The 66,367-nt window shown below is 50.3% G+C and overlaps 1 protein-coding gene and 1 long non-coding RNA gene across 6 annotated transcripts; both read right to left on the reverse strand.

Moving 5' to 3' along the window:
- Nucleotides 1-8,937: 8,937 nt before the first annotated feature.
- Nucleotides 8,938-46,342, reverse strand: TCN2 (transcobalamin 2). 5 transcript variants are annotated; one of them, XM_073312439.1, is made up of 10 exons: nt 46,169-46,342; nt 42,965-43,033; nt 25,555-25,744; nt 24,863-25,020; nt 24,246-24,404; nt 23,821-23,996; nt 20,205-20,382; nt 19,726-19,921; nt 16,452-16,573; nt 8,938-9,812 (listed from the first exon to the last, which is right to left on the reverse strand). In XM_073312439.1, the coding sequence occupies exons 2-10, from the start codon at nt 43,029-43,031 to the stop codon at nt 9,751-9,753; spliced, it is 1,308 nt and encodes a 435-aa protein (XP_073168540.1). In that variant the 5' UTR covers nt 43,032-43,033; nt 46,169-46,342; the 3' UTR covers nt 8,938-9,750. The 5 variants fall into 5 exon arrangements, with proteins under 5 accessions (XP_073168540.1, XP_073168536.1, XP_073168537.1 ...); XM_073312435.1 differs by having other exon boundaries at nt 42,965-43,201; nt 46,169-46,271; XM_073312436.1 differs by lacking the exon at nt 46,169-46,342 and adding an exon at nt 45,492-45,510.
- Nucleotides 37,778-42,957, reverse strand: LOC140898532 (uncharacterized). The gene is made up of 2 exons (XR_012155011.1): nt 39,304-42,957; nt 37,778-38,387 (listed from the first exon to the last, which is right to left on the reverse strand). It is a non-coding gene; the product is annotated as an uncharacterized lncRNA (long non-coding RNA).
- Nucleotides 46,343-66,367: the final 20,025 nt, after the last annotated feature.

Here is a 66,367-nt window from a genome sequence, read left to right on the forward strand (position 1 = left end):
GGCAACAGGCTGAAAGCGCATAGAAACAGGTTACAGTTGAAATCAGTGAAACGTGTTCTGCTTGATTGTTAATGGAGTGAGGTTGCCCCGCCACTTGGACACTGTTTAATTAGCATGGGGCTGCCCCACCCCTTGGACACTGTTTATTTCAAGGGTCAGAGGGATCCCTAAGGGGGACATGAGGACTGAAAGGAGCGAGTTTCACCATCATGGCTGCCTCCCCACCATCCAGGTAGCCATCATGACACTGTTATGTCATCCTGATCCTGAGACACATCCAGGCCACACTGGGCCAGAGAGAGCAAACCAACAGCATCGCGCTTTCTGCTGCCCAAACAGCACCTGAACTGTGAGACGTGGGTTCCCGCTCTCCCCTGCTTCCCTGGGTGTCCTTTTCCTTCCCTACCTCAATGCTTCCCTCTTTTGCCTCTGCCTAATTAGAATCAGGCATAGCCAGCCAAGACAGCATCTTGTGCAACGCTGCTGTGAGCCCAGACCAGAGAGGCAGCTACAGGCAATTCTCTAAACAGCGAGATGCCAGTTCAAATTGCGGGGTCTCAGTGCCGCTGATCAGACCCCATGCTGGACACGTGTGTCTCCAGCAGTGAGAGTTAGCACCAGTGACAGATGCTGCATTTTCTATCTTCACTGTTCTTTTCTGTCCCCTTTTGCACTTGTGTCATTTCGTCTTCAAGGCAACAGGCTCAGATGCCAATAACAACAGCTCCAGTCCATCTTAACTAACTTTCTCTTCTGCCCCAAAGGATAGTTAACACCATCTAGACTGCAAAAACTCACAACAGCTAAAGGGAAAGAGAGTAACAGCTTTGGTTACAATAAAGGCCTTAATACTTTTCATTTCAAATGCTTGAATTAATTTTCCTTCTTTTTCCTGTCTATCTTCCCTTTTATAGAGCTCTTTCATGGTGGCTTTTACAATTGGAATTGCCAGTGATAACTTGTTACCAAACCGTGGACCACAATGAACTCTTTCATGCCGTAACAATGAACAAGAGTTTTTCTAACATCTTGTCCCTTGCTGGGCCTGAGACCTCCTGTTCTCAGCAAAGAGTGGACTGATAGAGGCTAGAAGAGGGATGGCTAGCACAGCGCATAGCCTCCCTCCAGGGGGAACATGGAAGTCTCCTTGGCCAAGGTGAAACACTGTCTGCTGGGACCCATCCCTATGCTAGTCCCACTGAGTAACCCTGGGGGCGGGGGCACGGCTGGCTTATCCTGCAGTCAGCGCCTCCACCCCCAGGGTTACTCAGGGGGACCAATTTCTAATTAACAGCCACTCTCCCTTCATTTAGGATACATTCCCATGGTAGAAGAACAACTAATAGCAATTAACATCATCAAACCATTGACCGTAAGATGGTGTGATGGGGTGTGCTCCCCACACTCACACTGAAACGTAGGCCAGACTGGCCAATTAACCTATTAGGCTGCAAGCTGGCGGATATTTCGGGGGGACAGCAGAGTCCTAATTCAGAGAAGCTTACATGTGAATGAACAGGCATGGCTTCTATAAAACTGGGGAGCTGGTAGCAGAAGGAGGGCTGCTGGGAAGAAAGCTGCAGTTACTCCTTTGGGACAAGGGAAAGAAAGAGCTTGAGTCCCAAGAGGAAGGATTTGCCTAGCAAACCCAAAGGAAAAGGGTTTGGCTAGAAGGGTGGAGGGTGCGAGCCGGGGATAGGCAAGGTGGGAAGTAGTCCAGGGGAGTGTCAGGAAGGTTTGGAGTTGCCCAGCCCTTCGCTGTTGGAGATAGGGCCCTGACTTTGAAGACTGTCCAGAACCATTCATCCCAGTCACCGAGGCGGTGACTCAGCCAGGACAGAGGACTAGGGTGACCAGATGTCCCATTTTTAAAGGGACAGTCCCATTTTTGGAGACTTTTTCTTATATAGGCGCCTATTACCCCTCACCCCCTGTCCCGTTTTTTCACAGTTGCATCTGGTAACCTTACAGAGGACTTAAGGACTGCCTGGGACGCTGTGGAGACTTTGCTAGAACCTCAGAAGGCATGGACAATTGTGACTTAGGCAGAGGACTAAGCCATGAAGACAAGGTGCTGCAGATCCTGAGGAGCAAGAGACAGGCTGCAGAGTGACGAAGCGAGACCACAGGCCAAGGAACTGCAAAAAGAGGGTGTCAGGCTGAAAGATCTAATCCCCAGATTGGCTTTGAGGACACAGGTGCCAACATTCCAAAGTGCTGGAGAGTGCTCGACCCCCGGCTCTGCCGCAGGCCCCGCCCCCACACCACCCCATTCCCCAAGGCCCCACTCCTGCCCCACTTCTTCCTGCCCCTGCTCCACCCCTCCCCCACCTCTTTCCCCCCAGTTCCACCTCCTCCCCTGAGCATGCCGTGTCCTCACTCCTCCGCCCTCCCTCCCAGCCTCCTGCACGCTGCAAAACAGCTGATTGTGGCAGGGAGGGAGGAGGAAGCGCTGATCTGCAGGGCCTGTGAGGAGGCACTGGGGGGAGCTGATAAGGGGGCTGCCAGTGGGTGCTCAGCACCCACCATTTTTTCCACGTGGGTTCTCTAGCCCCAGAGTACCCACAGAGTCAGTGCCTATGCTTGAGGAGGCGCAATGAGCCCTGTGCCAGGTGGACCAGAACAGCTCTGTCCATTGCTCAGCAGGATACAGTGGTGCAGCTTGTTGAATGGGAGAGGTATCATTTTCACATGTCCGTTCCTTTACCAGATACCCGACTGACTGGAGACAAGGGTCACGTCTCGCACTGGAGAAGGGGAGAAAACAGGATAAAACCAGAGTAGAATCCCATGTCCCTAATCCCTTCGACTTGCTCCTCAAACCCTCCCCTTCCTGCTTCCACTTCTCCCTCTGCACAGGATCTCACCAATGTCTCCCAAGAGCAAACAGACAAAATACACTGTGACCTGCTCCCTGCTCTCCTACAATGCTAGTCTCCTTCTCCCCTCTCATGGACTCAGGAGTTCTTTGTCTGCTCTCCTCATCTAACCCCTCCACTTGCCCCATGACCCCATCGCATCCTCTCCCCTGATCTCCCACATGCCCATTCTCATCCTCTGCTTTACTCGTCTCCGTAACCTCTCACTCTCCTCCCTTATGATACAAACATAACATAACGTCTCCAGGTACTGCCCCATCTCCTTTCATCTCTACACTCATTGAACAGGGTCTGCAATCCCTGGAGTTCCTCTCCTCCAATCTCATCCTAGACCCTCCCCCATCTGGCTTCTGCCCCTTGCACTCCACTGAAACTGCTCTCACCGAAGTTTCTAATGACCTTCCTAGCCAAAGCTCAGACTCAGCCCTCCAGCCTCACCCTTCCTGATCTGTCAACCAGCTTTGACACAGTCAGCCATGCTTTTCCTCTTGAAATAGTGTCCTCCCTGGTTCTCCTCCTGCCTCTCTAATCACTCCTGGAGGATCCTCCTCATCTCCTCTCCAGCTTTCTGTGGTGGTTTCACAGACTCTGTGTCACGGAGTCCCGGGGCGGTGCTCTGGAATTGCTCCCTACGAAGCCAGTCAGGACTCTGGGGAAGTCTCCTTTCTGTGAGCAGACTGTCTGCAGGACACACAGCTCACACAACTTCCACCTTCCTGGGTCTGACCTCGGAGCATTCAGCATCCGCTGCCCCTCTGTGCGCTTCCCACAGCGAGCCCGCCCAGGCGGACTCCTGGGGAAGCCAGAGAGTCCTGCACCCCAATTTCACAGTCAGACGTGATTCTCAGCCAGCCAGTAAAACATAAGTTTTATTAGACAACAGGAACACATGGTCTAAAACAGAGCTTGTAGGTGCAGAGAACCAGGACCCCTCAGCTGGGTCCATTTTGGGGGTGCAGTGAGCCAGACAACCACGTCTGCACTTCACTCCATGTCCCCAGCCAGCCCCAAACTGAAACTCTCTCCAGCCCCTCCTCCTCTGGGCTTTGTCCGTTTCCCGGGCCAGGAGGTCATCTGATTCCTTTGTTCTCCAACCCCTTTAGCTCTCACCTTGCAGTGGGGAAGGGCCAGGCCATCAGTTGCCAGGAAACAGGGTGTTGGCCATTCTCTGTGTCCAGACCCCTGCACACACCTGCCCTCTAGGGCTCTGCAACGATCATACACCCTCATCCCACCACCTAGATACTTAAGAACTGCATAGGGGAAACTGAGGCACCCCCACAATATTCAGAGGAAACATTAAGAACAGTACTGCTTCGTCACACTCTGTCCTTGGCCCCCTTCTCCTCCCCCTCTGCACTGTACCTCTGGGTAATCTCATCACAAACACAAATTCAACAACCGTCCCTATGCTGACCACTTGCAGATCTACCTCTGCTCCAGGCTTGTCTTCTTCTGGCCAAACTAATCTCTCAGCCTCTCTGTGACATCTTATGAATATTTAGCTGTCAGCTCAAGCTCAACATGGCTAAAACAGGGCTCTGAATCTCCCCCAAACCCTCCTTGCCACCTTCTTTCTCCACCACTGGGAACAACACCATCATCCTACCTGTCACTCAGGCCCTGGGCCTCATCAACTCCAACCTCTCTCAAGGGCCTCAGATCCCGGGTAAGTCTAAATCTTCCTGATTTTTTTCTGCAGAGCATCTGAGTTACGGCCTGTCAAGGTTCCCTCCTGTCATAACCATATAGCTAAGGGTAGCCTAGAATTCCTCCTTACCTGTAAGGGGTTAAGAAACTCAAATAACCTGGTTGACACCTGACCAAAAGGACCAATGGGGAAAGAAGATATTTTCAAATCTTGGGTGGAGGGGAAGGCTTTGTTTGTGTGTTCTCTTAGGAAGCAGAGAAGCATCAGGTCAGAAAACTCTTTCTCCTATAACCCATCCTAAAAGTCTCTCCTATTACAAAAATTGTAAGGAAAAGCCAGGTAAGGCATGTTAGATTATCTTTTGTTTTGCTTGTGAATTTTTCCTTTGCTGGAGGGAGGTTTATTCTTGTTTTTTGTAACTTTGAAACTAAGCCTAGAGGAAGTTCTGCTGTATTTTTGAATCTTTTGTTACCCTGTAAAGTTATTTTCCATCCTGATTTTACAGAGGTGATTTTTACCTTTTTAAAATAAAATCCTTCTGACTGGTTTCTCTATTGTCCTAAGACCCAGGGGTTTGGGTCTGTGATCACTTGTAACCAATTGGTTAGGATATCATTCTCAAGCCTTTCCAGGAAAGGGGGTGTAAGGGCTTGGGGGGATATTTTGGGGGAATAGGAACTCCAAGTGGTCCTTTCCCTGATTCTTTGTTAAATCACTTGGTGGTGGCAGCGTACCCTCCAAGGGCAAAGAATTTGTGCCTTGGGGAAGTTTTAACCTAAGCTGGTAGAAATAAGCTTAGGGGGTCTTTCATGCGGGTCCCCACATCTGTACCCTAGAGTTCAGAGTGGGGGAGGGAACCCTGACACCTCCCCACTCTGAACTCTAGGGTACACATGTGGGAACCCACATGAAAGACCCCCTAAGCTTATTTCTACCAGCTTAGGTTAAAAACTTCCCCAAGGTACAAATCCTTCCTTGTCCTTGGATGGGTACTGCTGTCACCACCAAGTGAGTTAGACAAAGATTCAGGAAAAGGACCACTTGGAATTCCTGTTTCCCTAAAATATCCCCCCAAGCACCTTCACCCTCTTTCCTGGGGAGGCTTGAGAATAATCTACCAACCAAATAGGTAAACCAGGTGAGCACAGACCAGTCCCTTGGTTTTTAGGACACTAAAAAACAATCAGATTCTTAAAAAACAGAACTTTATTATAAAGACAAAAAATGTCGAAGAAACACCTCTGTAAAATCAGGATGGAAAGTAATTTTACAGGGTAATAAGATTCAAAACACAGAGGATTCCCCTCTAGGCAAAACTTTAAAGTTACAAAAAACAGAGATAAACCTCCCTCTTAGCACAGGGAAAATTCACAAGCTAAAACAAAAGATACTCTAATGCATTTCCTTGCTATTACTTACTATTTCTGTAAGTTAGATGTATTATTCAGTAAGAGCTAGATTACTTGCTTGGTCTCTCTCTTTGTCTCAGAAAGCGCACACACACAGAGACAAAGCAGAAACCTTTCCCCTCTACAGATTTGAAAGTATCTTCTCCCCTTATTGGTCCTTTCGGTCAGGTGCCAACCAGGTTATCTGAGCTTCTTAACCCTTTAGAGGTCAAAGCAAAAATCTTCCCCTTTATATTTATGACATGGCCTTTCTTCTGTAGTGCCACAGCTAAAAGTCTGATCGAGGGCCTCCTCATCCCGAGCCTCAACAACTGTAACGTCCTCCTCTCTGGCACTGCCAAATGCAATCTTGCCCTGCTTATACCCGTTCAGAATGCAGCTGCAAAGATCATTCTTCTACCTTATTGCTTTGATCATGTCGTTCCTTTCTTTGCATCCCTCCATTGGCTCCCCCTTCTCAAATGCATCAAACACAAGCAGCTTGTCTTCTCTTTCAGTGTCCATCCCACCTATCAACTCTCATTTGCTATGGAACTGTCAACACTCCTCTCCAGTCGGTCTGTGATACCAGCCTCCTTTGCCCACATTAAGTTTCTGAACAAGCATCTACAGGCTTTCTCTCAGGCCACTGTTCATGTGTGGGAAGAGGTCCCCATAAACATCCACAAAACTACTCATTGTCTATCCCTTTCTGAGGTGCAATCCAGACCAGCAAGGGGCTGTGTCATCACCTGCCTTGCAACCTTGGGTGCCTCACAGTGCTTTGCTGCTGTAGATCCCAACCTGGGCCGTTCCCAACCAGCCTACCAGCAAGCAGGCCACACCCTCCGTGTCTGTGCGCTAGACAATCCTGATTCATCAGCTCTGAGCCCTGTAGTCTTTCTACAGCCCCACTCTGGCTTCCACCAGCCTTGGCTAGTACTTGCAGGGTGACCCCAACACCCTCCCAGTCCCAATTTTCCCCAAATCATGTGCTCTGAAATGTCCAGCCCTCCCCTGGACAGTTCAGAGAAATAATATGGTTTATGTCTTCCTTTAAGACACAAAACTCATTGCACCTGATTAACTTAATGGGGTAAATACACCCTTCCCTCTAAACACTGCACTGAGTTGGTTTATAGTAAAATAAGTCTGTTGACAACAGGACATAGGGTAAGCAATGCCAAGTAACAGGAATAAAGTTAGGCAGGTTATAAGCAAATACAAGTGAAAACATGCATCTAAAATACTAAAACTTACTCTAGCAAGATACAGACATTGCTCAAGACTGTTTTTCTCACCCATCATTCTTCTTCCCAGCCATGGCTGACATTCTCTCAGTCAGGCCCTTCCACAAACGCACATGGTGCTGGCTTCCCTTGTCTTCCTTGGTGAAAGATCTTTTCCTGAGCAGGTTTCTCACCTATAGTCAGTTCCAGAGACTTCAGCCCCCACCTCTTGGTTGAAGGACCCATCTTCCCCAGCTTGCAAGCGCTCTGCTCCCTTGGCTCTGGTGATACCAAAGGTGGCTTCTTTCCTTGCCTAGATCTTCCAAAGCTCAATGACCTTGGTTCAAGAGGCAGGATGACCTCATGCTGTTCTTCCATTCCTGTGGGCTTCCCATCTCCCAGTGTGATTTCTAGGTAAATGGGGCTTCCATTGTTTTGATTCTATCAGGCTTAATTTATATAGGTGACAGATAAATAGCTCGCCCACCTCCTGTCCGGTATGGAACTGTACCTTCCTTTGTTTGCCCTCATACTTTAAAACAAATAAATGAATATCCATAATTCCTCCTAGTGTTAATACAGACCGTTCACAGTTATATTAATCACCATTATCTCAGAGGCTTTCAGCAAAGACCCCACTCTGTACACTCGTATAATACTGTACAGTCATAGTGTCCAATCAGCTGGTTCAGTTGCTTATCACTTGAGGCTCAGCCCCTCTGTATAGCCCAGTGAACCTTTGCAGTGGATTCTTCTGAAAAGTAAATCCCAGACCAAGCTTCTCTCTTGCCAGATGTAGTGGGCATGCTGTCTTCCTCCTCCCCCCTCAGCTTGTTAGTGTGACTTTGTTTCACCCCTTATTAGCTTGATGAGTCTGTTTACTACTTATATGTAAATTGAGGTAAACATATTTCTTTCTTTAGGCTAAACCTGCTTAACAACTCGCCCTGACCCATCTAGTTCACACACACTTTAGTTATAACTCCAGCATATATTCGTGTCTTAATACCCATCGTGTACGTACACCATGCAAGAATATTAATGATCAGTGAATTATTAGTTTTCAAATGATAACTCACAAGGCATATTTTGTACAAGATTACTAGCATAGTAGTGCAAGCTGTGAAGACGTGTGCTTAGTGTCACACTGTCCTCCCTCCAGTCCTGCCTCAAAACTCTCCTTTGCTGTAATGTGTATACAAATCTGGACACTAGTTAGGCTGCTGGTGTGCAGAGACCATGCCCATCACCACCAGTATTGTCTTTGTTTCTTTGTACTCCCCTGTCTCTCTCCATCTGGTGTCTCTTGTCTTATTTCTAGATTGTAAGCTCTCTGGGGCGGGACAGAGATGGTGTATTTTTGTTCTGCGTCCATATTGCACCTAGCACAATGAACATAAGAACAGCCATACTGTGTCAGACCAATGGTCCAGCTAGCCCAGTATCCTGTCTTCTGACAGTGGCCAATGCCAAGTGCTCCAGAAGGAATGAACAGAACAGGTAATCAAGTGATCCATCCACTGTCACCCATTCCCAGCTTCTGGCAAACAGAATAGGGTCCTGGTCCATGACTGGGGGACCTAGGTACTACAACCATACAAATAATAGGTAAAAATCAAACTCGTGATTAGTCACACAGGAGAACAGAATTGTCCATTGTTTGTTGGAAATGATGCAAACCCCTAGGACAATGCCCAGACACTGAAGGCAGCTCCGTGCTGAGGGCCCAGGCCTGGCTCAGAGACCCGGGTGCTCTGGGTAAGGGCCAAATGACAGACTGGAAGGCCAGGTTTGCAATCAAAGCTTTAATCATTTCAGATCCAAATGTCAGACTGAGGTAGAGTGGCTGCTTGGGGGCACCATCTCCCCTTGAAACAGGGCCTGGGTTCCCACCCACTGCTCTCCAGAAAGCAAAGATATCAGCCACATCCTCTCCTCATAGTAGCAGTTCTGTCGCTTCAGGAATTGGGGTGGGAGCAGGGAGGGGAGCCCTGGCCTGCGAGCTGGGCAGTGACTGCTATACAGAGGGATGCAGTCTAGAGAATCTCCAGGACCCCAGTCATACCAGGGCACTGGTACAGTGTGTGGGGGATGGGGGATGGGGGGGCAAAGTGTGTCCAGCAGGAGGATGCAGGCACCTCCTCCCACGTACTCATTGGGTGGCAGTTTAGACAGCCACAGCATAGCAAGGGTTAAAGCTGCATTAGAAAATCAGAATTATGATGCGCTGAGTTGTCATATTGGAGGTTTTTCATTCAAACCAAATCTGCTGCTCCCCACCCCCTGGCATGGTGAGTTTCCATCGACTGGATGGTTGTGGGTGATCCACAGCAGAACAGGTTACCAGGGCAGGTGGGAATTTGCCCCTTTTGACAGATAGACACACGCACACACATCCTGCCAGAAGGGCCAGGGACTTGCATTATGGACTTCAGTCTGTGGGGAGGAAGATACCGCTCTGTGGGCACAGGACTCACTGGTTGACAGATGCATGCTGTCCTTGCCAACTGAGACATCCTGCTTCTGGGGCAGAGAGAGATGCACACAGAGAGTTCACCATGGATCGAGGTGGGGCAGGGAGCTGGAAGCAGACAGCAGGCGATCTACCACGGGCTAAACTTCAGGATGATGGACTCTCCATCCTGAGGCTGGTAATCAGAGATACCTACAAAAAAAGATAGCAGAGCACAAGTCAGAAGGAGCAGCCTGGGCACAGATTAAGGAACTCATGCAGCACAGCTGAATTAGGAGCAAGAGGCACTACCCCAGAGACAGTCGCTTCCTCGGGGTTTGGTACCACTCCTCAGGCAGGAGGCACTGAGAATGATTTCCTGGGTGTTGGCTCATGTACTCGGAGGACCTGCCTAAGGTGCTTATCCACCCCATCACTGTAGTGTCTGAAATGTCACAATCTCTAAAGTATTTATGCTCACATCACCCTGCAAGGCAGAGCTGTGCTATTATCCCCATTGTACAGGTGAGGAACTGAGGCACAGAGCAAATGAGTGACCAGCCCAAGAGAACTGAACCCTGGTCTCCTGAGTCCTAGCCTAGTGCTCTAACCATTGAACCATCCTTCTTGATGAGATGGAGCACAGGGTAGTAGCTGAGCCCCAAAGGGGCGACATCATGGAGTCACCATGGAAAAGAGGAGGGCCAACTCTGGGGGCATTGCCTCTACCATGGGAAGCAAGAGTTTGGCTGGCCAGCAGGGGTAAGATGGAAAGAGACTGTGCAGGGGAAACCCGAATAGCTTGGCAGACAGTAGCCCAGGCGTGTCAGTCCGCACAACTTCTGCCACCCAGGAGAGGAAGCTCAAGGAGTTCCACAGGTTGACTGTGCATTGTGTGAAAAAATGCTTCCTTTTGTTTGTTTTAAACCTGCCTATTAATTTCATTTGGTGACCCCAATTCTTGAGTTATGAGAAGGAGTAAATAACACTTCCTTATTTACTTTCTCCACACCAATCATGAATTTATAGACCTCTATCATATCGCCCCCTTAGTCATCTCTTTTCCAAGCTGAAAAATCCCTGTTTTATTAATCTCTTCTCATATAGCAGCCATTCCATACCCTTAATCATTTTTGTTCCCTTTTCTGAACATTTTAAAATATATCTTTTTTGAGATGGGGCAACCACATCTGCACTCAGTATTCAAGATGTGGGCGTACCATGGATTTATATAGAGGCAATATGATATTTTCTATCTTATTATCTATCCCTTTCTTAATGATTCCCAACATTCTGTTGGCTTTTTTGACTACCGCTGCACATTGAGTGAATGTTTTCAGAGAAAAGAAGAAAAGGAGTACTTGTGGCACCTTAGAGACTAACCAATTTATTTGAGCATGAGCTTTCGTGAGCTACAGCTCACTTCATCGGATGCATACCGTGGAAGGGTATGCATCCGATGAAGTGAGCTGTAGCTCACGAAAGCTCATGCTCAAATAAATTGGTTAGTCTCTAAGGTGCCACAAGTCCTCCTTTTCTTTTTGCGAATACAGACTAACACGGCTGTTACTCTGAAACCTGTTTTCAGAGAACTATCCACAATGACTCCAAGATCTCTTTCTTGAGTGGTAACAGCTAATTTAGACCCCATAAGTTTATATGTATAGTTGGGATTATGTTTTCCAATGTGCATTACTTTGCATTTATCAGCACTGAATTTCATCACCTCTTGCATACAGTGATCTTATCCTGCTGTCACTCCTGCTTATCCCTGGGGTGAGAGGGCACCAGGCCCAGTTTCTTTACTTCTTTCTCTGCACTCTGTTGTTGGTCTCATTTAGGTCATGGGCTCAGACATATTAATCAGTCATTTAGTCTTTGATCAGTGGAAGCTTTGGGCTGGTCTTGGCCCTCTTGGCTCCCCAGAGGGGCTGCTATCCATGCCAAAGCGAGAGAAGGGCCCCAGCACCAGGAACCACAAACAAATGTGTCTGCTAATTGGGAATAGAGAAGCCTGTAGCAAGTACAGGCCCAATTCCCCAGGGTCTTTTGGGACAGCACATAGGATCAGTCAATGAGCATCTCCCCAATGCAGCAGAGGTCACCATTTTTTGTTTAAAAAAATATTTCAAAGGAAAAATGGCCTTTTTTCAAAACAAACTTTTTTGTTTATTTTGTTTTTTGGCAAAATGCCCACCCTGAAACCCAGAAACTTGGGGGGGGGTTGCTTTTTTATTGGAAAAACTGGAAAATGTCCATGGATTTTTTTTTAACGTTAAAGGTGAGTAATTGCTTATACACACCATTGACCCCACCCTGACTTCTGCAATCAAACAGAGACTCTGCAGGTGCCAGCACATGCTTGTCACTGTGTGTGACCTTCTGAGTGCTAGTTGCACCAAGGCCATCACACTGTGAATGCAAAACAGCCCCAACTCCAGCAGCTGGCAGCATCAGATCATCGCAACCTTACAGCTAGTCATTACCCCCTGACCTTATCATGGCAGTCTGGGAACCTTAAAGGTGTAAAACAGCGGTTCTCAACGTGTGAGTCACAACCCCAAAGTGGGTTGCGATCCCATTTTAATGGGGTTGCCATGGCGGGTGTTAGACTTGCTGGGGCCACAGGCCAAAGCCCAAGCCCAAGCTCAAGTGCCCGGGACCAAAGCCTAAGCATGAGGGCTTCAACCCTTGGTGGTGGGGCTCAGGGTTATAGGCCCCACCCCCTGCCTGAGGCTGAAGCCCTTGGGCTATGGCTTTGGCCCTCCAGCCAGGGGTGGTGGGGCTTGGGGTTTGACTGTGCCCACCTCCCACCCTCCCTGCCCAAGGCAGGCTCAGGCTTCAGTCCCCTCTCTTGGAGTCATGTAGTAATTTTCCGAGGAAGTGAGCTGTAGCTCACGAAAGCTCATGCTCAAATAAATTGGTTAGTCTCTAAGGTGCCACAAGTCCTCCTTTTCTTTTTGCGAATACAGACTAACACGGCTGCTACTCTGAAACCTGTAGTAATTTTTGTTGTCAGAAAGGGGTCGCGATGCAATAATTTTGAGAACCGCTGGTGTGAAACATTTAAACATTTCACTGTGCTAATGACAAATCCCAAACCCGCCGAAGCTGACAGAACCCTTCGGGATGCTGGGTTTATTTTCATAGAAAAACTGTTGTGCAACCTCTTATATCATGTACAACACCAGGAAGTGCGAGTGAAGCCACACAAATTCTCTGGGCTGCGACACAACCTGAACAACACACTTCTGTGGGTCCCGACTCGCCAGGCCCCTGGCTCTGTGTATTCGGAGGGGTGTGACCACACTTAGCCTTACACTTCACACACTCACATTCCCTGTACAGTACCCTCCAGCCTGCTCATATTGCTCCTACCCGGTTCTATTCCCCTTCCAATCGCAACTTGCCCCCCGATCTCTCCCATCACACTACGGATGTGCTGAGCATGGGGGGTGGCGTCCTGGCTAAATTCATTCTGCTTGTTTCCTGAATGGGAAATGTGGACACTGGACGTTTCCCTTGGGATTTCCACAAAGGACCATGCACCAGGCTTAGCCAAATGTGCAGCACTACTGCTCCAGCAAAGACACTGCGAGTGCATTTCCCAGAGTGCCTTAGGGAAGGCCTCTCTTCAGACTGAGGTCTCAGTCAGCAGGCAGGCTTCTCTGGAGCACTTGGCTTCATCTGGGCAGGAGGCAGTGAGCTACTGCTGAGCCCACAGCCATGCTGAAGCTAAAGGCTGGCCAGTCTTGGCAATAGGGTGACTAGACGTCCTGATTTTATCGGGACAGTCCTGATTTTAGGGGACTTGTCCAGCGTCCCGACCTTACATCGATATTGGGATAGCTCCCGGCGCTCGCCCGCCGGCAGGAGCACCACGTGCTGCATGGGCGGGGCTTGCAGGCGCTGGGAGTGGGCAGAAAGCCCTCCGCCCCCACACCCGACCTGACCTGACCCGACCCGCGACCTTAGGAGCCAGAGGGACCTGCCTGCCGGATGCTTCGCGGGATGGGAGCCACCCCAGTTAAGCTCCGCCGGGACTCCCCACCTCACCCCCTGGCAGGTCCCTCTGGCTCTTAGGATGGGGGGGCTCTGCGGGCTGCTCCCGCCTGCAAGCCCCGCTCCGCGGCTCTGGCAGCTCCCATTGGCGCTTTTCCCGGGCAATGGGAGCCACGGAGCTCGCGCTTGTGGCGGGCGCAGCACGTGGTGAGTCTGGAGACCCCCCCTCTCCGCTCTCACCCTAGGAGCCAGAGACCACCAAGCAGGGCTGGTGAGTGCAGCCAGGGAAGGGGGCAGGGTGTGATGGTGAGTGTCTGGGAGGTGTGTGTGGGGGGGATGCTGGGCTGTGAGGGTGTGAAGGGCGCTGGGCAGTGGGGGAGGTTTGTGTATTTTGGGGTGCTAGACAGTGGGGGCCTACTGGTGGGTGCTGGGAAGTGGGGGAGATCTGTGTGTGTCAGGGCACTGGGCAGAGGGGGTCTGTGTGGGGCATTGTGTATTTGTGGTGGTGGGGCTGTGGGGAAGGGCAATGGGAGGGAGGAAGGGATGGAGGGGAAATCTGTGTGCATTGGGAAACTAGCGAGTGGGGGGTTCTGTGTGGGGTGCTGGGCAGCAGTGGTGGGGCCGTGGGCAGGGGAGCACTGGGTGGGGCGTGTGTGCGCACAGCACTCTGCGTTTGTGGTGGAAGGGTTGTAGCTGGGCTCTGGGCATAGTGGATCCAGGGGGACTAGGCAGGGGAGCTGTGTGGCGGAGCGAGGGCCCATCCCCAACAGGAAGGGGCACGCTGGTAGCACAGGGCCAGGCGGACCAGTGTGCCTCTGGCTCTGGTCGGGGCTGTGCACCTGTGTCTGCCTCTTCCCACCCACACCCTCACTCACCCAGTGTGTCCTGATATTTCTCTCTTGCGATCCGGTTACCCTACTAGGCAATGAGGCTAGCTGAGGTCTAGGATTGGCAAGTGGGACCCATGCCAATTAGGACCTTAGTCCCCCAGTTACAGGGACTGTGGGCAGCAGCTGCCTCCCTCTTCCCACTGTAGGGCAGAGGCCTTATACGATGCTTGCTGGGTGGGAGGCTCTGCAGGGCTTGACCCTATGTCTGCGGGATGGCTGATATCTCCATGCCACTACCCAGCGGCTATGATAGAGCCCTCAAAGCAGGCTAGACTGACAGCTTCTTTTCTGGCCTTTGATTGGTCCGGGTCCCCCAGATAAGCCCAGGAGGAGTTCCAGGAAGTGTCATGCAACAAGGTGGGCTCCCCTGCCAGCGGTAGTGACAGACCTGCCCCTTGGCTCTGACTCCTGCTCTGGTTTCTGACACCAGCTCTGACCTTTGGTGCTGTTCCTGGATGCTGACCACCCTGCTCCAACCGCTAGGCCTGACTGCCCGAGCCCTAGTCATGACACCAGGGCCCTCAAGGCCACCATGTGCTCCTTTATCTTCTCCTAGGCCCTTCCTGTGCCACCGGCCTAGAGGGATCTGGCCCACCTTGCTGAGATGCAGTCAGCCTATTTAGGTTCCCTTAAGAAGTATTATTGCGTCTCAAGCCACCTGCATAGCTACCTGCCCCTACACACCCAGTCTGCTTCATGTCTGCCCCTGGGATATAAGTCACTGGTGATGTCAGGCACTATATACGGGATGGGTGGGCTTAAGGAGCCCTCTGAAAAGAGCCAATGGTGTGCTCTGTAACTGTCTTCAGTAGTGCAGCCCAGGGGTCACTGAGGGTGGGATCTGTTGATGATGCATGAGCTAGAATGGAATCCACCTCCCTCCCCAGTGCCAGGTGTGCTGCAATGCTAACAGCAGTAACAAAGCAACCACATGCATCTCTAAAGTGGGCTGATCTGGCTGGGACACCGGGCAGGTCTAGCTTGCAATCCAAGGTGCGACAGCAGCTCAGGCAGACCTATCCTTCCTAGTTTTACCTGCACTAGCATTGCTACAAACAGTGCAGTGTAGATGCGGTGGCATGGGCTTCAGCACAGACTCTCTAAGCCAGCCTGGACCCCTGGGTACCTGCTCACAGTGCTGCTGCCCATGGCACTGCGTCTACACGGCTCTGTGTAGCAACGCTGCCACGGCTATGTCTACCTGAGCTGCAGACAGCACAGATCTACCTGCACACCAGCTAGATTCCCCATTGCCTGGCACCTCATGTAGCCCTATAACAGCTGTGCACAAAGCCAACGAACCAGATGGCTCAACTTGCCTCCAGCAGCAACTGTGCAGAGGGGTAGGTGACAGCACAAGGTGCTGGACAGTGAGATATCAGACCCACAGGTAGCAGCTCTGCCAGGCAAGAGTGTACCACTTTAAAGCCACATTTTAGGCACTTTATCACTGCGATCCCTTTGGCAGCTGCACATAATCCCTCCACAGGATTTATTCACCATCTGGAGATATGGGACTAAATCCAGCCCTGGGGGATGCAGCTCTCACTGAAGTAATGGGAATTGCACCCACTTACACCAGCCTGAATTTGGCCCCTAGGGTTTGGGTGATGCATGGAAAAGCCTTTCTTGAAGCAGGTCTATCCCTGGAAGAATGCTGAGGCCTGGGAAGAGGGGTGGAACCAGGCCAGCAGGTCCATTTCTTACAACACTCTCCCTTTCCATGCCCAAAGCTTTACCCCTCTGCCAGGAATTCATTGCCCTTCATAGCCATGTGAGCAAACAGCCCCTGCCTGTGTTCTTTAGAGCAGCTTTTGGTGCATCGCGGAAGCAGCAGCTAGACAGAATATTCCAGGCGTGCCGGGGGGGGGGGCTGCAAAGGGTACTGAGGGGGCCCCAAGCACACACTGACCACATGAGGTGCCAGGCTGCACTGTTTCCCACATGCTATTTCCCTCACCTTTCTGAAGACTGGTGTCTGGGGCCTGGAGAAGCTGCCAGTATCTCCGCTCTCCATTGCTGGCTTTCACCCCCATCACTGCAGTTAACAATGGCCCATGCAGGGTGTTCTGGGTTTCAAACCTAGAGTTGGAGGGGAAGGAGAAGAGGGGACGTGACCTCCAGGCAGAGCAGAGAACAGGTTGTTTCCACTTTGGTTCCACTCAGGCAGCAGCAGAAGCGTGTCCCCACATCAGGGCCCTTGCTCAAGGACTGATGGGCTAGGAGCACAGTCCTGACCACACATAGCTGCACCTGGAGCCAAACCTCCTGTCACAGGGAAGTGCTGGGTGTAGCCCCCACCTATACTAACTAGCTGCCTTCCCACTGGTGGGATAAAAGACCAACAAGCAGCGCTGCAGACAGGCTCCTGCAGGAGATCCTGGGCCAGAGAATGGAGCTGGAAGGGAACTTGACACACCAGCCAGGGGAGAGACCTGTTGGGGATCCCTGGGGTGCTGGCAGCAGCAGAAGCCTTGGAGGCAGAGGCCTTAGGAGGCATCAGATAGAATCATAGAATCATAAAATATCAGGGTTGGAAGGGACCTCAGGAGGTCATCTACTCCAACCCCCTGCTCAAAGCAGGACCAATCCTCAACTAAATCATCCCTGCCAGGGCTTTGTCAAGCCTGACCTTAAAAACTTCTAAGGGAGGAGATTCCACCACCTCCCTAGGTAACCCATTCCAGTGCTTCACCACCCTCCTAGTGAAAAAGTTTTTCCTAATATCCAACCTAAACCTCCCCCACTGCAACTTGAGACCATTACTGCTTGTTCTGTCATCTGCTACCACTGAGAACAGTCTAGATCCATCCTCTTTGGAACCCCCTCTCAGGTAGTTGAAAGCAGCTATCAAATCCCCCCTCATTCTTCTCTTCCACAGACTAAACAATCCCAGTTCCCTCAGCCTCTCCTCATAAGTCATGTGTTCCAGTTCCCTAATCATTTTTGTTGACCTCCGCTGGACGTTTTCCAATTTTTTCACATCCTTCTTGTAGTGTGGGGCCCAAAACTGGACACAGTACTCCAGATGAGGCCTCACCAATGCCGAATAGAGGGGAACGATCACGTCCCTCGATCTGCTGGCAATGCCCCTACTTATACAGCCCAAAATGCCATTGGCCTTCTTCGCAACAAGGGCACACTGTTGACTCATATCCAGCTTCTCGTCCACTGTAACCCCTAGGTCCTTTTCTGCACAACTGCTGCCTAGCCATTCGGTCCCTAGTCTGTAGAGGTGCATGGGATTCTTCCATCCTAAGTGCAGGACTCTGCACTTGGCCTTGTTGAACCTCATCAGATTTCTTTTGGCCCAATCCTCCAATTTGTCTAGGGCCCTCTGTATCCTATCCCTATCCTCCAGTGTATCTACCTCTCCTCCCAGTTTAGTGTCATCTGCAAACTTGCTGAGGGTGCAATCCACGCCATCCTCCAGATCATTAATTAAGATATTGAATAAAACCGGCCCAAGGACGGACCCTTGGGGCACTCCACTTGATCCTGGCTGCCAGCTAGACATGGAGCCATTGATCACTACCCGTTGAGCCTGACAATCTAGCCAGCTTTCTCTCCACCTTATAGTCTATTTATCCATCCCATACTTCTTTAACTTGCTGGCAAGAATACTGTGGGAGACCGTGTCAAAAGCTTTGCTAAAGTCAAGGAATAACACGTCCACTGCTTTCCCCTCATCCACAGAGCCAGCAATTGGATTAGTCAGGCATAACTTGCCCTTGGTGAATCCATGCTGACTGTTCCTGATCACTTTCCTCTCCTCTAAGTGCTTCAGAATTGATTCCTTGAGGACCTGCTCCATGACTTTTCCAGGGACTGAGGTGAGGCTGACTGGCCTGTAGTTCCCCAGATCCTCCTTCTTCCCTTTTTTAAAGATAGGCACTACATTAGCCTTTTTCCAGTCGTCCGGGACTTCCCCCGCTCACCATGAGTTTTCAAAGATAATGGCCAATGGCTCTGCAATCACATCCGCCAACTCCTTTAGTACCCTTGGATGCAGTGCATCCAGCCCCATGGACTTGTGCACGTCCAGCTTTTCTAAATAATCCTGAACCAGTTCTTTCTCCACAGAGGGCTGGTCAGCTCCTCCCCATGCTGTGCTGCCCAGTGCAGTAATCTGGGAGCTGACCTTGTTTGTGAAGACAGAGGCAAAAAAATCATTGAGTACATTAGCTTTTTCCACATCCTCTGTCACTAGGTTGCCTCCCTCATTCAGTAAAGGGCCCACATTTTCCTTGACTTTCTTCTTGTTCCTAACATACCTGAAGAAACCCTTCTTGTTACTCTTAACATCTCTTGCTAGCTGCAACTCCAAGTGTGATTTGGCCTTCCTGATTTCACTCCTGCATGCCTGAGCAATATTTTTATACTCTTCCCTGGTCATTTGTCCAATCTTCCACTTCTTGTAAGCTTCTTACAAGATGGCAGGGCCTGATTCACCCATCTGGACTGATGTTGCACTGAGTTTATGTGAACAATAAATCCCCCCCTTGGAGAAGGGATTGAAACGCTGACACTGGAGGAAGCTTCCCCAATGTGCTGGCTTGTGAGCTGGGCTGCTGGCTAGCACAAGAGTGGGGAAACTGAGGCAGATGCCAGGTTTGGGGAGACCCTGTTAATCTCCCTTTAGGATCATCCCACTTGTACAGACCTTCCCCACATACCCAGTAGATCCCTGCAGAAACTACAGCCTATTCGAACACAGAGGGGTTGTTTCATAGTGACGGATGTCCCAGAACTGTCATAAGAATCTGACACCTGGTAACTGTCTGGAATCCCTGAGGGAGCCTGGAAAACCCAGACCAGGTCCAGGAGGAGGATGGGACACTCGTGTTGTTACTGAACTAACGGCATGTTGCACCGAAAGGTCTCAGAGCACTTCACGGCAGGTTGGTGGGTGTGATCATCCCCATGTTACGGGGTGGGGCGGGGAGAACTGAGGCACAGAGAGGGGCAGCAACTTATCCAAGGACATGCAGTGAATGAGTGTCAGAGCCAGGAACAGAACCTAGGAGCTCTGCCTTACAGGCCTGGGCCCTGGGCCACTCTTCCTAGCATTAGTCCTGGGGTTGTGCAGGCAGATTCCCTGCTAGCATTGTGGGTGGGCATGCCCTGGACTGCCTCCCCCGCAGTTTAGGAGGCAGCACGCTCCTCTTTCCAGGCCTGCCCTGCAGCCAGGCCTCCCCATCAGTCTGTTCCCAGCACAAGCAGGAAGCTCTCACGTGAACTGCCCAGGGCCCTGCTCTGCAGCAGTTCTCAGCAAGTCCAGGAGGGAGGACTCAAAGGGCATCTGGATGGAGTGGTTGTACAGTGTCTCAGGGCTCGGAGGGTGCTCCACAGCCAGGTGAACGGTGATCATCTTGGTCCCCAGAATTACTGTCCTGGATCCCGGGCACCTGGTGTCTCGCTCCAAAGTGTCTGAGAAAGAGGGAGAGGCTGTCAGAACCACCAATAGTCATGCAGACCCCTGTGGGGAGCCCTAGCATGAAACTTGCTGTCCTAGTCCTCCCTCCTTCTCGGGGCATGTTTGCTGGGCTCCTGGGATTTTTCCACCCTAGCCTTTCCTCAAAGGTCCCCATTGCAGTGACTGTAACTCCAGGCTCCCCCCTTCCCTTCCTCTTTGTGGGATCTGCCACTAGGCATGGGACCCAGGGCCCCCAAACCCTGCCCCTCACTCTAGCATCCCTGTCTTTCCTGTTACCTTGCTCTGCCCGGCACTCCATGGTGGCGATGTCCAGGTAGCTCTTGCCATCCAGCACGGGCAGCAGCTGGGACATGATCATGGGGTTCTGGAAGTGACCCTGTTCCAGGCTCCCCAGCAGGGCATCCATGCCTTTGGGACACTCTGGCTTCTTGCTCATCCCGGTGGCAATCAAGAGCTAACATGAAGGGTTCAAAGGAAGGGAGAGAAGCCTTATTTCAAACATCTGACCCCCCTGCTTCAAAGCCAATTGCAGGGGAAAGTGAACCATCTGGTGTGCAGGATGAGGTCCAGCTGCCACAGAGCCCCTCCCTCTGCACTCTTTATTCAACCCTGGCACAGGACTCGGTGCTGAAGGAGAAACAGTCCCACACACGGCACCCCCTGCAAGGCAGCTACTTTCCTTCATGCAAGTTGGGTGGGCCGACACCTGCTCAGTTTGCTCCCACCCAGGGCAGAATGTGGGGCCAGGATAAAATGGAGCATACTGCTGTAAGAAGAAGGGAAGGGTAGTAACACCTGCAGGGGTGAAGTGTCAGCAGCCTGACACAGCTTAACATGTGGGGGCAGATAGTCGGGGGCCTGGGGTGGTGTTGTCCCTGGGGTCAGTGACTGGCCCACGTGCGCCAAACACGCTTACAGCTAAATAACACTGCTGATCATTAAGTTTATGATTTAGTCAAGGGTATTTTTAGTAAAAGTCATGGACAGGTCACGGGCAATAAACAAAAATTCACAGCCCATGACCTCTCCATGACTTGTGCTATAAATACCCCTGACTAAATCTTAGCTGGCGGCCAGCTGGGGGGGAGGGGGGCAGGCACTGCTCTGGATGGGGAAGCTGGGGGACCACTGCTGGGTGGGGGACTCAGGGGTCAGAGGCACCAGCACCAGCTGCAGCTGCTCCCACAGCCCCTGGGATCACTGTTCAGGCGGTCCCCAGGGCCAGCTGCACTGGCTGCTGCTCAGGTGGTCCCTGGGGCCAGCTGCTTGGGCAGCCCTGGATTCTGCCACACCAGCCACTGCAGAAGTCACAGAGGTTGCAGAAAGTCATGGAATCCATGATTTCTGCAACCTCTGTGAAAGACACAGAGCCCTAATCATCATCATGCTGAGGAGTGCTTTCCATTAAAGAAGCAATGCCAAATAATTTTGGCCTGGCACTCAGAAAAGATTCAGATAAATCAGGTTTTCAATTTCACCCCTTCTCACCCTATGTTAGAAACTCAGAGAGGCTGGCCATGCGCTAGTGCAGGAGAACCAGGAACCACAACCGATCAACTACATTTGGAAGATATTTTTGTTCAATATCTTCATAAATGATCTGGAGGATGGTGTGTCTGGAGGATGGTGTGGATTGCACTCTCAGCAAATTTGCGGATGATACTAAACTGGGAGGAGAGGTAGATACGCTGGAGGGCAGGGATAGGATACAGAGGGCCCTAGACAAATTGGAGGATTGGGCCAAAAGAAATCTGATGAGGTTCAATAAGGATAAGTGCAGGGTCCTGCACTTAGGACGGAAGAACCCAATGCACAGCTACAGACTAGGGACCGAATGGCTAGGCAGCAGTTCTGCGGAAAAGGACCTAGGGGTGACAGTGGACGAGAAGCTGGATATGAGTCAACAGTGTGCCCTTGTTGCCAAGAAGGCCAATGGCATTTTGGGATGTATAAGTAGGGGCATAGCCAGCAGATCGAGGGACGTGATCGTCCCCCTCTATTCGACATTGGTGAGGCCTCATCTGGAGTACTGTGTCCAGTTTTGGGCCCCCCACTACAAGAAGGATGTGGATAAATTGGAGAGAGTCCAGCGAAGGGCAACAAAAATGATTAGGGGACTGGAACACATGACTTATGAGGAGAGGCTGAGGGAACTGGGATTGTTTAGTCTGCAGAAGAGAAGAATGAGGGGGGATTTGATAGCTGCTTTCAACTACCTGAGAGGTAGTTCCAGAGAGGATGGTTCTAGACTATTCTCAGTGGTAGAAGAGGACAGGACAAGGAGTAATGGTCTCAAGTTGCAGTGGGGGAGGTTTAGGTTGGATAGTAGGAAAAACTTCTTCACTAGGAGGGTGGTGAAACACTGGAATGCATTACCTAGGGAGGTGGTAGAATCTCCTTCCTTAGAAGTTTTTAAGGTCAGGCTTGACAAAGCTCTGGCTGGGATAATTTAATTGGGGATTGGTCCTGCTTTGAGCAGGGGGTTGGACTAGATGACCTCCTGAGGACCCTTCCAACCCTGATATTCTATGATTCTATGAACTAGTTTTTCTATCTGAGCTGAGCCAAGTACAAAAAGCAAATGAATGGATGAGACATAAAACCAAGGCCCTTTCTGCTTGTGGCCCTCATGCATTGACTGGCACTTTTTCTCAGAGTGGAAGCTGTTAACTCCAGTGTCTTCAAATTCCAACATGGGATCATTCTTCCCCCTCCAGGATCAGCTGAAATTGTTCTTAATTTCCTATCCTAAGTGACTGTGCAGTGATGATGGACATTGCTAAAGCGCAGCTCCCTTCCACCCCAGAGGTGGCTGCCTTCCAGCAAGGAGTGAGGCTAAGAGATCTCAGAAACCTAGCTAGCCTGGTGATAAAGACTGGATTTGATTTGCTGACCTCTGTCAGTTTTATGGTACTAAATCAGGCAAGGACATTGGGAAAAAAACCTACCTCAGCCAGATGCTAATGTAGATCAGGCATAACTCCACTGAAGCAGAACATCAGTGTGAAATCTGACCCAGACCCTATGTTTTTAAATGGACAATGTCCCTTTAAGCCAGATTGTACTCTGTACGGTAAGAAGATAGGGGCAGGGCAGAGGTCATGCTGATGGACAAGCATGTGACCTGGAGTATGTCTACACTGCACACTAAGCCCAGCTCTGACTCAGGTTTGAGCCCAAGCCCCCCCTTCATCCACACACAAATCAGTCTGACTTTGGTCAGCAAGTGCTCAGGGCCCAGGTCAGCACCCGAGGTCAGCACTGGGTCAGCACCCAAGTCCTGCTGCAACTTGGGTCCAACCCCTGTCACTTTGCAGTGTGGATGGAGCTCAAGCCATAGACACCAGTCAGAAGGTCCGTGTAGTGCAGCATGGACGTATTAGCACAGCTGAGATCCAAGTCCAGCAACAGTAAACCCAAGTTCACAAAGCCGTGTGGACGTTCAAGCATGGACTTGGAAACACTGAGGGTACAGCTACACAGCCTGCCTCAGAGCCTGGGTCAGCTGACTTGGGCTTGCAGGATTTGCGCTACAGGGCTGACAATAGCTGTGTAGACGTGCAGCTCAGGCTGGAGCCCGGGCTCTCAGACCCAACCCCCTTACCAGGTTTCAGAGTTCGGGTTCCAGTGCAACCAAATGTCCATGCTGCCTGCAGGGTGAGCCAAGTCAGCTGACCCAGGCTCTGAGACTCGGTGCCACAGTCCTTCTTTGCAGTGTGGATGACCCACAGGCTTCGTGTGCAGTGCAGACGTATCCTCAGAGGGCTCCCCCAGAAGAAGGGGCTACGCTACGGTGGCATCTCCCCTCCATGCCACCCTGGGAAGCTGGCAATGCTGGGATCCTGCAAACCATGCAGGAGGAGGACGTGCTCCAGAGACCCGCTCTGCCCACCTGCATGGCCAGTGGGCTACTGAAGATGTTGCCAAAGGTGCCCTTGGTGGTCTGAGCCTGGAGAATACTGCCCGTCACTCTCTGGATAGCCAGGTTGATTGCTGCCACTAGCTTGGGCTCGTAGAGGTTGGCCTGCTCCAGGCAGGTGAAGGCCAAGCCTGCCATGGCCTTCGTGTCTGTGTGAGGAAGAGCAGGAGAAGGGGTTACAAGGAGAAACACCCCTGCCCAAGTTACTTCAGTGGAGCCATGGCCCTGTGTGGCTGGAGTGCAGAGCTGAGAATGGGAGAACTCAAACCCCTCTCAGGGGGAGCTGACTTTCATGTGCCTCCCAAGGGAGATGCAAAGGCTGTGCTGTCTCCAGCCATGGCAGGAAGGCCAGCAAGCCTGGGGAGCTGGCACAGAGGACCATTCTGACAAGTACGTACCCATGGAGAGCTTGACGCCGTGCATGAACTTGTGCTTCTCAGCACTGAGGAGCTTCTGGATCACATGGGTGTCAATCTTCTTGCCATGGACACACAGGGCCAAGACCCCCAGGCTGTACTGGTAGTAACTGGTGATGGGACGGCCATTCCCTTTGAAAGCTGTGAGCAGGAGAAAGGAATCAGGAGGAAGAAAGCAGCTTGTGCTCCCCTCCCCCCAGCACGAGCCATCCTTCCCCCTCCATGCCCCAGGACTCTGCACCAGGGACTCTCCTCATCGCACCCCATTGGATGGAACCAACACAGCAAGCTTGTAATCCAAGCCACTGCCCCCCTTCAACTCCCCACTCAGTGCATACAGAGTTGAGGGTGGGGGTGAGAATTGGATGGACAGATGCTTCCTGGTGTTCTCAGCGTGACTCTCTGTTGTGAATGGCCCAGGAGGGGTATTGCTGCTGGGTCTGAGCTGTGAGCAGAGAATGAGGGTTCCACTGACAGCCATTCTCTGGCAGGGACACTGAGCTAGGAAGTGGCCCAGAGATGCTGCACGCCACCCCAGGCAGCTTCCTGCCACGCTCTGCAGTAACCCTCGGTGCTAGCCCCGAGCAGCACCCTCTTACCTATCTGCTCCTTCTCCTTGTGCAGATGGTACTTCAGCTGGGTCACCAGCTGCCTCCCCAGGAGCGTGTCCATGTCCTGGCAGGCAGCCCGCAGTGCTAGGAGGTACAGAGCCAGGCGGCCCGTGTTGGGCTGCTTCTGCTGGCCACCTGCTACAGAGCTGAGGTGACAACACAAGCCAAATACTCACCACATGGCTCCTCCTTCCCACATGTCCCCCCCCCGATCCTCCCCCACCGGCTGAGGGGAACTGCGTTCCCAGGGGCAGCAAACACCAGCTCTAGGACAGCTCTGAAGATCCTTAGCAGAGTTTGGGGCCTGATTGACCATAACCTTGTGCTTTTGTGTACCTGACAGGAGCCTGTAAATGCATCCAGCCCCACGCCAGCTGTAAATCAGCAGAGAGCTATGCCTACCCTCATACTGTCCGGGTACCTCCCCTGGCACATCAATGCAGCCGGGGCACTGGATCCTGGGGCAAGCCTACGAGGTCAACACACACAAGTGAGCAGAAAGCCAGCCCCTTTGAGAGGAGTCCATGACAGGAAGAAGATGGGCTTTGTGGAGGGCAGGGGAAAAGCTTGTTCATCTGGGATGCCTTTGCCCCAGGGTGCTCCTGCAAGTGGCAAGATACAGAGGGGCCCTGCTCCTTGCGCCACTCCTGATGGTGGGATTTGGGCTCCATTGGCCGTACCTGCTGGTGCTGGGCTGGAAGACATCCTTCAGCCTCTGGAGGTACTGGGCTTCTTTCTTCAGGCTGTGGTCAGCAGAAAGACGAAGGGCCACATACACACTGGGGTTCAGCTCCTCTGATAGATCCTGGCTGAGTCTCAAGAGCTCCATGTTCAGGCATTTGATCAGAGCAGAATTTCCCCTGGGGATTTCTTGGATAAAAACAAAGGAAGGAAGAATGGAAGGAGAGAATGAATGCCATGGCACAGAGAGTAAAAGGTAGGCAGCTGTGTGAGAAAAACAGCAAGTCTGTAACACTCAGAGAGTATCATCCGTAGATCTCAAATTGCTTCACAAAGCAAAGTCCCCCTTTAGGAAACTGAGGCACAGAGAAGGGGAAATGACTTGTCTGAAGTCCCACAACAAATCATGCAGAGCCAGGAAGAATCATAGAATCATAGAATATCAGGGTTGGAAGGGACCTCAGGAGGTCATCTAGTCCAACCCCCTGCTCAAAGCAGGACCAATCCCCAACTAAATCATCCCAGCCAGGGCTTTGTCAAGCCTGACCTTAAAGAGAACTGAGGTCTCCCAGCAAGGAGACCAGTGCCTGTCCATTGCTTCCCATATACCATGATTAATAAAAACAGCCTTATAGGAGATGAGATGTTGCTATATTTTCCATTAGATGCAATTTGGATAATGTGACACAAGGCCAGAAAGGGTTAAGCAGCTCATAGGCTAAATGATCCTAATTTAACCTTTAGAGACATGTTTAAAAAGTATGTAAATGGTATGTAGGGCCATTTCATGTTAAATAGACTAGCGCTTTGAAATGCAAACCTGTATGGTTAGAGAATTAGAGGTAATACTAATTGTATGTGTTTACTTATATCTTGTTAGATGTTAACCATGTAAACAGATGGTTCAGGTCTGTTACTATATCTATTGATTCAGAGATCAAAAGGGAATATTAGCATTTAGATGAAACCTGAATGTAATAATTTCATTGTCTATATTTCTCTTTGAAGTTTGTAGTAAACTGTCTATGCACGGCTTAATGGATAATTACCTTATGCTGATGAATGCAACTAGTTACCTGTGTATACATAGGAAATAGGTAATTCTATTTCTAAGCAACTATTCTTCACCCAAGGAATATCTGCAGTCAAGAGACTATCATAGTCTGCCAGTGGTCTATAAAAGAATGCTTGGGCCCTGATCCTGTTACCTCAGATCTACTTAAGTTTCATCAGGGGAAGTTTGAGTCATAAGTCTGTGGTCTTCAGTTCCATTCTGGATTGCCCTAATGTTGGATATTGGACATTGGACTATAACCTGATGAACTGATTCTGGAACAAACTCTCTGCAACTCGAAAACTCACCCTCTCTACTATAAAACAGACCTATGAACTTTATTCATATCTGTATGTGTAATGATCTTTTAACCTATATTCTCTCTCTCTCTCTCTCTCTCTTCTTTTTTAATAAATTTTAGTTTAGTTAAGAAGAACTGGCTGTAAGCGTATATTTGAGTATCTCACTCCAGAGATTCACTGGGTGAGAGCTCAAGGCTGGGTTGCTTTAAGAGAACTGTGTTTTGGAAATCTAAATCTCGTGTCCTTGCGCCGCAGGGTGGGGGCGAGCTCATCACACAGTCCCATGAAAGTGGCTTTCCTCATCGGAAAGTTTTGCAGCCACTGCTCATCATCCCAGACGTGCCTGACGATGTGATCCCACCACCCAGTGCTTGTTTCCCGAGCCCAAAACCGGAGTTCCACGGTGGTGAGCATGTCCGTGAATGCCACAAGCAAACTCAAAAAGAAAAGGAGGACTTGTGGCACCTTAGAGACTAACCAATTTATTTGAGCATGAGCTTTTGTGAGCTACAGCTCACTTCATCGGCAAACTCATCAAGCAAACTCGTGTCATATGTGTTACTCGAGTTGATATCATCGGCGGAGTCCTCACTGTCAGTTTGGATCTTAAGGAGTAACTCAACTGACAAACATGACGTGCTGGCGAGACTCGTCAGCATATTCTTCAGCAGTTCGGGCTCCATTCCCGCAGACCAAAAGGGAAGACAGAGCGCGCAGTACAGAAAATGTTGAAAGATGGCGCCAAGTGTGGACGGAAGCACAGGGATTGCTGGGATACAAACCGATGCATCACAGGGCGTTGGGACAGGACCCAGAATGCCCTGCACCCCCTCCCCTTCCCCCAAGCCACAGCGCCAGAATGGGAAGAGGTGCTCTGTGGGATAGCTGCCCATAACGCACTGCTCCCAATGCCGCTGCAAGTGCTGCAAATGTGGCCACGCCCGTGCGCTTGTTGCTGTCAGTGTGGACAGACTGCAGCGCTCTCCGAAGGCTGGTTTAACTCAAAGCGCTCTACATCTGCAAGTGTAGCCATGCCCTAAGATCGCTCGTGTAGCTGCTCTATGCCGATGGGAGAGAACGCTGCCACTGACATTACAAAACCACCTAAACGAGTGGTGGTAGCAGGACCATCCTTAGGATTTATGGGGCCCTACATAGTATTATTAAACTGGTGCCCGTATGCCCAAAGGCAGCCCGGGCTTGCAGCCTTGCGGGGGGGAAGCGGGGAGGGATGAGGCAGCAAAGGGTACCGAGCCTCATGGCGGCGGAGAGTCACAGTTCCCTGCAGAGACCCCCGTACCCTCTCCCTCAGGCAGAATGCGCAGCTCTGGCGCATTTGGCTCTGTGAATACGGCCCCTGCCTAAGGGGTCTGCAGCGCGCACTGGCTGTGGGGGAGCCGACCCGCTCTTACCTGCTGTCATGGGCAGTGGCTGAAGCTCCCCAGCCCACCTCTTCGGCCTGTAGCCCCACCTATACTCCACTCCTGCTCTGCCCCAGGCCCTGCCCCACTCTGCCCAGGTCCTGCCCTCTCCCCACTGTCTCCTGCTTCTCTTCCCTCCCTGTCAAGGCTGAATCCCCATTCTGTCACTCCAAGTGCAGAAGTAGGGGCCCACAAGGATTTTAAAAATTAATATTTGCCACTCCAGGTTTGTATTAAACTCCCAAGGTTACAGCTTCTTTCTGACCTTGGCTTGGTAAACACTGCCACCACCCAAATGCAAAAAAACCCCTTTGAACCCAGGAAGGCACACTTGGGAATTCCTCCCTGTGGGGTACCCTCAAGCCCTTTCACTCCCCCCTCCGGGGAAGAGCTGAAAAAGAAAACAAAGGAAATTTGCTGTGGCTATCAGCTAATCAAACAACATGCACAAACCTCTTAGGACACCAAAAATCCAATCCTGTTCTTAAGAAAGGTAAATTTTATTAAAAACAAAAAGGGAAAAAATACATCTGGAACTTAGGCTTTTTGCTAGATCTTAAAAGAAACAATTACAAAAATTAGGCACCCAAAACAGCTTTCTTGGGGGTTCAGCTTAAAGCAAACAAAAGCATTAGGGGTTAGTCAGGAGGAGATCCAAAAGCCTTAAAAAATAACAGAAATAAACCTGATCGCGTCTAGCTAAACATTCTGATCTACTTACACATTGGAGTTCAGATAAGTAGTTCTAGGCATGATCTGATGATTTATGATCATACCTGGCTTAAGCTGTTTACAGCATTGCAGCTCTGACCCTCCAGCCCAGAGAGGACAGACGAAGGGAAAGTTTCTTTCCCCATTTTAAAAAGTTCTAGCCTTCCCATTGCCTCTTTTGGTCAGGTGCCCACTTTTTTTTTCTTTACCTGGGGGACTTTTTAACCCTTGTTAGGTAAAGCAAGTAAAGAACAGCTACCAAGAGGGACTTTATAGCTAACTGACTGTCTGGGTGTCCATAAAAGGAAGCTACCCATGCCTTTATTTATCACACTTTATCACAGGGGGGAGGGATAGCTCAGTGGTTTGAGCATTGACCTGCTAAACTCAGCGTTGTGAGTTCAGCCCTTAAGGGGGCCATTTAGGGGATCCAGAGCAAAAATTGGGGATTGGTCCTGCTTTGAGCAGGGGGTTGGACTAGATGACCTCCTGAGGTTCCTTCCAGACCTGATATTCTATGATTCACTCCCCCTTCTAGCCAAGTCCCTGAACCCAAATGAAGCAAATGACATTTGAAAAAAACACTCTTCTGCAATTTCTTTCTAAAGAAAATGGAGCATGTTTTCTATAGCATGCCAGATGGTGAAGACTGGACATGCAGAAGATACCCAATTAAAAGCACTAAACTTGGGAATAAAAAATATCAGTCACAGGTTTTTTGATATGCCCTGAAGTTTGTCCGAGATTTATTTGCAAAAACTTTGTAGTAAGGGCAAGTCAGCTGTCCTGCTGAATATAACATTAAATATTATGGAATACATGATGCAGCTCTTCTCTCTTTTACATTTTCTTAATCAGTATTTCTAAGCTGATTTTATGTTTTAAATGTACTCTTAAACCTTCATAGAATCATAGAATCATAGAATATCAGGGTTGGAAGGGACCTCAGGAGGTCATCTAGTCCAACCCCCTGCTCAAAGCAGGACCAATCCCCAACTAAATCATCCCAGCCAGGGCTTTGTCAAGCCTGACCTTAAAAACTTCAAAGGAAGGAGATTCCACCACTTCCCTAGGTAACCCATTCCAGTGTTTCACCACCCTCCTAGTGAAAAAGTTTTTCCTAATATCTAACCTAAACCTCCCCCACTGCAACTTGAGACCATTACTCCTCGTTCTGTCATCTTCTACCACTGAGAACAGTCTAGATCCATCCTCTTTGGAACCCCCTCAGGTAGTTGAAAGCAGCTATCAAATCCCTCCCCCCTCATTCTTCTCTTCTGCAGACTAAACAATCCCAGTTCCCTCAGCATCTCCTCATAAGTCATGTGCTCCAGCCCCCTAATCATTTTTGTTACCCTCCGCTGGACATTTTCCAATTTTTTCACATCCTTCTTGTAGTGTGGGGCCCAAAACTGGACACAGTACTCACCAATGTCGAATAGAGGGGAATGATCATGTCCCTCAATCTGCTGGCAATGCCCCTACTTATACAGCCCAAAATGCCATTGGCCTTCTTGGCAACAAGGGCACACTGTTGACTTATATCCAGCTTCTCGTCCACTGTAACCCCTAGGTCCTTTTCTGCAGAACTGCTGCTGAGCCATTCGGTCCCTAGCCTGTAGCAGTGCATGGGATTCCTCCATCCTAAGTACAGGACTCTGCACTTGTCCTTGTTGAACCTCATCAGATTTCTTTTGGCTCAATCCTCTAATTTGTCTAGGGCCCTCTGTATCCTATCCCTACCCTCCAGCATATAGAATCATTGAATATCAGGGTTGGAAGAGACCTCAGGAGGTCACCTAGTCCAACCCCCTGCTTAAAGCAGGACCAATCCCCAATTTTTGCTCCAGATCCCTAAATGGCCCCCGTCAAGGATTGAACTCACAACCCTGGGTTTAGCAGGCCAATGCTCAAACCGCTATCCCTCTCCTCCCAGTTTAACGTCATCTGCAAACTTGCTGAGGGTGCAATCCACGCCATCCTCCAGATCATTAATGAAGATATTGAACAAAACCGGCCCAAGGACCGACCCTTGGGGCACTCCACTTGATACCTGCTGCTAACTAGACATGGAGCCATTGATCACTACCCACTGAGCCTGACAATCTAGCCAGCTTTCTATCCACCTTATAGTCCATTCATCCAGCCCACACTTCTTTAACTTGCTGGCAAGAATACTGTGGGAAATCGTGTGAAAAGCTTTGCTAAAGTCAAGGAACAACACGTCCATTGCTTTCCACTCATCCACAGAGCCAGTTATCTCGTCATAGAAGGAATTAGATTACTCAGGCATGACTTGCCCTTGGTGAATACATGCTGACTGTTCCTGATCACTTTCCTCTCCTCTAAGTGCTTCAGAATTGATTCAGAAAGTAATCATTCCAGATTGCTACCTATTTAACTCACTTGTAACAAAGACATTATTTTAAATTAATCAGTCACAGAGGTTTAGTGTGTTCATAACAATGTTCATTGCTTTTAGAAAAAGGGAACACTAATTTACTTTGTGTGATCTCCATAACAATAGATGTGTTTATGAAATTTCACCAACTTTAAAAAATATGTTTCCAAAGATTTTAGGCATAACAAAGGATTTTACCTCTTACTATGGTACTGATTTTGCTGGAGAGTTCTCTTGAAACTAATTCATCAAATAGTCAGAAGTAAAGAAAGGGAAACTCATTTGTCCAGCTATCTGGAAGGAAAGGGGTGTTGTCCCTCTAGGGCAGAGGTGGGTAAACTATGGCCTGTGGGCCACATCCGGCCAACGGGACCCTCCCGCCCGGCCCCTGAGCTCCTGGCTCAGGAGGCTCGCCCCCCCCGGCCCCTCCCCCGCTGTTCCCCCGCAGCTTCAGCTCACCATGCTGCTGGCGCAATGCTCTGGGTGGCAGGGGGGGTGAGCTCTTGGGGCAGCGCAGCTGCAGAGCTCAGCCTGACCCGGTCTCTGGGCTGCACTGTGCGTGGCTGGCTCCAGCCACTGGTGCTCCAGGCAGTGCGGTAAGGGGACAGGGAGTGGGGGGTTGCATAGAGGGCAGGGGAGTTTGGGGTGGTGGTCATGGGGTGGGGGTGTGGATAGAGGTCGGTGCGGTCAGAGGGCGGGGAACATGGGGGTTGAATGGGGGCAGCGGTCCTGGGGGGGCAGTCAGGAAGGAGTGGGGTTTGGATGGGGCAGCGGGGGGCAGTCAGGGGCAGGAGCTCTGGGGGAAGTCAGGGAGAAGGGGTTGTTGGATGGGGCAGAGGTCCCAGGGGGGCAATCAGGAATGAGAGGAGGGGTTGGACGGGGCAGCGGGGGGCAGTCAGGGGCTGGAGTTCCGGGGGCGGTGAGGGGACAGGGAGCAGGGGAGGTGGATGGGACAGGGGTCCCAGGGAGGCCGTCAGAGGGCCAGAAGCGGGGGGAGGTGGATAGGGGATGGGGGCTGGGCCACGCTCCCTCCCCCTAACGGGCCCTCCATACAATTTCCAAAACCCGATGTGGCCCTCAGGCCAAAAAGTTTGCCCGCCCCTGCTATAAGGGCTCTCTTCAACAGGGAGGTGAAGGGAGAAAGGGATGGATGGAAAGGACAGGAAGAATTTGGAAGCAAGTTTTTTGTACCACAGTAATTAAAATTAAAATGTGTATTTTTGATAAGGGTGGTCTTTTGAAGGATTTATTTAAAAAACTATATATCTGAATGTCTAAGCATTTAAGGCTAAAGATGAATACTCAGATTGTGCAGCTAAAAATCTATGTAAGGACTTTTTAGAGATGTGGTTTTATAATCTTCAGCGACACTAATGAAATATTTTTAAAGCAAATTTTAAACTAAGGTCCTGAAGACTAACATGTTCTGAGTAAATATTACAGTAATGCACAACTGTTTTTGTCAGTAAATTCAGAAACGGACAGTATATACCTGGTTTCAGAGTAACAGCCGTGTTAGTCTGTATTCACAAAAAGAAAAGGAGTACTTGTGGCATCTTAGAGACTAACCAATTTATTTGAGCATGAGCTTTCGTGAGCATCTGATGAAGTGAGCTGTAGCTCACGAAAGCTCATGCTCAAATAAATTGGTTAGTCTCTAAGGTGCCACAAGTACTCCTTTTCTTTTTGAGTATATACCTGGGGGTTGGCAAATGCCTGTAAAATGGCTTCATTACCACTTGAATGGCTCTTTAACAGTTTCAGTGTTGTGTTAATAGGTCTGGCAGGCTGGAGGCTTTTTCACTTTTAAGTTAATAGATCCCCTCCGGAGGAAGACTCACCAGGCTGCAGCAGCCAGCAGTGGGAGCCTGCCTGTGGGAGCCTGCAGGAAGGATCATAATAGTAATAGTAATAGTAATACAGGTAGTAAGAGGCAGAAGGGTGGACACTACACTACAAAATGAGGTCAAATTTATAGAAGTCAAAATTGATTTTATACAGTCAATTGTGTGTGTCCTCCCCACTTAAGACCATTAAGTCATAGAAAAATAGAATATCAGGGTTGGAAGGGATCTCAAGAGGTCATCTAGTCCAACCCCCTGCTCAAAGCAGGACCAATCCCCAATTAAATCATCCCAGCCAGGGCTTTGTCAAGCCTGACCTTAAAAACTTCTAAGGAAGGAGATTCTACCACCTCCCTAGGTAACGCATTCCAGTGTTTCACCACCCTCCTAGTGAAAAAGTTTTTCCTACTATCCAACCTAAACCTCCCCCACTGCAACTTGAGACCATTACTCCTTGTCCTGTCATCTTCTACCACTGAGAATAGTCTAGATCCATCCTCTTTGGAACCACCTCTCAGGTACTTGAAAGCAGCTATCAAATCCCGCCTCATTCTTCTCTTCTGCAGACTAAACAATCCCAGTTCCCTCAGCCTCTCCTCATAAGTCATGTGTTCCAGACCCCTAATCATTTTTGTTGCCCTTCGCTGGACTCTCTCCAATTTATCCACATCCTTCTTGTAGTGCGGGTCCCCCCTAGTTGGCTCCTCCAGCACTTGCACCAGGAAATTGTCCCCTACGCTTTCCAAAAACTTCCTGGATTGTCTATGCACCGCAGTATTGCTCTCCCAGCAGATATCAGGAAAATTAAAGTCACCCATGAGAATCAGGGCATGCGATCTAGTAGCTTCCGTGAGCTGCCGGAAGAAATCGCCTTCTATGATGAGATTACTGGTTCTGTGGATGAAGGGAAAGCAGTGGATGTATTGTTTCTTGACTTTAGCAAAGCTTTTGACACGGTCTCCCACAGTATTCTTGTCAGCAAGTTAAGGAGGTATGGGCTGGATGAATGCACTATAAGGTGGGTAGAAAGCTGGCTAGATTGTCGGGCTCAACGGGTAGTGATCAATGGCTCCATGTCTAGTTGGCAGCCGGTATCAAGTGGAGTGCCCCAAGGGTCGGTCCTGGGGCCGGTTTTGTTCAATATCTTCATAAATTATCTTGAGGATGGTGTGGATTGCACTCTCAGCAAATTTGCGGATGATACTAAACTGGGAGGAGTGGTAGATACGCTGGAGGGGAGGGATAGGATACAGAAGGACCTAGACAAATTGGAGGATTGGGCCAAAAGAAATCTGATGAGGTTCAATAAGGATAAGTGCAGGGTCCTGCACTTAGGACGGAAGAACCCAATGCACAGCTACAGACTAGGGACCGAATGGCTAGGCAGCAGTTCTGCGGAAAAGGACCTAGGGGTGACAGTGGACGAGAAGCTGGATATGAGTCAGCAGTGTGCCCTTGTTGCCAAGAAGGCCAATGGCATTTTGGGATGTATAAGTAGGGGCATAGCGAGCAGACCGAGGGACGTGATCGTTCCCCTCTATTCGACATTGGTGAGGCCTCATCTGGAGTACTGTGTTCAGTTTTGGGCCCCACACTTCAAGAAGGATGTGGATAAATTGGAGAGAGTCCAGCGGAGGGCAACAAAAATGATTAGGGGACTGGAACACATGAGTTATGAGGAGAGGCTGAGGGAGCTGGGATTGTTTAGCCTGCAGAAGAGAAGAATGAGGGGGGATTTGATAGCTGCTTTCAACTACCTGAAAGGGGGTTCCAAAGAGGATGGCTCTAGACTGTTCTCAATGGTAGCAGATGACAGAACGAGGAGTAATGGTCTCAAGTTGCAGTGGGGGAGGTTTAGATTGGATATTAGGAAAAACTTTTTCACTAAGAGGGTGGTGAAACACTGGAATGCGTTACCTAGGGAGGTGGTAGAATCTCCTTCCTTAGAGGTTTTTAAGGTCAGGCTTGACAAAGCCCTGGCTGGGATGATTTAACTGGGAATTGGTCCTGCTTTGAGCAGGGGGTTGGACTAGATGACCTTCTGGGGTCCCTTCCAACCCTGATATTCTATGATTCTATGATTCTATGATTAGATTAGTCAGGCATGACCTTCCCTTGCTGAATCCATGCTGACTGTTCCTGATCACTTTCCTCTCATGTAAGTGCTTCAGGATTGATTCCTTGAGGACCTGCTCCATGCTCCAAGTCAGTGGAGTGTGTCCACAGTACTGAGGCTAGTGTCAACTTCGAGAGCATGGCACTGTGGGTAGCTATCTCAGAGTTCCAGCAGTCTCTGCTGCCCATTGGAATTCTGAGTTGAGATCCCAATGCCTGATGGGGCAAAAAACATTGTCATGGGTGGTTCTGGGTACACGTCATCAGGCCCCACCCCCCCCTCCGTGAAAGCAACGGCAGACAATCATTTCACGCCTTTTTTCCTGGGTTACCTGTGCAGACGCCATACCATGGCAAGCATGGAGCCCGCTCAGCTCACCGTCACCGTACGTCTCCTAAGTGCTGGCAGACGCGGGACTGCATTTCTACAGAGCAGCAGCTCATTGCCTTGTGGCAGCAGATGGTGCATTACGACTGGTAGCCATCCTCATTGTCTCCTGGGTACTCTTGGCCGGCTTTGGTGAGGTCTGTCAGGGGTGCCTGGACATAAATGGGAGTGACTCAGGTCATTCTCTTCTTTAAGTTTTGTCTAATGGAGATTCAGTCCTGCCTGGAACATTGGTAGAGGGATAGCTCAGTGGTTTGAGCATTGGCCTGCTAAACCCAGGGTTGTGAGTTCAATCCTTAAGTGAGCCATTCTGCCTCAGGCTGCTCTCCCAGACAGCAGCACTATGAGCACCCAGGAGATGACAATGCCTACCAGTCATATTGCACTGTCTGTTGCCAGCCTACCCCTTGCTTCCCCCCTCCCTCCATGAAAGCAAAAGCTGACAATTGTTTTGTGTCTTTTTTCAAGCGGGTGCCATACTGCTGTCAGCATCATCATCCACCCGCCGCTTCTGCTGCCACTCTGCTCTCCTGCAGACGCCATACCACGGCAAGCATGGAGCCCACTCAGATCACCGCAGCAGTTATGATCATTCTAAACATCATGCACATTATCCAGCACTATATGCAGAACCAGAACCAGAACAAGAACCTGCAAAAGCAGGCGAGTATGCGACGGCAGCACGGTGAGGAGAGTGATGAGGACACGGACACAGACTTCTCTTAAAGTACAGGCCCCGGCAATGTGGACATCATGGTGGTAATGGGGCAGGTTCATGTTGAGGAACACCGATTCTGGGCCTGAGAAACAAGCACAGACTGGTGGAACCGCATAGTATTGCAGGTCTGGGATGATTCCCAATGGCTGCGAAACTTTCGCATGCATAAGGGCACTTTCTTGGAACTTTGTAACTTGCTTTCCCCTGCCCTGAAGCACCAGAATACCAAGATGAGAGCAGCCCTCACAGTTCACGAGTGGCGATGGCCACTGTGGAAGCTTGCAATGCCAGACAACTACCAGTCAGTCGGGAATCAATTTGGAGTGGGCAAATCTACTGTGGGGGCTGCTGTGATCCAAGTAGCCAACGCAATCACTGAGTTGCTGCTACCAAGGGTAGTGACTCTGGGAAATGTGCAGGTCATAGTGGATGGCTTTGCTGCAATAGGATTCCCTAACTGTGGTGGGGCAATAGACGGAACCCATATCCCTATTTTGGCACCGGAGCACGAAGCCGGTGAGTATATAAACCGCAAGGGGTACTTTTCAATGGTGCTGCAAGCACTGGTGGATCACAAGGGACGTTTCACCAACATCAACGGGGGATGTCCGGGAAAGGTACATGATGCTCACATCTTCAGGAACTCTGGTCTGTTTCAACAGCTGCAGCAAGGGACTTTCTTCCTAGACCAGAAAATAACCGTTGGGGATGTTGAAATGCCTACAGTTATCCTTGGGGGCCCAGCCTACCCCTTAATGTCATGGCTCATGAAGCCATACACAGGCAGCCTGGGCAGTAGTCAGGAGCTGTTCAACTATAGGCTGAATGGTGCAGAATGGTAGCAGAATGTGCCTTTGGACGTTTAAAAGTGTGCTGGTGCAGTTTACTGACTCGGTTAGACCTCAGCGAAACTAATATTCCCATTGTTATTACTGCTTGCTGTGTGCTCCACAATATCTGAGAGAGTAAGGGGGAGACGTTTATGGCGGGGTAGGAGGTTGAGGCAAATCGCCTGGCTGCTGATTACGTGCAGGCAGACACCAGGGTGATTAGAAGAGCACAGGAGGGCACGGTGCGCATCAGAGAAGCTTTGAAAACCAGTTTCATGACTGGCCAGGCTACGGTGTGAAAGTTCTGTTTGTTTCTCCTTGATGAAAACCCACCCCCCGCCCCTCCTTGGTTCACTCTACTTCTGTGTAAGCTAACCACCCTCCCCTCCCCCCTTCGATCACCGCTTGCAGAGACAATAAAGTCATTGTTGCTTCAAATTCATGCATTCTTTTTTAATTCATCACACAAATAGGGGGATAACTGCCAAGGTAGCCCGGGAGGGGTGGGGGAGGAGGGAAGGAGAAGGCCACACTGCACTTTAAAACTTATTGAATGCCAGCTTTCTGTTGCTTGGGCAGTCCTCTGGCATGGAGTGGTTGGGTGCCCGGAGGCCCTCCCACCGTGTTCTTGGGCATCTGGGTGAGGAGGCTATGGAACTTGGGGAGGAGGGCGGTTGGTTACACAGGGGCTATAGCGGCAGTCTGTGCTCATGCTGCCTTTCCTGCACCTCAACCATGCGCCAGAGCATATCAGTTTGATCCTCCAGTAGCCTCAGCATTGACTCCTGCCTTCTGTCAGCAAGCAGGCGCCACCTATCATCTTCAACCCGCCACTTATTATCTTCAACCCACCACCTGTCCTCGTGTTCATATTGCGCTTTCCTGGACTCTAACATTGTCTGCCTCCATGCATTCTGCTGGGCTCTTTCAGTGTGGGAGGACTGCATGAGCTCAGAGAACATTTCATCGCAAGTGCATTTTTTTCGCCTTCTAATCTTCGCTAGCCTCTGGGAAGGAAATGATAGGGGGAGCGTTGAAACATTTGCCGCTGCAGGAGGAAAAAAAGGGAGAGGTAGTAGTTAAAAAGACACATTTTAGAGAACAATGGATAGACTCTTTCAGGGTGAACCTTGCTGTTAACATTACATAGCACATGTGCATTCGGTAAAGGTCACATTTTGCCTCTTACATTGAGGGTCTGCCAGTTTGGTGTGAGATATCACACACGCAGGGCCAGCGGGCAACAGAATTCGGCTTGCATACAGCCATGGTAAGTCACAGTCTTTTGGCTTCTTTAACCTTCATAACATGTGGGAATGGTTTCAAGCAGCAGCACCCCCATTTCCCATACCAAACAGCCATTGGATTAGCCATTTAAAATGGGCTGGCAATTTAAAAGGCGGGGCTGCGATTTTCGAGTTAACATGCAGCACAAACCCAATTAAACCCCCCACACACAACCAATTCTCTGGGATGATCGCTTCACCCCTCCCCCCATCGCATGGCTAACAGCGGAGAAGATTTCTGTTTAGCCACAGACAAACAACCCAGCAGGAATGACCACCTCTGAATATCCCCTTAATAAAATTACTCTATTTCAACCAGGTGACCATGAATGATATCACTCTCCTGAGGATAACACAGAGAGATAAAGAACGGATGTTGCCTGAATGCCAGAAAACACTACCATGCTTTGTTATGCAATGACTCCAGACTACATGCTACTGGCCTGGTGTGGTAAAGTGTCCTACCATGGAGGACGGAATAAGTCTGCCCTCCCCAGAAACCTTTTGCAAAGGCTTTGGGAGTACATCCAGGAGAGCTTTATGAAGATGTCCCTGGAGGATTTCCACTACATCCCCAGACACGTTAACAGACTTTTCCAGTAGCTGTGCTGACTGCAAATTAATCATTGAACACACTTGCTTTTAAACCATGTATTATATTTACAAAGGTACACTCACCAGAGGTCCCTTCTATGCCTGGTGGGTCCAGGAGCCCACCTTAGGTGGGTTTGGGGGGTACTGGTTTCAGGTCCAGGGTGAGAAACAGTTCCTGGCTCTCAGGGAAAATGGTTTCTCCGCTTGCTTGCTATGCACTATCTTCAACCTCCTCCTCCTTCTCCTCCTCCTCCTCCTCATCTTCCTCGTCCCCGAAATGTGCATCCCTGTTGCGTGATAATCCATTGACGGAGTCAAGGCACAGGGGTGGGATAGTGGTGGCTGCACCCCCTAGAATGCAATGCAGCTCATCAGAGAAGCGGCATGTCTGGGGCTCTGACCCCGAGCGGCCATTTGTCTCTCTGTTTTTTTGGTAGGCTTGCCTGAGTTCCTTAAGTTTCATGCGGCACTGTTGTGGGTCTCTGTTATAGTCTCTGTCCTTCATGTCCTTGGAGTTTTTTTCAAATGCTTGTGCATTTCATCTTTTGGAATGGAGTTTTGATAGCATGGATTCATCTCCCCATACAGCGGTCAGATCCTGTACCTCCCATTCGGTCCATCCTGGAGCTCTTTTGCGATTCTGGGACTCCATCATAGTCACCTCTGCCGATGAGATCTGCACTCATCTGCAGCTTGCCACGCTGGCCAAACAGGAAATGAGATTCAAAAGTTCGCAGGCCTTTTCCTGTCTACCTGGCCAGTGCATCTGAGCTGAGAGTGCTGTCCAGAGCGGTCACAATGAAGCACTCTGGGATAGCTCCCAGAGGTCAATACTGTCAAATTGTGATCACACTGCCCCAAATTCGATCCGGCAAGGTCGATTTCAGTGCTAATCCCCTTGTTGGGGGAGGAGTACAGAAATTGTTTTTAAGAACCCTTTAAGTTGAAGGAAATGGATTCATTGTGTGGACGGGTGCAGGGTTAAATCGCTCTAATGCTGCTAAATTTGACCTAAACTCGTAGTGTAGACCAGGGCTAAGACCCAGGAGTACCCCAAATTTTCGTGCCCTATGCAGCTTCGTATGCCGTGTATGCTTAAGGACGGCCCTGGGTGGTAGCTGTGTCATCGGGAGAAGCCCTCTTGTCAGCATAGCGCTGCCTACACCAGGAGTTAGGTCAGTGCACCTGTGTCGCTCAAGGTGTGGATTTTCTTAATTATACCAACACTAGTTTTCAGCATAGACCAGGGCTAAGCTTTCATGTAAATGTAACCCAGGCTCATACAATAGGGCTCTCTCTAGTGGCTGAGCCACAGAGAGATTTAAGAGCCTGTGACAGCATTCACACTCACAGATCTGGGTTTAGCACAGGCAAGATGCATTCATGCCTCTAGCTCTGGAGGGTGCTGGTTCAGTCCCTGCTAACACTAACCCCCTAAGAGTTGTGGTTTTTTACTTACAAATATTAAGAGCTTAGTCCTTAGGCTGGAATCCAACATTCTGGGTTCAAATTTTTCAAATTCAGAATTGTGCCCTTACCTTAAATTTGAGGCCAAACTCATGGATGGCCTAGAAGGGATGGAGTACAGATGCATGGTGCTTTATACAGTCTATGTTAAATCTCATTTAGTAAGCCAGCCTCGCTAACAGCCCATCTCCTGCAGGTGCTGGAGGCTGTTAACATGAGAGGGAAGGAAACAATAGCTTACTGACCGGGCAACTGTATCCAAACTGGTGGTCTGGGTTGGGAAGGTCAGTTGCTTTGGTTTCAGCGGGGCTGGAAGGTGCTTTGGGGGAGAACAAGAAGATAGGTTCCCTCATAAAGAGATGCAGCAGCAGCTCTGGCTGCACATGGGGTTTTCCTGGGACACACAGAGCTGAGATGGACGACTTAGCCATGGCTGAATCTGATCAGCGCTTTCTGTGCTATGTCACATTCTTCAGGGATCTCCAGCAAAGTCTTGGAACTAAAGCCTTGGGTCTATTTGACACAGATCCCCGCAATACCCATCTAGGGGAGCCTTATTTCTCTAGCGCCTCTCTCCAGTAGCTGGTGAGAGAGCAGTCTTATTTTAGACAGCCTGATTTGAGCCTTGGAAAGCAGGAATTGGGGTTCCTCCCAGAGAGACTCTGACCTTGGGGCAGCAGGGAGAGAAGCCAGCAGGCCCATGCACAATTAAAAGAATAACTGAAGGGCTGAATGTACCTAAGGAATGTGCCTGCTATGTGACCTCATGGGTATGAAACTAGCATGTTACTAATCTAGAGGACCGTATGGCTGAGGGGACTGGGAAGGAGAGTCTTTCGACTCTAAGCCACCCCTTGGAATCTGGTCCCAAGTGAGCAATAACAAAGTTGGTTCCATCTGGCTGGTGGTCTGCATGAAATACATTGGGAGTCTTGGACAACTCTGTAGGGGACAGGTGTCCTCACCCCCAGGGGGGTATCGTAACCAGCACTACTAGGCACCTTGGCTGGCACTCTCAGCAGAGGGGCCAAGGATCAAGAAGACATCGAAACCAAAGGTGAAACCCTGGCCCCTGTTCAGTAACAAAACCCACAATGACTTCTGTGGGGCCAGGCTTTCACCCTACATTCCACTAGAGGAAGGAGGTCCCTCCAGATCAGGATTTAGGCACTCGGAAGGGGGAGACATCCATCGCCAGTGCCCATGCTGCATCTGCTCTGGGCACAGATAGAGATGGATGGTCTCCAGGAACCTCAGAGCATTAAATTAACTTTAAAAAACGTAGGGTGTGGGAAGCGGGAGAGCAGTTCACTGGGATGCCGGCTCTCTCCCAATTCAACAGAAGCTGTTTGTTCACACCAAGAGCAGAGCTTGCTCCCACAGGTGGCCTTAACATTAGCTATAAAATGCCCTGCACTCCAATGAAAAAGAAATGCAACACTGAGCTTATCGTCTGCACCTTTTCTATCCAGGGCAGTAAACAGTGCCCATTGCCATGGTGTCTGAAGGCCTTTCACCTCTTACAGCTCAGAGGAAAACCATCAACACTCCAAGAAATGGAGAGGAAATAAAAACCAAGCGAGCCAGACACAAGCTGAAACAAGTATAACAAGTATAACTTTCCTTTCATATGCAATACTCCCCCAGGCCTGCAAGACATGCAGGAACCTTGGGCTGCTCACAGGCAGACCTGGGCTCTCTCAGGGAGTTCAAGCTCGTTCTTAGCCAAGAGAAAAACACCTAGCATTTATACAATGCTTTCCAACCTGAAGAATCCCAGAAGATGCAAATCATGCCACCCACTAGTGAAAAGCAGCCACCTCTGGAGAGGAAGGCACAAGGCAACATCTATTTCCCAGCATACAGCAAAGCTACACAACAGTTTAAAGCAGGACGTGATGAATCCTGGCTTAAAACCACAAGGGGATTTGGTCAGGAGGATATCAGGGCTAATACCCTCAATCTCAACAAAACCGCCTGGACTCTTTAACGCTCACGAACAGTCGGGAGCTCTGTTATGTCACAGGACTTCCTAGCACCATGCTGGGGCATTGCTTCAGTACTGACTTACAGGGTAGAGCACCCCCTACTGCAGCACCAATACTCAGCAGTGGTTTATTTTTAATGGGAAGAAGAGAAGTGCCTCCATCTACCCTGGTGGGGTCTGCATGTGTTAATCGATGCATGCATGGGAGTGGAAGTGGGGAGAAACAGCGAGGTACCTTTAAAAGTCCCTCATGGTACAGGAAGAATGTGTGTAGAAAGCTTCTGTACTCACCACAGAGCTGGACCGGGAGGGCCAAGACATGGAGGATGAGAAGGAGCTGCAACACCCTGGGCTCCATATCTGCAGTAGCAGAGAAGGGAGTGGGGAGAGATGGTGATCAGAGCCCTGACAGGGAGACCACACACTGATCTGCAGAGCCTGGTGGCTGCCGTGCTGAACCGATTCCTATGAGGTCACTGATTAAACCAGGGAAGTGTCGCAACAGGATCTTCTGCTCCCGTTCAGGGGCTAAGTCAGCAGAAAGAGAAAGGACTTTGTCTGAGTGTGAAATGAAGAGAAACCGAGAGAGCCAAAGCTGCAAGGAGCTAGGAGAAGAGATAAGGAGGCTCAACTGATTTTCTTTCCTGCTTCTTTTTGCGCCCTCCTGGTCATCCGCCCTCAGGGGCAGTCTCCTGTTCTCATACAGATAGTATCTTGGACGTCTTAACCAGGCAGGCTGGGGCTTTCAGCCCCTTCTCCTGAGTAAACAGCAGAACAATGCAGGGTCTATTACCAGCAGGACAGTGGGGTGGGAGGAGGTATTGTTTCATATTCTCTGTGTATATATAAAGTCTGCTGCAGTTTCCACGATATGCATCTGAGGAAGTGAGCTGTAGCTCACGAAAGCTTATGCTCTAATAAATTGGTTAGTCTCTAAGGTGCCACAAGTCCTCCTTTTCTTTTTGCGAATACAGACTAACAGGGCTGTTACTCTGAAACAATGCAGGGTCTGACAGCCCTGATAAACGAGTCAGTTTCATGCTGGTGTAATCCACCAACTTCAGGGGAGTTACCCCTGATTTACACAAGTGTGAGGGGAGAGTCTGGCCTACTGAATGCCTGTGACCTGCTAGAGAAGCTCTTGGTGCTGGGTATGAGGGACATGGAGCTGGGGAAAGGGAAAGAGCTACTCAAACCATTTTCATGTCCCAGAGCTAGAAAACTGCTGCATGCCAATGAGGCCCTCCCCGCTCTGAATGGGCTAGGATAGTGACCTGGAAATAGCATCAGCAACAAGCAAAAATGGCTGGATCAGCATGGTCACCAATAGCACTGGGGTTATGCATATGCTAAGGCAAGGGCGGACAAACTTTTTGGCCTGAGGGCCACATCGGGTTTCGGAAATTGTATGGAGAGCTGGTATGGGGAGGCTGTGCCAAGCTGTGCCCCAGCCCCCTATCCGCCCCCCCCTTGCTTCTCGCCCCCTGCCTCCCCCCCCAGACTCCTGCCCCATCCAACCCTCCCTATTCCCTGACAGCTCCCCCAGGACCTCTGCCCCGTCCGCCCCACCCCCCACTCCCTGTCCCCTGACCGCCCCGGAACCCCTGCCCCTGACTGCCTCCCACCGCCCCATCCAACCCCCCTCCTTCCTGACTGCCCCCCCAGGACCCCTGCCCCCATTCAACCCCCCCGTTCCCTGCCCTCGGACCGCCCCGACCCCGTCCACACCCCCGCCCCCTGACCACCACCCCAACTCCTCTGCTCCCTATCCAGCCCCCCGCTCCCTGCCCCCTTACCGCGCAGCACAGAGCACCGTCGGCTGGAGTCGCTGCAGCCGCGCCGCCCAAAGCATTGTGCCGGTGTCGTGTGGTAAATTGCTCTCCATAACTGCTACCGTAGCACATTCCCACGCGAAGCCGTTTAATACTCTACACGGGCAGCATGAGGAGGGGGAACGGCGAGGGAGGGGCCGGGGACTAGCCTCCCAGGCCAGGAGCTCAGGGACACACAGGAGGGTCCTGCGGGCAGGATGTGGCCCACGGGCCGTACTTTGCCCACCTCCGTGCTAAGGGAATACGTAGGGACAGCAGGCTGAATCCTGGCCTTAGTTATGGGATAGAACTCCAGTTACCGAAGTCCAGGGAACATCTCCGGGTCAGGTGTAACTAACTGCAGCATTTGGCTCACTATTTGTGGTTATTAACCCAATAAACCCAAAGTTCAGCCCCACTGACTGTGAATCTCTCGGGTAGCATTAAATGCAATCTCTACCCAGATGCACACCCTCCCCGGCCTTCCTGAACAGTAGCCATTCCTCTCACTGGCCTCAGAGCTCACCAGCTCCGGCAGTTGTCATGGACACAGAAGGCTCCTTTTACCATCCTCAGATCTAGACCCCTAAATAAAGCAGCAGACAGATTGTGCAGACACAGCTGATGACTCATGTTCCAGCACTAGAGCTATGGAACTGCAAACACTTGTAACAGTCAGGCCCGGACAGTATTCAGCAAGTGATGACTATTGTTGCATTTTAATTGTTTTTAAGGGATTCACTCTTCTTTGAGGCAATGTCTGCCCTTCTCCAGGCCATGCAAACATTGTGTGGTGGAGGTGATCAAGGGAGGGGGATGGCCAGGAAGAAACAGTGGATTGACAGGTGTCAGCACAAATTCCACTATAGCAGTTATCACTATTGTGTCCTGCTCGGTTCTGTCTGCCCACTAGGAGCTGCTGCATGGGTTTCTTGCCTGCTTTTGCAGCCTGTAACAGCACAATTGCCCATAAAGGGAGGGCTTGGATGTATTCTCAAAGGGCTGACCTGCTGCATGGATTCTCCAGGGCTCCCCCAAACTCACAGGATCTGGGAACACTCTCCTTGTAGGGAAGCCAGGTCTCCTTCCAGTTCTGTGGGCCAGAAAATTCCTGCTCCAGATGCTATGGTGCCACGGAGACTTGGAGATCTTCAACGTCTAGAGCTCCCTACTATTCTCCTGCTGCAGGTTTCCCTACAAGATGGGAAAAGAGGGCCGCAACCACTAGTCCCAATAAGAGAGGTTCCTAGAACCAGCCATACAACGTTTCATCACCTCTGCTGGGTTTCATCCCGCTGGAACAAAACCAGAGACGTGCTAAATGTTTAACAACCGCATGTGCACTGCAAACGCCAGCCCAGAGCAGACCGGTGGCCTTTAGGACCCAGAGAGGGATAGAAATCTGCCTGTCTTGCTACTAAACAAAACGAGCAGGGGACAAAAGCTACACCCGATAATAGGATCATCCCTGAAAGTCCTGGCTGCCTGGAGCTTCGACTGAAACCTAGGGTCTCTGGCCTGGAACTAGTCTGCTAGCCTGAGTGGCTCTAAAACTAATTGCAATAATACAGCAGTCCCCATTGTGTTTGGGGGTCTTTCTGCTCTGGAATGCTTCAATCTTAGTATTTTGGACAGGGGGACCCCAAACTAGCTGTTATAAAAGCAGGCTGGTTTACGGCCTTACCCTGTTGACTTGCTCTGTTGACTGGCTGCAGCACAGAGGGGTCCCGGAGGCAGAACAGAGGCTGGCCAAGGCATTGTTTTTCACTCGTTTTTCTCTGGTGGTCATGTGACCTCTCCTCCCCTAGTTCAACTGCTGAAGTCAGCTGTTTGCTGTCCTTTGCTTCAGAAACAGAAACTCCCCAGCCAGCAGTACCGGCAAGAGACTTTTAGGGGGCACCGGGTACCGGAAAGACTTGGGGCTAGCCCCCGCACCCTTAAAGGAGCAGAACGCGGCTAGGGAGGGCTTTCATTCTTTATTTGGCTTTAACAGCACAATGCGTATACTAACAAACTTAAACAAAGGCTTTGTTTAAGTTTGTTAGCACATGTATTGTGCTGTTAAATTGGTCAGGAGTCCTCAAGAGGGGAGGGGGCGGGATGGAAGGTGTTTAAACAGTGTTTTTGATTCGGTTTCTCCCCATTGGTCTGAATTATACATAACAGTCATATTGCCTCACATCAAGTCCAAATCATTAGAGGAATGCCCCTGCTTGCACTGACCAGCGGATGTTTGGATTCTGATGTCAGCCCAGTTCTGCAGCCTGACAGGTATCAGGTGTTGTCCCCAGTGTACATAGAATTCTTCTTTGCAGCCAAACTAGTCTAACATGCATTTTGCTAACTGGAGCAGCAAAAAAAAAGAAAACAAATGCCTCATTTTCCAGCTTTGTGGGTGAGAGAACTATAAGTGAAGATTATACTGACGACCTTAAACGAGCTGCCTCAGGAATCTGCCAAGAACTTTGCTGAAAATATGTTCCCCATCTTAGCAACAAAGCTAAGACTTATCACACATCTGCCCACCTTTATTCCAGTGAAGCTCCTTCTGATCTGACAGCTCAGGCATTGTCAGTTTTATCAAGAACAATTTACAAACTTGGAATCTAATCCTGTAAACCCTTAATCATTTGATCAATCCCATTGAAGACAATGGGACTATTTGCATGTCTATGGACCACCTTTGTGGTAAGAATTTCAGGAGTCTGTTTTGTTCCTATAAAGGAAGTTGAATCTCCCATTGAAATGCAATGTTTGGATACAATATCATAATGAAGTTTAGGATACAGATCTACTTAAAATTTGTCTTTTAATAAGTCATATGTATGCTGAAATGGCTCCTCACCCAACTCCCATATTCTATATAAACTGACTGAAATACTACATATTTTGGGGGAAGTGAGTAGTTAAGCATGTTGATGTTTGTATATACAAACACTCATTTCATCACTGTACTGGAAAATATATCTGAACATAATTTTCTATGGAATTTGAAGAAAGTTTAACAGCCCCAATTATTTTCTGTGTTAATCACTGTGAACCTGAAAAAATTACATGCCTTCTAAGAGAAAAGAATCAGTCCACACTTACTGAAAAAAATATTCCTTCCAGCTGGTGTTCAGGAGAGTGCTACAAGACACATACATAACCTCATGAGCAGAGGGCAGAGAGGATACCTTCCCACATTATGACCAGCAAAATAATAATAATTAATAATAAAATCTCAAAGAGGCAGAGGTTCACAGATTTGCAGGCCTAAAAACCTGTGTTATGCTTTAAAGCACCTCAGCACATACCAGGTTTATGAATATTAAAAAGTTAACTGCAAAGGAACACTGAAGCGCATTAACCTGAATGTGTGCCAGCTAGTATGCCCTCACTGACTAAAGGTGCAGTCACACCTGAACAGCTAAAAATTAACCTTGCCCTTTTAAGCTAAATGGAGTCATGTCACTGGCTCCATCTCTGTTGTTACATAACAGATAACAAAACTCCAGTGGGGCATGGTGCTGGCACACAGGGTCTCTGGTACGTGGTGTGATTTTTCAGAATCTCTTTTGGGAATAGTCATGTAAGTGAAATAGCTGGTACTTATGATAATGCTATTTCTATGCATGTATATTCATCTTGGTATCTGAAGTTATGAATATTAGCTATATTTACTACATGTTTGCTCCTGTGGTAATGCCCACAAGGTATTTAGCCAGCACATGACCAGCGAAGGGCAACAAAAATGATTAGGGGGCTGGAGCACATGACTTATGAGGAGAGGCTGAGGCAACTGGGGATGTTTACTCTACGGAAGAGAAGAATGAGGGGAGATTTGATAACTGCTTTCAACTACCTGAAAGGGGGTTCCAAAGAGGATGGATCTAGACTGTTCTCAGTGGTAGCAGATGACAAAACAAGCCTCAAGTTGCAGTAGGGGAGGTCTAGGTTGGATATTAGGAAAAACATGTTCACTAGGAGGGTGGTGAAGCACTGGAATGCATTACCTAGGGAGGTGGTGGAATCTCCTTCTGTCATAAATATAAAGGGAAGGGTAACCACCTTTCTGTATACAGTGTTATAAAATCCCTCCTGGCCAGAGGCAAAGTCCTTTTACCTGTAAAGGGTTAAGAAGCTCAGGTAACCTGGCTGGCAGCTGACCCAAAATGATAAATGCGGGGACAAGATACTTTCAAATCTGGAGGGGGGGAAAGGCTTTTGTCTGTCTGTGTGACACCTTTGCCGGAAACAGATCAAGGATGCAAGCCCTCCAACTCCTGTAAAGTTAGTAAGTAATCTAGCTAGAAAATGCATTAGGTTTTCTTTAAAAAGAAAAGGAGTACTAGTGGCACCTTAGAGACTAACCAATTTATTTGAGCATAAGCTTTCGTGAGCTACAGCTCACTTCATCGGATGCAGCTTTCTTTGTTTTGGCTTGTAAAATTCACTGTGCCGGAGGGAATGTGGATTCCTGTTTTTGTGTCTTTTTGTAACTTAAGGTTTTGCCTGGAGGGATTCTCTATGTTTTGAATCCGACGGCCTGTAAGATTATCTTCCATTCTGATTTTACAGAGTTGTTCTCTTATCTTTTTTTTTTTTGTTCTTCTAATAAAGTTCTGTTTTTTAAGAATCTGATTGGGTTTTTAGAGTCTTAAAAATCCAATGCTTGTTTGTGCTCATCTTGTTTATTCTCAAGCCTCCCCAGAAAAGGGCGTGTAAGGGCTTGGGGGGATATTTTGGGGAAATAGGAACTCCAAGTGGTCCTTTCCCTGATTGTTTGTTAAATCACTTGGTGGTGGCAGCCTTTACCTAATCCAAGGGCAAAAACTTTGTGCCTTGGGGAATTTTTTAACGTTAGCTGGTAAAAATAAGCTTAGGGGGTCTTTCATGTGGGTCCCCACATCTGTACCCTAGAGTTCAGAGTGGGGAAGAAACCCTGACATAGTGGCAGAGGGGTGGGATCATTTTGAACCAGAGATCTTTTTGAACCAGAGATCATTTTGAAACAAAAGCACAGACATGAAGAGGTTGGGTTTTTTAACTGAAAGCAGCTAGAGATTTTTCTGTCTCTTTGCCTGGAGGCAGAGGTGTTAGTTTTTTTTAACAAAAGGATTTTTCTGTAGGCTGGGAACAGCTATCAGAGGCAAAGGTATCAAGTTACAGCACAGTGAATTTAGAATTCACAAGCAGGGTTTTTTTTCTTTCTAACTCTCGGGTATAGCTAGGTTAAAAACAGAGGGGCTAGGATGACAGAAAGCAATGTCCAACAGAAACTGGATTTAGCCAGACTGGAAGCAGAACAGAAAGAAAAGGAACACCAGAGACTGGTCGAATTAAAATGACTCAATATAGAGGCAGCAAAAGAGGCAGAAAAAGCCAGGGCAAAGACAGAGAAGGCTGCCCAAGAGGCTTCCCACAGGAGAGCTATGGAGGCAAAAGAAAAAGAAATGGAGGAGAGGGAAAAAGAGAGGAAGAATGCACTGGAGATAGAGAAGGCAAGGGCTCAGCAGAATATACCGAATAACCCTAACAATCCTTCCCCAACAATCCACAAATGGGAGCGACTATGTCCACAGTATGATGAGTCCAGTGATATTGCTGAATATTTTCTCACCTTTGAGAGACTGTGCACACTCCATAAAATTCCTGATGCTCACAAGATGACCACATTGGTCACAAAATTGAGTGGAAGAGCTCTGGACATATTCAACAAAATGCCTACTGATGAGGCTTCTGACTATGATAAATTCAAGGATTTGGTTTTAAAACAATTTCAAGTTACACCTGATACTTACAGAGTAAAATTTTGAACCCTTAAGAGAGGGACTAGGTAATGTGGCTTATATAAACCAGATAAAGGATCTGTTAGCTAAATGAGTCAAAGGAAGGGGTGTCACTGGCTTTGAAGGAGTGTGTGATTTGATGACTCAGGAACAATTCCTGAATATGTCTGATGATGATATAAAACAGTGTTTATGGGATAAAAAATGGGATTCAGCAGAAAATCTTGCTTCTTATGCTGACCAATAGAAGCAGTCCCAGACCGCCACAGAGGCGGGGCAAACCAGAACAAAACGGGTGGAGGGAGGAGAGAGGAGAGAGGAATAACCCTGGTCACAGTTTGAGCGGATACCAGAAGGGACACCCTCAGACCACACCCTACTACTGGGGGCAGCCCAAGGCCCCAACTTCACCCCAAGGAAAACCCCAGACACCTTATCGTCCCACCACACCATTCTCCAGCAATTCACCTCGCCCCAGTGACCAGTCAACTGGGCGATGTTTTAAATGTAACCAGCCGGGGCATGTAAAGGCAAACTGCCCCAAGAACCTCAACAGATTACAGTTCATTGCACTGGGGTCACACCAAAGGTCCTCAGGCCCAGATGCCTCCCACATACCCTCAGAGCGGAGGGAAACTGTGAGTGTGTGTGGGAAGAAGGTTACAGCGTGGAGGGAAACCGGAGCACAAGTATCGGCTATCCACCAATCCTTAGTGAATCCCAAATTCATCGACCCAGGGGTCCAAGAGACAATTCAACCCTTCAAGTCCAACTCTTTTGACTTCCCTACAGCCAAGTTGCCTGTCCAGTACAAGGGCTGATCAGGAACGTGGACTTTTGCAGTCTATGATGATTATCCCATCCGTATGCTGCTGGGTGAAGACTTGGCCAGTCATGTGAAGCTAGCCAAGAGGTGGGAATGGTCACTTGCAGCCAGGCCAAGCAAGCTGTCACACCTAGCTCTGTTCCAGAGACTTCTACCAGGGCCCAGTCAGAGGTGATGGAACCAGACCCCATGCCAAAGTCTGCAACAGCAGTAGTGGATCCAGTCACAGAGACCCAGACAGAACCAGTCCCAGAACTGGAACCGGTGAAACAACCAGCACCAGAACCATTGCCAGCACTGAATCTAGTGCTTGCATCCCCAATCCCAGGGGGCCCCACCAAACCTGCAATGGCCTCAGCAGATAACCCTACACAAGAGGCTCAGCCAGAGCCTGAACCCCAACATAGTGCACCAGCAGAGAAAGGTTCACAGTCAACAGTCACAGTCACAGGAAACAGCCCCATCACCTGCATCGCTTCCAGATGGACCAAGCCCAGGTCCACAATCCAATGAGGAACTGATGTCTCCAGCATCAAGGGAACAGTTCCAGACCAAACAGGAAGCAGATAAAATCCTCCAGAGAGCTTGGACGGCAGCACGGAGCAACCCACCGCCTCTCAGCTCTTCTAATCGATCCAGGTTTGTTGTAGAAAGAGGACTTCTATACAAGGAAACTCTTTCTGGTGGACACCAGGAAAGCTGACATCCTCAGAGACAGTTGGTAGTTCCAACTAAGTAACAGGTAAAGCTCTTAAGCTTCGCCCACAATCATCCTAATGGCCATGCTGGGGTGAACAGAACCAAAGACCACTTGGGAAAGTTGTTCCACTGGGAGGGAATGGGCAAGGATGTTTCTACCTATGTCCAGTCTTCTGAGGTGTGCCAAAGAATGGGAAAACCCCAAGACCAGGTCAAAGCCCCTCTCCAGCCACTCCCCATCATTGAGGTTCCATTTCAGCAAGTAGCTGTGGATATTCTAGGTCCTTTTTTGAAAAAGACACCCAGAGGAAAGCAGTACAAACTGACTTTCATGAATTTTGCCACCCAATGGCCGGAAGCAGTAGCTCTAAGCAACACCAGGGCTAAAAGTGTGTGCCAGGCACTAACAGAGATTTTTGCCAGGTTAGGTTGGCCCTCCGACATCCTTACAGATGCAGGAACTAATTTCCTGGCAGGAACCATGGAAAGCCGTTGGGAAGCTCATGGGTGAATCACTTGGTTGCCACCCCTTACCACCGTCAAACACATGGCCTGGTGGAGAAGTTTAATGGAACTCTGGGGGACATGATATGTAAATTCGTAAATGAGCACTCCAGTGATTGGGACCTAATGTTGCAGCAGCTGCTCTTTGCCTACAGAGCTGTACCACATCCCAGTTTAGGGTTTTCCCCATTTGAACTTGTATATGGCCGTGAGGTTAAGGGGCCATCACAGTTGGTGAAGCAGCAATGGGAGGGGTTTACACTTTCTCCAGGAACTAACATTCTGGACTTTGTAACCAACCTACAAAACACCCTCTGAACCTCTTTAGCCCTTGCTAAAGAAAACCTACAGGATGCTCAAAAAGAGCAAAAAGCCTGGTATGATAAACATGCCGGAGAGCTTTCCTTCAAAGTAGGGGACCAGGTCATGGTCTTAAAGGTGCTCCAGGCCCATAAAATGGAAGCATCGTGGGAAGGGCCATTCATGGTCCAAGAGCGCCTGGGAGCTGTTAATTATCTCATAGCATTCCCCACCTCCAACCGAAAGCCTAAGGTGTACCATATTAATACTCTAAAGCCCTTTTATTCCAGAGAATTAAAGGTTTGTCAGTTTACAGCCCAGGGACGAGAGGACACTGAGTGGCCTGAAGGTGTCTACTATGAAGGGAAAAGTGCTGGTGGCGTAGAAGAGATGAACCTCCATGACCCTTGGGCGTATGCAGCGACAGCAGATCAAGGAGCTGTGCACTAGCTATGCGCCGATGTTCTCAGCCACCCCAGGACTGACTGAACAGGCATACCACTCCATTGACATAGGTAATGCTCATCCAATTAGAGCCCAACCTTACCTGGTATCTCCTCAAGCTAAAACTGCTATAGAATGGGAGATCCAGGATATGCTACAGATGGGTGTAATCCACCCCTCTGGCAGTGGATGGGCATCTCCAGTGGTTCTAGTTCCCAAACCAGATGGGGAGATACGTTTTTGCATGGCCTACCATAAGCTAAATGCTGTAACTCACCCAGACAACTATCCAATGCCACGCACAGATGAACTATTGGAGAAACTGGGAAGGCCCTAGTTCATCTCTACCTTGGACTTAACCAAGGGGTACTGGCAGGTACCGCTAGATGAATCCGCCAAGGAAAGGTCAGCCTTCATCACCCATGTAGGGCTGTATAAATTTAATGTGCTCCCTTTTGGGGTGCGAAATGCATCCGCCATCTTCCAAAAACTTGTAGATGGTCTTCTAGCAGGACTGGGAGAATATGCAGTCATCTACCTTGACGATGTGGCCATATTTTCAGATTCCTGGGCAGAACACCTGGAACATCTACAAAAAGTCTTTGAGTGAATAAGGGAGGCAGGACTAACTGTTAAGGCTAAGAAGGGTCCAATAGGCCTAAACAGAGTGACTTACCTTGGACACCAGGTGGGTCGAGGAACTATCAACCCCCTACAGGCCAAAGTGGATGCTATCCAAAAGTGGCCTGTCCCAAAGTCAAAGAAACAGGTCTAATCCTTCTTAGGCTTGGCTGGATATTACAGGTGATTTGTACCGCAATACAGCCAAATCGCCACCCCACTGACAGACCTAACCAAAAAGAAACAGCCAAATGCCGTTCAGTGGACCGAAGAGTGTCAGAGGGCCTTAAACCAGTTTAAAGCGACACTCATGTCTGACCCTGTGCTAAGGGCCCCAGACTTTGACAAACTGTTCCTAGTAACCGCAGATGCATCCGAGCGTGGTGTGGGAGCAGTCTTAATGCAGGAATGACCAAATTAAGAATTCCATCCTGTCATGTTTCTCAGCAAGAAGCTGTCTGAGAGCGAAAGCCACTGGTCAATCAGTGAAAAAGAATGTTATTCCATTGTCTACACTCTGGAAAAGCTACGCCCATACGTTTGGGGACGGCATTTCCACCTGCAAACCGACCATGCTGCGCTACAGTGGCTTCATACCGCCAAGGGAAATAACAAAAAATCTTATTCGGTGGAGTTTAGCTCTCCAAGATTTTGATTTTGACATACAACACATTTTAGGAGCTTCTAACAAGGTGGCTGATGCACTCTCCCGTGAAAGTTTCCCAGAATCAACTGGTTAAAATCGTCCTTGAGATGTGGAAAATATTGTTAGTCTTTATACAGTTAGTAGTATATTTAGAGATGCATGTGTCTTATTAACTCTGTTTTCTCCTAGTGCTCCAGGAAGAAATCACAGCCAGTGTTTCACCCTATCTGTGATTTGGGGGGCGTGTCATAAATATAAAGGGAAGGGTAACCACCTTTATGTATACAGTGCTATAAAATCCCTCCTGGCCAGAGGAAAAATCCTTTCACCTGTAAAGGGTTAAGAAGCTAAAGTAACCTCGCTGGCACCTGACCCAAAATGACCAATGAGGTGACAAGATACTTTCCAATCTGGAAGTGAGGGGAAAAGGCTTTTGTCTGTCTGTGTGATACCTTTGTCGGGAACAGATCAAGGATGCAAGCCCTCCAACTCCTGTAAAGTTAGTAAGTAATCTAACTAGAAAATGCATTAGGTTTTCTTTGTTTTGGCTTGTAAATTTGCTGTGCTGGAGGGAATGTGTATTCCTGTTTTTGTGTCTTTTTGTAATTTAAGATTTTGTCTAATTTTCTATGTTTTGAATCTGACTGCCTGTGAGATTATCTTCCATTCTGATCTTACAGAGTTGTTCTCTTATCTTTTTTTTCGTTCTTCTAATAAAGTTCTGTTTTTTAAGAATCTGATTGGGTTCTTAGGGTCTTAAAAATCCAAGGCTGGTTTGTGCTCATCTTGTTTATTCTCAAGCCTCCCCAGAAAAGGGGGTGTAAGGGCTTGGGGAGATATTTTGGGGGAAGACGTCTCCAAGTGGACTCTTCCTGGATTCTTTGTTAAATCGCTTGGGTCTTTCATGCGGGTCCCCACATCTGTACCCCAAAATTCAGAGTGGGGAAGGAACCCTTGACAAAAGCCCATTCAAGGATGTGAGTCCCACTGAGCCACAGAGAGGGGAGCAACTTGCCCAAAGTCCCACAGGTCAATAGGAAAACCAGCAATGGAACCCAGGAGTCCTGACTCCCAATCCCCTGGTCCAGACACTACAGCAGACTCAGAGCACCCTCCCTCTCAAAGGCAGGGGGACTGGACATGAGGGCTTGGTTGTAATTGCTAGCTGTGGGAGGGAGTTGCAGCAGTGGTTAGTGAAGGGGCTTGGAAATAAGGACTGCTGGGTCCCATTCCTGGCTCTGACATGTGGGGTGATCCTGAGCCAGTAGCTTCCCCTCCCAAGGCCTGTTTCCCATCAGTAGGGTTGGGGTCCCAGTCCCCACAGCCCAGGGGGGTGGGAGGCTTCATGCAGGTGTGTAAAGTGGCATGATGGCAAGAGCTGGGAGGCGCTGTCACCCACACTCGAGGGCAGTGTTCTGCACCCCCTGCTGCTGGCTGAGTTTCTCTGTCCCATAGCAATAAGACAGACTCTTGTTTTCACAGCCAGTCGATTGCCCAGTGTCATCACCCTGCCTGCCACCCGGGCAGGGTAACTGCAGTTCACCACCCTCTCCAGCCTGCCTTGGCCTTGCAGATTGAGGAGGAAGGTGAGGGGCAGCTGGTGACAGTGAACATCCACCATCCATTGCTCCATCACCTAGAGCAAGTGAGTGGCATTAGGTTTCCTCTGTGGCTTCCCCTGTCTGTCTGTGGAGAGGCAGAAACAGGGGGAGAGAATCTCTCCCAAAGGAGTTTGGATTTGCAAACAGCCCCCTCACTCTCAGATTGGGCAGGGGCTTCTCCAGAGCCATCTCTAGTGTGTTTGGAAATGTCCCAGTCATGGGGCTCCCAGCCATTTCCTTGTGAGAGACTGTTCTCCAGGCTGACAGTCTCTAAGCTGGGCCAGACCCTGTGAGCTGCTGAGCATGGAAATCAGTGGGAAACAAGGATGCCCTGGGCTTCCTATGCCTTGGAATTTTTTGAGTTTGAGGTGGGGAATGGTTCCCAGGAGAAGTCCGGACTCCTGGGTTCTGTTCCTTCTCTTGCCTGGGCAGGAGTGTGTCCTGGGACGGCATGAGGGGGCTGCTTGTCCAAAGTGATGGATGGTCTTTGTGACTGACGTACTGCTCTAAAAGGAGGAGATTTCCTGGGCATTGCAGCACCAGGGATGATGAGGGGGAACCTTGGGAGCAGATCATGCAATGAACTCCCTGCACCGCTGTGTGGGGAGGAGGAGCTGCTGTGGCTGGGGCAGAGATGGGGAGGGACCAAAAGGGCCCATTAATGAGCAGTTGCCTCGACCCCAGACTCACGTCTGCTCCCCGCTCAGTTCCAGGATGGCCAGACTCCTGAGGGTGTTCAGGAAGAAAACTCTCCAGGTGACCCCAGAGCCTGAGGGAAGCAGCCACCATCTTCCCCAGGAGCAGAGCAGCCCCTCCATCCCTGCTGGCGGGGAAGCAGCTCCCAGCCAAGCCAGGAGGTGGAAGTGCCCAGCCTTCTGGCAAAGGAAACCCACTCCTGGCGCAGGCACCGAGGCGGGAGAGGCACCAGCTAGGCCCAAATAGAGCTGGTCCAGGATGCAGCAGGGCAGGCGGGACCCAGCCCCAGGAGCCCAGCCCTGATTCCCAGCAGGAGGCATCACCCTGCCCAGTTACTGAAGACCTTTCAGCATCCCCAAGCAGGAGGTGGAGGATACCTGTCCCAGCACCAACAGCTCGGTCCGCTCCCCATGGGACAGCAGCAGCTCCTGGGACTCGGGCAGCAGCGAGGCTGATGGGTGCCGCTACTTTGTTCCAGGTGAGGAGCCGGGCTGGGTTCAGGAAGGGGTGAGGACGGGGCTGTGAACACCCTGGGCCCAGGCACTCTACCAATTCTATGGGGGGGGTGGGTCCCCAACCCAGATGTCTGGCCTGAGTCACACGAACCCAACTGTCATCATCAGGAGTCACACAGCTGCCCCTGCAGCAAGGGAACCTGGGGGTGGGGGCAGCAGGAGCTGCTGCCACTTGGGTCCCTGAGACTCTGGGGGGAGGCACCTCCCAGTGAGTCCAGCACAGTGTGGGGGGCTCTCTGCTAGGGGCTCCTGAAGCTGTTGGGGGCTGATGGCACATCACTGAGAGGGGGGAGTGTGGGGCCTGCTCTGCTTTGGGTCCCTGAGGGAGGTAGGGGGGACATTTCCCTGAGTGCCAGCAGGAGGAACCCCAGGGATTCAGAGGATGAGGAGGAGGAATGGGTGGACACTGTCACAGAGGAAGCTGCTCTCAAGGACATCCAAGAGCAGCTGTAGGGCAGAGAAAAGGTACAAACATTCCCCAGCTGTACTGGAACCTAAATTGTCCTGCCCCTTCCCAGCATCCCCACCCCCTGCACAGGGTCTTGTCTCTTGTGATCCACCACCCCTAATAGGGACCTTTCTCCTCCATGATCTGGGACCCCCAAGATGGGGGTGTTTGTCATACACCAGCCTGGGTCTTCTCTCCCCACAGGTACTGTCCCAGTTCCTGACCCTGCTTATGTAGGAGTTGTGGGTGATTTGGATAATGGGAGGGTCCCCACTATCCCCCATTGAGGCTTGAACCCTGGAGCTGGTGTAGGTGGGGAAGGGAGGTCCCTGGCTAACAGGCTCTCTCTCCCCTAACCCCACTCCTGGTGGGTGCAGGATGAGGCCCAGCAGCTCAGGTTCCTGCCCACCATTCACCCTGTGTGTCTCGCTGCACAGCAGAGAGGGCAAGACACACTGGAGCCGCCCTGCTCCAAGGTGGCTGTGGTGGAGAGGACTGTGGTGAGTGAGACACGGCACCTGGTGGCTGGAGGAAGGAGAGAAACATGGGACAGGCAGGGGTCTCCCCAGGCCAAAGGGTGAGGCTGAGTGGGGCTGGAGGTGGCAGCAGAGGGTAGGGATTGCTGGGACTGAGGATTGGGGCGATTGGGAGAAATTCTGAGATTGGTTACTAGTGGGCAGTGAGGGAATCGTGGGGCTGGAGGGGCAGCTGAGGCTGGGGGACAAGGAATCACATGGTCCCAGCTTGGTAGTCGGGATGGGATTGGATGGGGGCAGTTTTGACAGGGAGGAGGGAAGAAGGGGAGTGGGACTGAGCTGGGCAGGAATCCTGGGAGGGAGCCAAGTTTGATGCACAGGAAGGAATCGGAGGAGAAGGAGACAGATGGGGGTATCCTGCTGACCATGTGGGGCACTGGGTGTGTAATCTCTGTACTGGGAAGTGTCGGTTGGGCCTGAATCGCACACACTCCTTTGTCTCCTTCGGGTCTCACAGGAGCTCATTGAGAAGCTGCCTGACAACTCTCCACCCGGCGGTGTCCTCGCCAACTCCCTGATTGCTGTAGGAAACCTCAGGTACCGAGACCCTCCCGCCTGGCTCCCCTAACCCTGGTGCTGCTCAGGCCCAGGGTTGGGAGTCACTGCTCCTCCCACTCCCCAGTCACCTCCCAAGGGTGGTTCCTCTGGCAGAGGTGGCGGGGAAGGTTCACTCTCTCCTGGCTGGGCTGTTTTTTTCACTCCAGTAACATTATGGGGGCCTTGGGGAGAGATTCACTCCCAGGGTCAGATACAGGAGGGGCAGCAGGGTCCAGGGAACAGGCGCTATTCCTGCCCTGCCACTGTCTGTTTGAGAGGCCTTAGCCTTGTCATTCCCTGGCTTGGTGCCTCAGTTTCCATCCTCACCAGCCTGTGCCTATTTCCTGCAGTTTCACGTCCATGTTGATGCCAGTCCCACCCCCACACTGCACAGTCCAATCCCAGCTTCTCTCTCTTGTCAGCACCATGAAACTTGCCCTGGAGCTGGAGCTGGAGACCCACCTCCTGTGAGCTGTCCTGAACTCTGTCTTCACCCTGGGCGCGGAGAAGGACACCACCCAAGGCCAGGTAGATCATCCTCCTACTCCTCCCTGCCAGGAGCAGGAGTGGCCTCTGGTCCCTGCTCCTGTGATTTGCTGGAGCTCCAGATATAGGGCAGAGATAAGGGTGGGCAGAGATGGAACAAGCTTCAGGGTTGGATCTTTTCCTGCAGGGGGGTGATGTAACCCCTTCATGGGGAAAACTTTCCTTCCTTCTTTCCACATGCCATGTTTTGCCCAGCAGCCCGGCTTCCATCCATAGCAGCTTAGCTGTTTCATACTCTGCTGCCTACAAGGCCCTCCGCAGAGACCCCTCTTCCCATCCTGACATGGATCGAAGAGCCTGCTGTCATACTGCCATGAATCCTTGCTAATTGCCTGCAGTAGGATGTGAATGAGAGAGGCCAGGTTATGTGTTTGGAGGTCTCACCAGTGCTTCCCAGAGACCCTTCTTCCCATCCTGTGGCAGGTGTAGCCGCAGTTTCCCTAACTGTGACCCATGGCTCTCCCTTGCCTTGCAGGCTCTGCAGAAGGTCTTGCCAGAACTTCTGGATGCCATGCTGGGGAACCTGCTGGTAGAGTCTCCAGCCACAGACATGCTCCACTACATCTTAGAGGTGAGCCCGAGGAGAAGGGACGGGGGTCAATTTTACCTTAACTCTTAGGAGGACTGGAAAGGAGAGACTGGAAGATCCATTTTCTGGTCAGTCCTCCTAGCTGGGCCCCCAGTGGGCCATCCTTGGTCAGGGCAATTGGTGCAATGCAGTGTCAGGGCCTTCCTCCTTGAAGGACAGAGGAAGGAGCTGGGACTTCAAGCCAGAGCTCTGGCTCTGTTGAGCACTAACCACAGGGCCTCTGGCTGGCTTGGGGAGTGAGAGTCTGAACCCCTCCTGTGAGATCCAGGAGATGGTCCTCTGAGAAGAGGCACAGGCTCCTTCCTAGAGAAACAGGAGGACCCCAGGCAATCAGCCCTTCTCTCCTATGTGCCCTGAGATTCCTGGGGGAATTGCACTCACAGTCACTCCCTTCATCCAACCAAAGACTTGAGAGCCAAGGAGGGGTGAGGGGTCTGTCTCCTTCCTGGTGAGCTGTTCAGGAATCAGGAGTTCTGGGATGGGACCAGCCCCGACACCAAACATTGTCCCAATCTAGAGAGACTCTGACAATTTGTGACCTGCAGGATACAAGCATCATCCTGGGTGCAACAATCCCCTTCTAAAGCTCTGTGATCAATGACTCAGATATTCCCTTCTGCGCACAATGTCTCAGCCCCCTGGAAATGGGGAGGGGCTCATTTGCACAGCACATGCACCTGCCCATTGATCCTGACCTGCGCAGCACATCAACTTCTGGATTGTATCCAGGGTGTCCCAGAAGAGAGCCAGGGCCATTAGGAGCATCACAGTCCTGCTCAGATTCACTATCACCCTCTCTGAGTTTGATAAAAGAAAAGGAGGACTTGTGGCACCTTAGAGACTAACCAATTTATTTGAGCATGAGCTTTCGTGAGCTACAGCTCACTTCATCGGATGCATACCGTGGAAACTGCAGCAGATGCTCAAATAAATTGGTTAGTCTCTAAGGTGCCACAAGTCCTCCTTTTCTTTTTACGAATACAGACTAACACGGCTGTTACTCTGAAATCTGAGTTTGATGTAAGTGACCTCTAACCACGCTCCAGCACCAGCTCCAACCAGGTTCGTGTCTGGTCTTGGGTCCCTTCTTAGAATCCTGGAGCAGCTCTAGGCTCCCTTGTCGGCAGAGAAGATGAAGGGTCTAGTTCTAGCTTCTCTCCCCCAGCATCTCCTGCAGAAGGGCTGAGGGGAAAGAGAATCCTGGCCCAGGGGGACTGGGAGCTGACAGGAAAATGCTGATGGAGTCCCCTCTCCTCTTCCCTCCATTAGAACTCAGCAGAGTTCCCTAGTATGGGTCACCATGTGCAACAGCTGGGTCTGTTTGTCAATGACCCAGCCAAGGACATCAGCTGGCAGGCCAGGGAGCAGATTTACTGTCTCTACCAGTTGCTGCTGCACCAGAGGGGTAAGGAACTCAGCTGGGAAATGGGACCCAATAGGAGACTGAGACAGACTGCAGCTGGGTAATGGGACCCCAGCCAATTTTTCTGACTGACCCCAGCTGGAGGATAAGTCTCTCTCTATCTTGTTCTCTGTTCTTCTCCACCCCTGCAATTCTACTGGGCCAGGGATGCAGCGAGGACTCTGCCCACTGTGCAGCCAGCAATGGGGTTCATAGAATCATAGAATATCAGAGTTGGAAGGGACCTCAGGAGGTCATCTAGTCTGACCCCCTGCCTAGAGCAGGACCAATCCCCAACTAAATCATCCCAGCCAGGGCTTTGTCAAGCCTGACCTTAAAAACTTCTATGGAAGGGAATTCCACCACTTCCCTAGGTAACGCATTCCAGTGTTTCACCACCCTCCTAGTAAAAAAGTTTTTCCTAATATCCAACCTAAATCTCCCCCACTGCAACTTGAGACCATTACTCCTTATCCTGGCATTTGTTATCACTGAGAATAGTCTCAAAAAGAAAAGGAGTACTTGTGGCACCTTAGAGACTAACCAATTTATTTGACCATGAGCTTTCGTGAGCTACAGCTCACTTCATCGGATGCATACCGTTACATCCGATGAAGTGAGCTGTAGCTCACGAAAGCTCATGCTCAAATCAATTGGTTAGTCTCTAAGGTGCCACAAGTACTCCTTTTCTTTTTGCGAATACAGACTAACACGGCTGTTACTCTGAAACCTGAGAATAGTCTAGATCCATCCTCTTTGGATCCACCTTTCAGGTAGTTAAAAGCAGCTATCAAATCCCCTTAATTCTTCTCTTCCGTAGACTAAACAATCCCAGTTCCCTCAGCCTCTCCTAATAAGTCATGTGTTCCAACCCCTAATCATTTTTGTTGCCCTTCGCTGGACTCTCTCCAATTTTTCCACATCCTTCTTGTAGTGTGGGGCCCAAAACTGCACACAGTACTCCAGACGAGGCCTCACCAGTGTCGAATAGAGGGGAACGATCACGTCCCTCGATCTGCTGGCAATGCCCCTACTTATACAGCCCAAAATGCCATTGGCCTTCTTCGCAACAAGGGCACACTGTTGATTCATATCCAGCTTCTCGTCCACTGTCTCCCCTAGGTCCTTCTCTGCAGAACTGCTGCCTAGCCATTCGGTCTCTAGTCTGTAGCGGTGCATTGGATTCTTCCGTCCTAAGTGCAGAACTCTGCACTTGTCCTTGTTGAACCTCATCAGATTTCTTTTGGCCCAATCCTCCAATTTGTCTAGGTCCCTCTGTATCCTATCCCTACCCTCCAGCATATCTACCACTCCTCCCAGTTTAGTGTCATCCGCAAACTTGCTGAGGGTGCAATCCACACCATCCTCCAGATCATTAATGAAGATATTGAACAAAATCGGTCCCAGGACCGACCCTTGGGGCACTCCACTAGATACCGGCTGCCAACTAGACATGGAGCCATTGATCACTACCCATTGAGCCCGACAATCTAGCCAGCTTTCTACCCACCTTGTAGTGCATCCATCCAGCCCATACTTCTTTAATTTGCTGACAAGAATACTGTGGGAGACCATGTCAAAAGCTTTTCTAAAGTCAAGGAATAACACGTCCACTGCTTTCCCTTCGTTCACAGAACCAGTTATCTCATCACAGAAGGCAATTAGATTAATCAGGCATGACTTTCCCTTGGTGAATCCAGGCTGACTGTTCCTGATCACTTTCCTCTCCTCTAAGTGCTTCAGAATTGATTCCTTGAGGACCAGCTCCATGATTTTTCCAGTGACTGAGGTGAGGCTGACTGGCCTGTAGTTCCCAGGATCCTCCTTCTTCCCTTTTTTAAAGATGGGCACTACATTAGCCTTTTTCCAGTCATCCGGGACTTCCCCCGATCGCCATGAGTTTTCAAAGATAATGGCCAATGGCTCTGCAATCACAGCCGCCAGTTCCTTTAGCACTCTTGGATGCAACTCGTCCGGCCCCATGGACTTGTGCTCGTCCAGCTTTTCTAAATAATCCCAAACCACTTCTTTCTCCACAGGGGGCTGGCCACCTCCTCCCCATGCTGTGCTGCCCAGCGCAGTAGTCTGGGAGCTGGCCTTGCTCGTGAAGACAGAGGCAAAAAAAGCACTGAGTACGTTAGTGCGAAGGACACAGACACTGAAATGAGAATGACAATTGTGTGTCTCTCCCTGGGCTGACCATCCATGCGGCGGAAGATCTGTGGTGCTGGGACTGGCACCAGCACAGCAGGCTCCTGGGCTACAGGAACACAGACAGGGTGGGGGAGGTAAGGACACTTTGCTGGGGCTGGCTGGGTTCCTTGCCGTGGCTACCTCCTGGAGACAGGACAAGAGCCCACTCCTTATTTCCAGCTCAGAGTTCTCTATCCAGCACCCAGTAGGGAAGGCTGGTACTAAAGGTCCCACGTTGGAACCTCACTAGTTGCCATGATTTGTGGATCCATTGCTACGTGACATAAGGAGAATCCCTGGGTGGGTGAGTTAATGTAGGATTATGGCTCTGAGTCTCTCTCTGTTCCCTGTCCCCCTGGCTGATACCTTAGGGTCTGAGAGGAGAGCACTGCGTCAGTGAGTCACTATTGCCTTGCTAGATTCCCTGCTCCCTGTAGAAGCAGAGAAAGGAGGTGGGGTTTGCCCAATGCCATCGCCAGTCAGGACATAAAACGCCCCAACCTGGGAACTGGGTAGAGGACACAGTGAGCTCCAAAACCACTATGGACCACATGCACCCACCTCACATCTCCGGACCTGGCCATTTCACTGACCCAAGTTGCAGCTACTTGATTCACAAGTAGAAAATCAAAGACTCCCCTTCTCACGACTGCAGTAAGAACATCCAAACCCTTGAACACCCCATAACACAGTGCCCCAGAATTGGAGTCCAAGGTGAAATGGGGGATCTGCACAATGTCATGGAGGAGGCCTTGTAATGGCTCCTGGACCTACAAGTTCATCTTGAGACTGTGAGCTTCCTGCCCCCACCCCAACTCCCCGCAGGCTGAATTGCTGCACCAGAACAAAAGGTTCATAGGAGTGTCTGTGTGGTGGGGGCTGGAACCTGAGTCTCGTTGTCCTTGTCATGTTGCAATTTGGATTCCCCTTGGAAGAAGGTCAGGAGCTTCAGACACCAGACGCAGCTACTAGAAAAATCACTTGGTTGGGGGGAATAGACATTTGGTTTGTCAGCTCCAAACCCCCGACCCCTTCCCATGCCTCGAGCCACTGAGGTGCAGGAGATCTCTCTGCTGGAGCAATGCAGGGTCCCGTGTCATCTCTGTGAGCTGCACACCCAGAGTATCCCTGCTCCCACGCACCGAGAGCCATTTCCAGCCCATCCCGGCCCTGTGATAAATTGCCCTCCAGAAAGAGCCACTGGAGGCTTTGGGTCCCTAAGTGCCTGTCACCTTTTAATAAAGGGGCTTCCCTAAGCCAGGGGCCCCTGAAAGCCTGGACTACAGCAGCTCTCTTACCCTGCCCCTGGGCCACTAGAGGGTGATGCCGTTCTTGCCCCAGGACGTGGAGCCTGGCTCTGGGCAACGTGCTGAAGCCTCACGTCCTGTTGGTTTTAGGTCTTCGGAAAATTCTTCTCGGAGGGGTAGAGACGATTCTTCCTCTGGACGGCAGTGCTGGCCACCCACGACCCCTTGCTGCATGTCAGCCAGACTTGGCTACTCCTCACCTACTCCTCCTGGAGGCAGCCCAGCAGCTGATGTGGGACACGGTAAGCAGCTGCATTAGACTCAGGAAATTGGGGCAGGGCCCGGGGCCTCATTCCCATCTATCACCATTTGCTGGCCTGGCAGCAAGGAGCCTGGTGGGGAATGAGAATCAGAGGAGGTGCTACTGGGAAGGGAGATTAATTCACCGCCATGAATTGTCCCCTGTGCAGCTCCAACCCAGCTCTTTAGCAAGGCTAATTAATTACAAGGTTACCTCATCCTGGACTTATGTTCTTAGGACACTGTCCACCTCAGCTAAGGGTCCACTGAGCTGTGGCCTCAGCTCTACCATGTATTGTTCTGTAGAGATGCAGTACCCAAGGCAGGCCCTTTCAAAGTTTTCTAAGAAGGCCTCGGTATCATCGCCTGCCTTGTAGGTGGGAACTTTCTGGGATGGGAAGTGGTACCTGGAGAAGGATTGCTAGGGTTTGTTGGTATATTCTGCTGAGCCTTTGCCTTCTCCATCTTCAGTGCATGAAAGTATCTTGTCTCCTCATTGGTCATTTTGGTCAGGTGCCAGCGAAGTTATCCTAGCTTCTTAACCCTTTACAGGTGAAAGGGTTTTTCCTCTGGCCAGGAGGGATTTACCCTTCCCTTTATATTTATGACAGACATGGTGCTATCACTCCTGGGAAGGGCAGGAGAGTCCCCTAGGTGCCCTCTGTGAGCCTTTCCTGCCTGCCCCACAGGGCCACACCCAGTTCCCAGTGGCCTAGGGTCTGTGTCACCTGAATCACCATCCAGAGTGGCTCCCAACACTGGCAGCCTGGGAGGCCAAGGACAGACTGGTGATGGCGTCTGACCAGGCAGGGCTGAGGCACATGGGTGGGGGAAGCTTGTCCTGCTGCTGGCAGGGCTGTACCCGCTCTAGAGAGAACAGGAGGATTCAGTCACCCCTGCGTGGGGGTGGTTTGGGAGAGGGTTCTGAGAACTTGAGCTGTGTCCCAGGAGGGTTGGAGGTGGAACAGCTGTCAGGGGCACTGAGGGGGAGGTGCAGGAGCTCACCCTACAAGGACAGGGGGGTTGGAACTGGAAGTAACTAGAGAGGACAAGACTCCATCTTGGGTGTCAGGAGGGTGAATCCATCCCTCAGAGGGGGGCAGGTGCTGGGTGGAAATGCTGCTGGTTCCAGGGGCCGTTAATGCCCCCTGATTCCTGGGGGCATTTGAGTCTCTGACAGGTTCTCGTTCCCTTGCAGCAGGAGGACGTCATGGCCAACGTGATGCGCCAGCTCTGCATCATCTGGCACTTGTGCCAGGTGCCCGAGGCGCTGCAGGGTGCCCTTAAAGGTTCCCCTCCCATGTTCAGCAACTCCCGCTCCCTGCTGCAGGTACTGCTCTGTCTCAATGTAAAGGGAGGGTTAGTGGGAGGGGAAATGGAGCCCCCTGGCACTGACAGAAACTCTCTTTCCTCTCTGTGGAGCCGGGTCCTTCCTTCTGCCCCCAAACTTCCTTCATCTGGG

This window comes from Lepidochelys kempii, chromosome 15 (genome assembly GCF_965140265.1).
Source record: "Lepidochelys kempii isolate rLepKem1 chromosome 15, rLepKem1.hap2, whole genome shotgun sequence".
In the NCBI taxonomy this organism is placed as follows: Eukaryota; Metazoa; Chordata; order Testudines; family Cheloniidae; genus Lepidochelys; species Lepidochelys kempii.

Excerpts from the sequence above, each read along its gene's own strand:
- TCN2 (XM_073312439.1), bottom strand. The coding sequence starts at position 43,031 with ATGGAGCCCAGGGTGTTGCAGCTCCTTCTCATCCTCCATGTCTTGGCC. Across the intron at positions 20,383-23,820 it reads GTAGCCCACTGGCCATGCAG|CTCTTGATTGCCACCGGGAT; the intron begins GTGGGCAGAGCG and ends CCTTCATGTTAG. Across the intron at positions 9,813-16,451 it reads AGACACCAGTCTTCAGAAAG|GTATCTCTGATTACCAGCCT; the intron begins GTGAGGGAAATA and ends CTTTTTTTGTAG.